The sequence below is a fragment of the Phocoena phocoena genome, chromosome 6, assembly GCF_963924675.1.
Source record: "Phocoena phocoena chromosome 6, mPhoPho1.1, whole genome shotgun sequence".
NCBI lineage: Eukaryota > Metazoa > Chordata > Mammalia > Artiodactyla > Phocoenidae > Phocoena > Phocoena phocoena.
In genome coordinates, this window is record NC_089224.1 from 47,393,537 (window position 1) to 47,465,336 (window position 71,800).

Here is a 71,800-nt window from a genome sequence, read left to right on the forward strand (position 1 = left end):
TGGTGGCACAGTGGTTAAGAATCCACCTGCCAATGCAGGGGACATGGGTTCAAGGCCTCGTCCGGGAAGATTCCACATGCTGTGGACCAACTAAGCCCGTGCGCCACAACTACTGAGCTCGTGCGCCACAACTACTGAAGCCCATGTGGCTAGAGCCCGTGCTCTGCAACAAGAGAAGCCACCGCAGTGAGAAGCCCGTGCACTGCAACGAAGAGTAGCCCCCGTTTGCCGCAACTAGAGAAAGCCCGCGTGCAGCAACGAAGACCCAACGCAGCCAAAAATAAAATAAATTTTAAAAATAAATAAATTAATTAAGAAAAAAAACTTGGCAAATTGACAGATTTTTTATCTGTTTCCCTCATTTGGTCCTCCAACAACCCTTGAGTGGTGGCAAGTAGGGTACTTATACCTGATAAGGAAATTGAGGTTCATCAACTCTCAGTGACTTGTCTAAGACCTACGACTAGAAAGTAAAAGGGCCAGATTCATTTTTTAACTCTTCAACTATGCTACCTTAGTTAAGAACTTAACTAGGTTTTTATGCTTCTCACCAGCCAAATGATCTACCTTTTTCCCTGTAGGTTGTGGCCAATGCCAAAGGTGCTATGACTGGGGCAAAAGATGCTGTGACGACTACTATGACTGGGGCCAAGGATTCTGTGACCAACACAATCACTGGGGTGGTGGACAAGACCAAAGGAACAGTGACTGGCAGTGTGGAGAAGACCAAATCCGTGGTCAGTGGAGGCATTAACATAGTCCTAGGAAGTCGGATGATGCAGCTGGTGAGCAGTGGAGTAGAAAATGCGCTCACCAAATCAGAGCTGCTGGTAGACCAGTACCTCCCTCTCACCAAGGATGAACTAGGTAATTGGATTTCTTTCTTGAAATAATGTTTTACATTTTTTTTTTTTTTTGTCTGTGCCATGCAGCTTGTGGGATCTCAGTTCCCCGACCAGGGATTGAGCCCGGGCCATGGCAGTGGAAGCCTAGAATCGTAACCACTAGGCCACCAGGGAACTCCCAATGTTTTATATCTTAAAGCAGTCTTTCTAAACAGCTTTATTGAGATATACTTTTATATACCAAAAAAATTCACCTTTTTTCATTCTAAATTTACAGTTACATAACCATCATAATCCAGTTATACAATTTCTCTCACCCCCAAAGATAAAAGATCCTTCATGCCTGTTGGCAGTCAGTCTCCATCCCCCCACCACCCCCACTGTCTGAGCAACCACTAATCTTTCTGTCCCTATAGTTTTCCTTCTTAAGGCACTCTTAAGTTTCACACTGAGTTGTACGTAGTAAGTCTTGAAACTTCGGGAGAAATTAGCCTAGAGAAATACTTTCTATAAATGGATTGTCCTTAATGGGCTGCTGTATAGAATCATTAAAGATGTAGTGCTCACTGTGTGCCAGGTAAGAAGCTCTAGTGGGAAGAGACCTGTGTAGGTGACATGTGTCACATATAGGGATGTGTTCTGGGCTGCTAAGCCCAGCAGCAGACATGAGGCATCTTGGGAAGAGGGGTGCGTGACTGCTAGATGGGTGAGTGGAATCAACAAAGTCAAGATCCAGGTTAGAGTTCAGGCCTTGTCACTTAGAGCTGTGATCCTGGACTTTTTTTTTTTTTTTTGGTCACTTCTATGTAACTTCAGAAAAAGAAGCCAAAAAAGTGGAAGGATTTGATCCTGTTCAGAAGCCAAGTTATTATATCAGACTGGGATCCCTGTCCACCAAGCTCCGCTCATGGGCCTACCAGCAGGCCCTCAGCAGGGTTACAGAAGCTAAGCAGAAAAGCCAAGAGACCATTTCTCAGCTCCATTCCACTGTCAACCTGGTGAGTACAACTTCCTTTAAAGGTATCTGAAGTGAGTTCATTTATCTCGAGGATTGGGAGTAGACATATCATGAAATGCAAGAATTTTAATCTTACCATATGAACAATCCAATAGAAAAATGGGCAAAGAGTATACAGAAAACTCGCAGAAAAAAACAGTATAAATAGCTGAAATATCAATATATGAAGTGGCGTTAATCTTACTCTGAGGGGTCAAATTACTGATTCCGGTTCGGTCCAATGGCACTGGCAAAGTTAGATGCTGTGGGCGATGGTGTAGAGAAAGAGGAGTACTTGTGTTTTTGTACTTCCAGAGGATTCAAGGGGCTCTTATAGGAAAGTTACAGACACACCTATGCCTGGAGCAGCTTTCCTTCTAGAAACCTATCTTACAGATAAGTATGTTTGTTCAGAATTGCAAAAGTGTATAAACAATGCACATCAACTAATAGGGGACTGATTACATTGATACATCACAAAAGACTACTGTGTAGCCATTAAGGATTGCCAAGTTACAGAACGGTATGTATTGTATGGCCCTTAGAAACCGGTTTATTCTTGGAAGGGGAAGTAGGTGGCTGGCAACAGGGAAGAGGAAGTTTGAGTTCCTTTCTCTTTTGTAATTTTATATATTACACGTATTAAATTTCAGTTGCCATACCTGTGTTAAACTGGACGTAAATTGGAGACAGTGGTTTAATAATTAAACAAGAGGCAATAAGTACTATGACTGCTTGGTTGACTTACACATATTGATAACAAATAACAATGCTATCAGGGATCTGTCTCCTTAAAAACCAAGAATTCCTGTAAGAGTTGATGTTGGCTGATTTACATCATGGATCTGAGAACAGGCTAACAAGAATGTCTGACTAGTTTGTTCCTTTGTCTTCTTTCAACGTGTTCTAGATTGAATTTGCCAGGAAGAATGTGCATAATGCCAACCAGAAAATTCAGGGTGCTCAGGATAAGCTCTACCTGTCCTGGCTGGAGTGGAAGAGAAGCATCGGCTATGATGATACAGATGAATCCCACTGTGCTGAGGTGAGACAACTGGGACAGAGTCATCCACTACAGCTTCTGAAGAAGTTCTTACTATTAAAACTTCTTATTAGAAACTTACTAATAAGTTTCTTATTATTCCTCTTAGAATACTCTTATCAAAAGTTTGAACAATACAGTATACATAGGTTGCCTGTTATGTGACCGAAAAGCAAAAATGTGCAACTTTATCTAACAGTTTACAGATAGGCATATTGTCCCTATCAGGATACAACTAATTGAGAAACACGAGCATTGCCCTTACATGTAGGCTATAGACTAAGTGAATATAGGCATCTTTACTGTCATAGTGGTTTTTTGATAGCATAAATATAGTTGCTATGAGAACGCTACATAGGAAGGGTACTAACTCAACCTTGGAGTGAGGATGGGTGAGTCAGATGGTTTGCTGGAAGAGATGAGTGGTAAGCTGAGACCTAAGGGGTGAATAAACTAGGTGAAAAGGCAATAAGGGGACGAATGTTCCAGACAGAAGAAATAGCATATTGTAGCCCTAGAATGTGGTCTTTTGCATTCCAAAAGCTAGTATGCATTTGCCCTTGAAATCAATATTAACTGTTTGTTCATATCATATCTCACTTGAGGAGAGAATATCTAAGTTGCCCTACTAATATGGAGTGTATTTTCCTTCTGTCCGGTCTCCCCTGTTAGGTTTCTTCAGCTTAAGACCATGAACTTTGAAGACTCAGGCACTAGTTCAAATCCACACTCCAGCTGTTAACTGGGGCATGTTATTTCAACTCTAAGCTTATGTTCATGTTTATGAAATGTGAAATAATACTGCTTCACTCAGGGTTATTATGAGGATTTTAAAAAGTTAAAGAATCCACATGTGCGGTGGATGTACAACCAGCTGACTGGAAGTGAACTAATTCGTACGTAGGACTGTTGGATCCACTGCTAATTCTTAAACTTGTCTTATTTGCAGCACATAGAGTCACGTACTCTTGCTATTGCCCGAAACCTGACTCAGCAGCTCCAGACCACATGCCACACCCTCCTGTCCAACATCCAAGGGTTACCACAGAACATCCAAGATCAGGCCAACCACTTGGGGGTCATGGCTGGTGACATCTACTCAGTGTTTCGCAACGTTGCCTCCTTTAAGGAAGTGTCTGACGGCCTCCTCGCTTCCAGCAAGGGGCAGCTGCAGAAAATGAAGGAGTCTTTAGATGATGTGATGGATTATCTTGTTAACAACACACCCCTCAACTGGCTGGTAGGTCCCTTTTATCCTCAGGTGGCTGAGTCTCAGCCGGCTCAGGCCCAAGGTACAGCCAGGAGGCCCGGCAGCCTGAGCGCAAAACACGTTAAACCTGTCCCTGTCAGCAACGCACAGGGCAGCCAGCCAGATGACACCTCCTCTTACGTTGAAACCTGCTAGACAACTCTGAAGTGGGGAAGCAGCTATCGAGAAAAAAAGGTCCTCTATTGTAGTCATTGCCAACTGGATTAAGAGCTTTAAAGTTTCTACCTTAACGGATGAGTTCTGTTGTTTACTTGGCTGGAAAGAAAAGAATGATAGACTGTTCAGAGCCTATCCAGAACTCACAAAATGTCCCAGTGCATTTATGGCCTCATTCTGTTGCCACTGTTGCTGTCTGTTTGTATTGAATAAGAACACCTTCACGTGGGCTGTTGTATGAACTGGTGTCTGCTCTGGTTTGGTCCGAGCAGGCCTCAGCACTGGTTTGTCTCACAATGCATGCTTGTGCACCCTGAGTTTTTTATTTTTCATAAAGGAATGCCCCCTTTGAATTCAATAAAATTCACTGCAGAATAGATCACTTTTATGCTGTGTGTTACATGTGCTTTTAGTGTGGCTTTCTTGGAACTGCTTTGCCTGCATGACAGGGTTATTAATACACATGAATTCAAATGGGCTGTTGGGGAATTTGTAATAACATTGGAAGACTAATGTTAAAAATGGAATGTTTGATAACAGGTTTTAAACAAATTAAAAGCTAATGTTCCTATAAGAATTTTATTAGGTGGTGGTGGTTCCTTTCATTTGCCCATTTACTGGACCCCTGAGAACAGGTTTTTAAACTAGCAGAAGGAGCCACTTTGCCTTGCTGAGAAGAAATCAGAGCTGAGAGGAAGCAGTGACTCTTTGCAGCAGTCTCACGTAAAGATAGCAGTATTTCTTGCCAAGGGGCCATCTAACGTGTAAGGAATGAGATTGTTCAGTGTCCAGTCTCAGCTGGACTTAAGGTACCATGTTGTCACATTGGGAGAGATCACTAACCTCAGTTGTGGGTGAGATGCCTTTAGAAGACCACATGAGAATAATTAGAAAAAAAAGACTTTGGACCCCCTGTAGAAAAGGGTTCTTCCTACCTCCTACCTAGGGTGTCCAGACTTCTAATCCCCTTAATGTGGGTTAATTATTTAGGAAACATGGATCTCCTCATGACAAAGCTGCAGTATGCCAAACCTTTTCAAAAAAGCCAGTCTTAGAACTCGTGAAATAGAGCTACATGCTTCTACCTGTCCTGCCCTTCAGCAGAACTGAAGTCTCAGTCAAATTTGTCTCCTCTTTCTACCCTGCTTCACCCCTGTCTCCCCATGAAAACAAGGAAGCAGCGTATAACTTTACATGGACTTGTGTGAATAAACTTATCAAAGCTTACTAAGTTAGAGAAGTAAATTTTTTCCCCTTGAGGTAGCTCCAGGAATCAGTAAACATGTGAGCTCAGGTGGAGGGACTCCCTGAGATACTTGAAGCTAAGGAACCTCTGGTTTCTGGGACGGTGGACTGTCAATAATTTATGGGCTTCCAGGGTGGAACCAGTCCATGCACTGGCCTGCCCATCCCTAGTGACTGGTTTTTCTAGAGACTCTACCTCTTAAAAAAAATTTTTTTTTATTAGTCCAAATTGGATGTGATCCTGCTGTCATTTGCCTCAAAACTTCAAGGCTGGTATTTTGTGGTTGATTCTAAATGGTTGGAAAATTTATATACTACAGCTGTACACAGACTTTCTTATACTGAACATAAACCTTTGTGTTTCCCCTTCTAAAGAGTTATAGTACCTACTGAATTGCTTATGAAAAAGAGACTGTTCTCAAAGCTGTTCTTCATGAGCAAGACAGAATATAAAGAGACCTTAGTTTCTAGAAGAATACCACTGCCCTTGGTTTTGTCTGTCTGACTTTGTGTCTCAAGTTTGTGCCTACATGCATTTCATTTTGTTGTCAACATGTCTCAGAATTTGTGGTGTCCTCGTTTTATTGTTGCATAAACTGACAGTTTTAGTTTAACAAACTTTTTCCCGAAGAGGACAATTACTTTGAGGGGAAAAATGCTGACTAAGCCTAGCACAGTCTATAATTACAGCAGGTTCTTGAATATTTGGCTACGTGAAGCCTGTCATAGTGTGCCTGAGTGTTCAAGCCTACTTCTTTCCTTTGCATGTAATTATAATGTGAACTTCCTAATTAGTTCTGGGCAAAAAAAAGAACATGGTATATTAGCCAATAATGTCTTAGCCTTAGTTTTATCATCTGTAAAGTAAAATTAGTGATGTTTTTCAACAGATGGAAGTGAAGTGTTTGAGGATGGGGGTGTCTTTCTGTTTTGCACTAGTCATGAGGATACCTTCTGTGGGACAGTGACACATAGTGTCTTTAACTGGCCAGTTCCAGAGTGAGTAGTGAGTATATAGTATCAGATCATGATTGGGAAAATATATCCACTTTGATAAGGCATGATAGATATTGAAAGAATAATGAAGTGAAACAGGAAAAACTAAAATTTGGTTTACCTGAGATATCCCTTTTAGAGTATCATTTAGCTCATGGAGATGACTGGTGAGGGAAGGAGGAATAAGGAGAAGGAGAGATATTTGTGCACAAATCTAATAAATGGCATCTAAATGATGCCTGGGGGAGCAGGTGGGGGATGGAAAGGAGGGCTCTTGCCAGCCTGACCTTCCTGGGCTCTCGTGGACTTGAGACTGGGCCAGCTGGGCCTCAGTCCTGATCCAGCTCCAGGAGTGACGTAGCACAGAGGCCTGCATGGGTGATGGTCTTGTGAGATGTCCCTGCCTTATAAACCAAGGTATTTGTTGCTTGTATCTCAAAGGGCAATACCTTCATGCTCTAAGTGTCCACCTTCCCCAAAGATATCCTATAATGTAGGATATCCTATCATATTTTCACAGTTGCTATTTAGTAAGGAAAAGATGCTGGATAATTCCACTGTTGGATGTCTAAGTTCCCAGGCTATCCTGTAGCAGCCTACTTCATCTGAAAGATGGAGAAACTGGAAAGGAAATAGTATCGGACTATTCGCAGAGAAGGAGAAGAATAAGAAGTCATATCACGCTTGAGGTCAACTTAGGCCAAAGAAAGATGTTTTATGGTATCTTTCCTGTTCCCCTTGCTTACCTTTTGAGATTCTGATGCCATTCCCTCATGTTTGAGAAGTTACCGATTGCTAGAAGAAATTGTGTCAACTGGACCCTTACTGGGATAGGTTCAGGTCATATTTTTAGGGCTGGTTGGGGTTGAGGCCTTCTTGTTCACTATCCAGGGGTTGCTGAGCAGAGGCCGGGTGCTCAAGTGGAAAAGGCAGACTAGGAATATCACACCCCCAATTGATGATAAGGTAGTAAGAGGCAGGCAGCCCATGGCCCTGTTGAATTTGACAGGTGAGATTGCCGATTAACACAACGCATCTTTAGTTGTTAAGATTGTCAGGAAGATGGCTAAGTGAAATGATAGGGTGGCAGTGTGAAAGCACAGTGTTTGGGGGAGGGGAGACAATTGCCTGGGATTTCTCCTCCGTGCTTAACTTGCTTAAACTGGGCCTACAGATTAGAGAGAAATGGGATATAATATAATGAAAGGTTTTAAGTCTCACAGAGGAGCCTTGTCTTGTAGAATAGACCTAGGTTGTTTAGTTTGGTACAGATTTTATGAAAGTGCTGTTTGAGAGAGCCATATTAACGATATGAGAGCCATATCATAATATCTGTGTTTTTTGGCTAACACTGAAAAAAATGTTTTCTAGAATTTAAGAAAGTGAGGAAGGTAGTAGATAGTGTTGTTAATTGATATTTTACAAGAGTAATGAATAGTTTAAATGGTGCTTTTGTGTAAATGTCAGTGATGAAGAAATAGTTACCATGTAAATTATCTTTTCATTTCTCTTGGGTATATACCTAGGAGTAGAATTACTAGTGGGTCATATGGTCACTCTATGTTTAATTGTTTGAGGAACTGCCAGACTGTTTTCCGAAGTGGCTGCACCATCTTACTTTCCCACCAGTAGTACATGAGGGTTTTGATTTCTCCATATCCTCGCCTACACCTGTTATCTGACTTTTTGATTCTAGCCGACCATTTTTTTTCTTTATTTTTTTCTAGCCACCCATTTAAATTATAACTTAGCGTTAATAGGAGTAGATGTTGAACAGTATGAATCAAGCACTTGTCCCTTTTTGTTGTCTACTCAGGTTAGAGCACAGGACAATTCAGTAAGGAGGTAGCTAATGTATCTATCAGACTGACTCCCTTGTATGAAATGGCCCTAGTGAGCTCTCAGCATGGATAAAACCATGCTGTCTGTCAGTGAGCCTTCCTCTGCCCTCTTTGTCTATGCCAGGGATTATCAACTGGGGACACTTGAAATGCGGATTCCTGGGTTCCACCCCTACAGAATCTGGTTGGTAGGTCTGGAGGTAGTACCAGGCGTCTGCACTTTAAAAGAGCATTGCTTAAAAAAAAAAAAAAAAAAAGACATCTTAGGTGATTCTAATGCAGGTGGTCCAACGATCATACTTTCAGAAATGAAGGAAACAGGAAACAAATGATTTTAATCTGAAACAAAGATAGGACTAGGGTTACCAACAGTCCTACTCTTTCCAAACAAGAAATCTGGTGTGGGCTCCATAAAATGTCTTGCTTTAAAAAGAGCTGCACGACTTCCCTGGTGGTTAAGACTCTGCACTCCCAAGGCAGGGGGCCTGGGTTTGATCCCTGGCCAGGGAACTAGATCCCACATGCATGGCGCAACTTGCATGCCGCAACTAAGGATCCCACTTGCTGCAACTAAGGAGCCCACATGCTGCAACTAAGGAGCCTGCCTGCCACAACTAAGACCTGATGCAACCAAAATAAATAAATTAATTAATAAATTAAAAAAAAAGAGCTACTCTTAATTTACTTGAGTTAACAAGACCCTTGGGAATTCCCTGGTGGTCCAGTGGTTAGGACTCTGCACTTTCACTGCTGAGCCTGGTCGGGGAGCTAAGATCCCACAAGCCACGCAATGTGGTCAAAAAATAATAATAATAAAAACAATTTAACAAGACCCTTGGTGTAGACTCCATAAAATGTCATTTTAGAAAGACCTACTCTAATTTAGCTTAATTTAAAAAATTTTGTATTGAAGTATAGTTTACAATATTAGTTTCAGGTGTACAACATAGTGATTCGAAGTTTTCGTACATTACACACCATACAAAGTTATTATAAAACATTGACTATATTCCCTGTGATGTACATTATATCCCTGTGACTTATTTATTTTATAACTGCTAGTTTGTACCTCTTAATCCCCTTCATCCCTCTCCCCTCTGGCAACCACTAGTTTGTTCTCTTTATCTGTGAGTCTGTTTCTGTTTTGTTACATTTGTTCATTTATTTTATAGATTCTACATATAAGTGATATCATGCAGTATTTGTCTTTCTCTGTCTGACTTACTTCACTTAGCATAATACCCTCCAGGTCTATCCATGTTGTTGCAGATGGCAAGATTTCATACTTTTTTTTTATGGCTAATATTCCATTGTGTGTGTGTGTGTGTGTCTATCCATTCATCTGTTGATGGGCACTTAGGTCGCTTCCATATCTTGGCTATTGTAAATAATGCTGCTATGAACATTGGGATGCATATATATTTTCGTTTTATTCAGATAAATACCCAGAGGTGGAATTTCAGGATGTATGATAGTTCAATTGTTAATTTTAAAAAATATATATTTATTTATTTATTTGGCCATGTTGGGTCTTAGTTGCGGCAGGCGGGATCTTCCTTGCAGCATGTGGGATCTTTTTAGTTGTGGCATGTAGGATCTAGTTCCCTGACTAGGGATCGAACCCAGGCCCCTGCTTTGGGAGCAAGGAGTCTTAACCACTGGACCATGAGGAGAGTCCCTAATTGTTAATTTTTTGAGTAATCTCCATACTGTTCTCCATAGTGGCTGCACCAGTTTACATTCTCCTCAACAGGGCATGAAGGGTCCCTTTTCTTCACATCCTTGCCAACACTTGTTATTTTTTGTCTTTTTGATGATAACTATTCTGACAGGTGTGAGGTAATACCTCATTGTGGTTTTTTTTTAAATAAATTTATTTCTTTTTAATTTATTTTATTTTTGGCTGCACTGGGCCTTCGTTGCTGCCAGCGGGCTTTCTCTAATTGCAGTGAGCAGGGGCTACTCTTCCCCTTGCAGTGCGCAGGCTTCTCATTTTGGTGGCTTCTCTGTTGCAGAGCACAGGCTCTAGGCATGTGGGCTTCAGTAGTTGTGGCACACTGGCTCAGTAGTTGTGGCTCGTGGACTCTAGAGCACAGGCTCAGTAGTTGTGGCGCACGGGCTTAGTTGCTCTGTGGCATGTGGGATCTTCCCAGACCAGGGCTCGAAGCCGTGTCCCCTGCATTGACAGGCAGATTCTTAACCACTGTGCCAGCAGAGAAGCTCTCTCATTGTGGTTTTGATTTGCATTTCTCTGATGGTTAATGATGTTGAGCACTTTTTCCTATACCTGTTGGCCATCTATATGTCTTTGGGAAAATGCCAATTCAGGGCCTCTGCCCATTTCTTAATTGGATTTTTGGCTTTTTGATATTGAGTTACTGTATGAGTTTTTCCTGTATTTTGGATATTAACCCCTTATGGGACATATCATTTGTAAGTATCTTCTCCCATTCAGCAGGTTGCCTTTTCATTTTGTTGAAGGTTTCCTTCACTGTGCAGAAGCTTTTTAGTTTGATTTGGTCCCATTTGTTTATTTTTGCTTTTGTTGTCCTTGCCTGAGGAGACAGATAAAAAATATATATATTACTGAGACTAATGTCAAGGAGTGTGTATTGCCTATGTTTTCTTCTGGGAGTTTTATGCAAATTAGAAAATGGCACCTTATCCTCAACACTTGTAGTGCCACCTTCTGGAAAATTGTCATAATAAATACAGGAATCAGTGAAGTTTATGAATGAGTGGTGCCCCCTTATGGTTGTATGGTGAACAACCTGCAAAAATTATGCAACTCCCTGGAACCCTGGCATGGTCACTTGGTTTTCTTGAAAAGAATGTCCTTGCAGGGAGGGACTATGGTTATTTCAGCAAGCATGTGATTCTGAGTTTGGCCTCAGAATGCCTGATGGGCATTCTCAGCAAGAGACTCCTTACACTCTTTCTTTGATGGTCCAAACTATTGTTGTTCATGTCAATGGAAAAGGAATTTATCTTATAAATCTGTGAAGTGATTTCTCTTGTGCCACATTTCTAAAAACCCCATGAAGATGGTCAGGCTCAACCACTACATTTTAAATTAAACTCGCCATGGAAACTTGATAGACTGTGGCTATTTCTTAGCTGCTCCACCCTCCCCTATTTCCTTCCCAGCCCCCCAAATAGGATTTGGTGATGGTCCTGAATAATGAAAATTATATACTCTGATTCATTCTGGATATATGGAAGATGAATTATTCATATGGCTCTCCTAAATCATCTCAAGGACTAGAGCTACTTTTTTGATGGTGGTGAGGCTTTTTTTCCTAAATCCTAAGTGTGGAATCTCCAGTCTTCTGCAAAGAACTCTACTTAAGGCCAGTAGTTACCTGATCTACAGGCGACTTTGGAGGTTTGTGTGTGTAAGAGGGTGGTACTTAAGAAACTGAAGAGAATGAAATTTATTGAGCACCTTTTACAAGCTAGGCGTATACTATCTTTCCTCCTCATTTGCAATGCAATCAATTTGGTATTTTCCTCACTTGACAGGTGAGGAAACTGAGGTTGAAAAGAGGTAAGTAGAAGAGTGGGGATTTAGTCCAATGTCTTACTGATGTCAAAGTGCTTATTTTTTCCATTCTAGCAATCTAGCCACTGATAGGAGAGAACTGCTGCTTGCTTCCTTATTTGGGGTCCAGAAAATCCCTCTCTCTATATCTTCTTGTGTTATAGCTTCCTGTTCTATTTTACATTTATTAAAAACAGAGTGATAATGGATGTTAAAATATACATTTAATAGAAATAGATCAGAACAGAGAGCTAAGCAAGGTACATCTTTTAACTTAAAAAGGCTAAAATTGCGAAAGTTGACTTGCCTGGGTAATGCCCTGAATCAATTTATATAAGCAGTGTTGGTTTTTGTGGATGTCAGACTGGGTATAATCTTTGAAAAGTGAACATTCATGAAGATCTAGAATGTAGTTTGATCTCCCCAAATAGAAAGCTCAGGAATAAATAGTGGAAGTGTTTACCTCAGACCAGACAGTCCTCTGAGCACCTGAGTTCTTACGGAAAAGTGCAGTAACGGCCACAAACAGCCAGGTAAGGGGCCCAAGAAAAAGCAAGATTCTCGCTTCGTGTTTTGTTTTGTTTTGTTTTTTAACTGTTCTTAAAAATTGTGGTCAAATATACATAGCATCCAGGGTACCATTTCAGCCATATTCTTAAGCATACATTTATAGTGTGCAGCCATCACCACTATCCATTTCCAGAACTTTATTATCATCCCAAGCATAAACCCATTAGACAATAATTCCTCATTTTCCCTTCTGTCTATTTTTTGATGGATATTTTTGTTGTTGTTACTGTTAGTTTTTTTGCCTCTGCCAGGTAATCAGCTAATTTTTTCCTCTGCTATCAAGATTTAGCCTTTAGTAACTTGTTATACCTTACTAATTTTCTGCTTCTAATCTTCTGTTGGTTAAGAAATATTACTTGGCTTATCAAAATGGTATGCGAAGTAACAGTTAATAGAACTTCTTATCCCTAAAAGCCTTTCCTATGCAGAGAAGAGCTAGGGCTTTGTGATGGCTCTTTCAACTATTCAAAGACCTTTTTGCTTCCTTAGTTCCTAGACACTTCCCAAAGGGTTTATAGGATTGGAAAATCAAACTTATGGAAAAGAGGAGTATTATTGGTTTTAAGAGAATAATAGATAAATAGACAGATGAATAACCAGAAATGCTTTATAGCTTGTATTTTCAAAAGCTTTCATTTAATTCGTTCTACCACTAGTTGGTTTCCTTTTAAAGAGAAGTTTCCTTAGTGCTTTTATAATATGAGTGAATTGTGGAAATAAGACTATAAACATATCGAAGACAGCGTAGTTATGGACAAAGTAAGGTTCATGCACATGAAGTAATTTATGTTTCTAAGAGCTCACCTGGACTTGACAACTCACTTCATTAGTGTTTGTTTTAATATCCAAGATTCTTCTTTTACAGGTACTAGATTTCAGTGTCACAGACTTGACATCTGAGGCTGATGAAATTCCAGATATTATAGCTTTGGAAGAGGAAGATGGACCAAGTCATTCACATGCCAATGGCCCTCAGCCTTCTCAGGGCAAAATGTTGAATAACTAATAAGAAAAATCTCCTTTTGCTGAATACACAGTTTGTGTCACATTAAATTTCATGTTTGCTCATGTGTTTATTCCTGTGGCTTTGGGGATTAATCTATTGTGAGTTAATCTCTTTTCTGGCTACTTGGTCTTAATTGTAATGAAACTCTGATTGACCCAAACTTCTGTAAAATAGTCTTGTTCTGCATCATATATTATTTTATATAATTCTTCAAAGTTTAATCTTTGAAATGCCTATAATAAAAATGGGCTTATAATCTTGAATCAGAGTGTTTTTTTTAAACACTGATATAGTGGACTTCTTTTTTCCTCCCAGGATTCGTTCCCGTTTCTTCTGGTAACAGCACCTTTATGTTTTTTTGGGGGGTGTGGTCTCAGTGCATCTGCTAGTCAAGGTCTTTTTGCTTTCCCCTGGCCTAGGGGGTAGGCATATGACTAAAAAACAGGTCACTTGGGAGGAAGCATATCATGATGGGTAAAGGCTCAGACTCTGGATTCCAATCTTGGCTCTTCTACTTTCTAGTTATGTTACTTTAAACAAATAACTTAGTTTCTCTGTACCTCAATTTCCTCATCTGTAAAATAAGGATAATAGTAGGTTTGTTATGAAGAATAAATAAACATTTATAAAATCTTAGAGCAATGCCTGGCACAGAACAACATTAAATAAATATTAGTTAAATAAATTGTAGAAACAATTGCCAAACCAGTATTGAGGAGCACCCCAGTGTCCAGATTGTAATTCTTTTTCATTTGTCAGAAAGAGGTATTGTAATACCTTTTCCCACTAAAAGAAATCAGTGCTTCTTGGAGAAATGGCTGATTCCAGGTGTGAGGCAGGAAATGTACAAAATGAGCCTTGAACTTCTTGCTATTTCAGATAGAAAAGAAGCTGATTTATTGGGAGAGTTTCCATTAATTGGTTCCATTAATTGGAAGAGGTTCCAATTAACTAAAGATGGGACAGTCTGAACTTCAATAAGGATAATAATTGCAATAGATTGAACCCCATCAAATATGAACCCCATCAAAATCTAAATATATCTCTATCTATCTATCTATATAAACAACCTAATTGGTCACTTTCAGGGGATGATAGCAAACCAATTATTATCTTGAAAACTGGTAAATAAAATGAAAGAATCGGGACTTCCCTGGTGGTACAGTGGTTAAGACTCCACACTCCCAATGCAGGGGGCCCGTGTTCATTCCTTGGTCCGGGAACTAGATCCCACATACATGCCACAACTAAGAGTTTGCATGCTGCAACTAAGGGTTTGCATGCCACAACTAAGGGGCCCTCGAGCTGCAACTAAGGAGTCCACCTGCTGCAACTAAGACCTGATGCAACCAAATAAATAAATAAATATATAAAAAAAGAAAAGATTAGGGCTGGAGGTACAGTTTAAAAAAAAAATAAAATGAAAGAATCAAGAATTTATCCTTCTTGGGAATTCCCTGGCGGTCCAGTGGTTAGGACTCTGTACTTCCACTGCAGGGGGTGCAGGTTCCAGGAACTAGGATCCTGCAAGCCGCACATGGTGTGGCAAAAAAAATTAAAAAAGAATTTATCCTTCTTTATGTCTTCATCACTAGGTAAACAAATAGTAAATGAGGGAAAACCTCTCTCATAAAAGTATTCCTTCTGACAAATGAAAAAGACATGATATCTTAGTCAGTTAGGACTGCTATAACCAATTACCTTAGACTGAGTGGTTTAAACAACAAACATTTATTTCTCACAGTTCTGGAGGCTGGAAGTCTGAGATCAGGGTGCCGGCAGAGTCAGGTTTTGGTGAGGGCCCCCTTCTGGGTTGCAGAGAGTCGACTTCTCTTTGTATCATCACATGGTGAAAAGAGCAGAGAGAGGAAGCAAACCCTCTTGTGACTCTTACAGTTCTATGTATGAGGGCTTCACCCTTATGACTGCATCTAATCCTAATTACCTCCCAAAGACCCAACCTTCTAATACCATCACATTGAGCAATAGGGTTTCAACATATGAATTTGGCGGGGGGGACACAAACATTCAGCCCATAACAAATGACAAATGAGAATTTCAACATTTTGCAATCACCTGTGAATAATGGATCTAAGCACTTAGCATTATTGCTTGTCAATGGCATAAACAGAGATATTACATATTTCCTGATGAAAAAGCATATACCAACCATCATCTAATCTTGCCAAAGTGATCATACATGAGTCCAATCAATCCTCTGGATCCAGGTGCCAATTTGAACAAAGTACAGAGGACAGGGACAGTGGAACATGTTGAACTGTACCATGAGGATGCAATCAGTGAAACCCAGACTAGGGGATATTATTCAGGTCAAATAGCCCTGGTTCTTCAACAGATTAATTGTAAGAAAAAGGGGAGGGGGAATGAGAAAAATGTGTAATTAAATTATATTATTAAAAACAAACAAAAAGATACATGCACTCCAATGTTTATTGCAACACTATTTACAGTAGCCAGGACATGGAAGCAACCTAAATGTCCATCAACAGAGGAATGGATAAAGAAAATATGGTACTTGGGGCTTCCCTGGTGGTGCAGTGGTTGGGAGTCCGCCTGCCAATGCAGGGGACACGGGTTCGAGCCCTGGTCTGGGAGGATCCCACATGCCGCGGAGCGGCTGGGCCTATGTGCCACGTCTACTGAGCCTGTGCTCTAGATCCCGCGTGCCCCAACTGCTGAGGCCCATGCACCTGGAGCCTGTGCTCCACAATGGGAGAAGCCACTGCAGTGAGGAGCCCGCACACTGTAACAGAGAGTAGCCCCCGCTCATCACAACTAAAGAATAGACCATGTGCAGCAATTGGGACCCAACGTAACCAAAAATAAATAAATAAATAAATAAAATTAAAAAAAAAAGATATGGTACATATATACAATGGAATATTACTCAGCCATAAAAAAGAACAAAATAATGCCTTTTGCAGCAACATGGATGGACCTAGAGATTGTCATACTGAGTGAAGTAAGTCAGACACAGAAAGACAAATATCATATGACATCGCTTATATGTGGTATCTAAAAAGAAGGGTACAAATGCACTTATTTACAAAACAGAAGTAGAATCACGGATGTAGAAAACTTATGGTTACCAGGGGTTGTGGGGAGGGCTAAATTGGGGGATTGGGATTGACATATAGACACTACTATATATAAAATAGATAACTAATAAGAACCTGTTGTACAGCACAGGGAACCCTAATCAATACTCTGTAATGGCCTAAATGAGAGAAGAATTTTAAAAAAAATGGCTACATGTATGTGTATAATGGAATCACTTTGCTGTACACCTGAAACTATCACAACATTGTAAATCAACTATACTCCAATAAAAACTTAAAACAAACCAACCAACCCAGGAAAGACTAAAAAAAAAAAAAAAAGAGGCAAGACCAAAAAAAAAAAAAAGCAAAAGCAAGACTAAACTATAGTGTCTAGGGAAGTATACTTGGGTGGTCGAACTACAAGACAATGCAAGGAAGTTGTTATTATTATCTTTTAAATATAAATTTATTTATTTATTTATTTTTGGCTGTGTTGGGTCTTCATTGCTGTGCATGGGCTTTCTCTAGCTGCAGTGAGTAAGGGCTACTCTTCATTGCAGCGTGCGGGCTTCTCATTGCGGTGACTTCATTTGTTGCCGAGCATGAGCTCTAGGTGCATGGGCTTCAGTAGTTGTGACGTGCAGGCTTCAGTAGTTGTGGCGCGTGGGCTCAGTAGTTGTGGCTTGCAGGCTCTAGAGCTCAGGCTCAGTAGTTGTGGCGCACGGGCTTCGTTGCTCTGCGGCATGTGGGATCTTCCTGGACCAGGGATCAAACCCGTGTCCCCTTCATTGACAGGCAGATTCTTAACCACTGTGCCACCAGGGAAGTCCCGGAAGTTAATATTATAAAAGTGAGGATGGTGGTTATCTTTCGGGAAAAGAGAGGTTTCTGGAATGGATGGAGAACTTTTATTTCTTGTTCTGGGTGATAGTTATGATGATGTTCACTTATACATTAAGCTATTTTTAAAAAGTAAATTGGAGTGCCTGGGGTATAAATCTTGAGTGGAGTGGCACATGGGCCTGCTGTTTCCTGAGCCTTATTATCTGGCCTTTCCGTTCTTTATTGATGCTATTCAGGACCATCCGATAAAACTCCTTCAGAGTCAGTTTTGCTGCTTGCAACCAAAGAATGCTAATTGATTCAAGTGGCTTTGGAAAGTTATCACTAGCAGTAAGGTGGATATAGATAACTTTTTGGAGAAGTTTTGCTATGAAGAGAAATGGACTCATAGCTAGAAAGGCATTGGGGTCAAAGGATTTTTTTTTTTAATGATGGAAGATATTACCTCATGTTTATATACTGATGGGAAGAACTGATGATGCTGCAGGAGAGAGTAGAGGACAAATGCTGGAGCAAACTCCTTGTGTGTGAGAAAGGGAATACAGTCCATCGAATGTGTGAGAGGACTGGTCTTAGGTAGGCACACCCTGATTCACCCCGATTAACGAAAGACAAGGAAGACTATATGGGCAAAGATATAGGCAGGTTGGTAAACTGTTGGTGGAGGTTCTTTTTTGGAAGCATCTATCAATTAAGAACAAAGGACATCGTTGAGAGTGAGGAGGAAGAAGTGGGTATTGGAAGTTTAAAGGAGGGAAGAATATACATGTAATTGTATGGAGAGTGAGATTGGGGGGAAATAGTAGGGTGGAGAGGGCAGGCCTAAGAGTCTACTTCAGTTGTCATGAATTTTGGGTAATGCCAGGCATCATAATTGCATTTAGCTGCTAAGCTGCAGGTACGGAGTAGGCAGAGAATTGATATAATAGCCATTTGGATTCTGCCAGATAAATCTGGCAAAGACAGAAAGCGGCCAGGGTGCTGAGAAGAGTTCGAGGAACTGAGAGGCCAGGGCATTGGAAAGATTACCTACATGGATATTGAAATCATCAAAAATTATTCCAGGAGTAATGTTGGGAGAGACAGAGAGTTAAGGGCTAAATCTCAGAATGAGGTCCAGCAACCTGGAGATCTTACACTTGACCTCCACAAGGAAGACTTGTGGGTGATAGCATACTTATCAAATGAGCTGGTGGTTTTAGTGTGGCAATAATTGCGTAAAGTGTCAATGAGAAATAAGTAGGCTATCCACCCCATTTCCAGGTTCTGCTGTATATGGCATGTGCAGGAGAAAGCAGTCATCAATTGACAGGGCTGCAGGGGAAAGGTATATGCGTAGGGGAGAGCCAGATTTCTTAGAGCAAGGAGATGAAAGGAACATTCATCACTTGAGGGCAAACAAGATTTTACTAATAGTAGATCCCAGGCTCAGAAGTTACGCGACTTGCTCAGGGTTACACATGTAGTGAGAACAGCTGAGGAAATCCAATGCTTTTCTACTACAGTGAACAGCTTATGGTTTTTATCTGACGTAATAGGCATATACGAGAAAAGGGACTACAAAGATAAGAAAAAAAGGATCAGAAAACGCGAAGCCGCAAAACGCCAGCAAAACCCTGCAATCACAAGGAACTTCGCCAGTCCCGCATTGCCTTGTGGGTGTTGTATGCTCTCGGCTGGTCTTAACCGGAAAAGACCGAGGCAAGGGTGCATTGCATGGCGGGAGTGTCTACCGCCTCTAAAGAAGCCCCTCCTCCTCCGGAAGCCGGGCAGCGCCGGCGCAAACCGTTCTTCTGGAGGCGCGGGACGCTTGTTTTGTGGTGACTTCGCTTAGGCCGCTGTGCCGTACAACCGGTAGAGGCTCTGTTTCCCTGAAACTTTAGAGCCTCAGGCCATTTGAGGCATTTGAGGCCTTTTGAGGCGAAATGGTTCCGGACGAGAGAGGATCAGGCGGTGGCAATGGAGGGGCCGCCGCCATCTCAGGCTGCCCGTAGGGAAAAAGCTTGAGGGGCCCTCGCAGTTGTTGGAGCCTGCGCTTTCTTCCTTTGGGCCCTGCCTCCTGCGAAGATGAGTTCGGCCTGGGTCCTTTCTTTCGAGAAGGAGCATCTCTGGATGTATCTGCAGGCGCTCGGCTTCGAGCCGGGCTCGGCGACCGTAGCCGGTGGAAAGATCGTGTCGCACACGCACCTCGGAGTGTAAGGAGGCCGGGGCCGACGGGGCGGGCGAGTCTGAGCCTGGCCGTGCTGGCGTGACCCGCCTTGTTGAGGACCTCGTAGGTTGATGAATTAAGTAGTCGGTTACTGGGGCCCGGCACTGGCTGCAGAGTTCCTGCTTCCAGTGGCAGCCGGCCTGGTGGCAGGAGACTGTCTGTTACGGGACCTTGCCGGGAGCGCCTTGTAGGGGAGTAGAGTCTGCAGTTGGGGCGAAACTGAAGGGGCGGCTTATTCCTGCTTTGGTAGTGAAGCTGGGTGGTCTGTGAAGTCGAGGGAGAGGTGGCGGTTTGGTAACGGAGGGACTTGGGAACGCCTTCCGTTAGGTGCAAACGCCTTTAGGACTCGAGGGAGACTTTCAAGGTAGTTGATCTTTAGTTTATAATTTTCACTAACTGAAATAGCAGGCTGAAGCCTGCCACAGTTAGCAAAAAACTAGTAGAGAGTGGTATTAAGATGAAAAGTGAAAAAAAGCCCCTTCCTGCTTTGCTACAGATGTTACAGATCTCATCATAAAACTTAATACTTGGGCTTCCCTGGTGGCGCAGTGGTTGAGCGTCCGCCTGCCGATGCAGGGGCCGTGGGTTCGTGCCCCGGTCCGGGAAGATCCCATATGCTGCGGAGTGGCTGGGCCCGTGAGCCATGGCCGCTGAGCCTGCGCGTCCGGAGCCTGTGCTCTGCAACGGGAGAGGCCACAACAGTGAGAGGCCCGCGTACCGCAAAAAAACCAAAAAACTTAATGCTTTGTTTATATTTCTATGTCTTAACTTAAAAACTTTAGACAGTCTCTATTATCTTGCCCACTATAGGCCAAGGAAAATTTGGGATACGTAGGCTATCTCCTGTTCTCAATCTTCTTGACTTTTGTAATTACGGTATTTCCGTTTGTCTTGTTGCAGTATTTAAATAATGTGCTTAGACCTCTGTTTCTTGATGTATCAATCTCAAAAGTATCTCTGGATTCCCCACGATGTAATTTCACGGTGAAGGCTGCTATTTATACGATAATTAGCGCACCTACACTTACCTACCCTCTGCCTTCTCCCTCTTGACTTTTTTCAGCTGTATTAGAACTGTTTTACTGTCAAGGTTTAGAGCTGTAATTAAGTTTTGTTTGGTAACTGTTTGGAAGTTACTACTATTTATATGTAGAAAGGTTTTGTCTAGAAGTCTAGTCTAAAAATTGACAACCAGTGGGTAGCATTTTTCAGGTTATGATTATGTATTAATAAATGTGCCACCTATCTCACATGATTTGATGCCCCACCATATGGCAGAAAAACTTAAAGCTTCTCCCAGGCCTCCACTGAGGATGGTTCCCATTGCCGCTGCATCCTCTCTATTGTTTTGGCAATCTTAGTTTTCTCTGCTCTGGCTTATTCAATTGCAGTCTTCTTTCTGCCTTTGAAAATTAAATAAAATCTGTCAAGTTCTGGTTCAGTGATGATAGTTTTTTTTTTTAAACATTGTTATAGATTCACTGCACCCCCCCATGTCTTTAGAGTTGTCTCAGTTGGTTAGTGGGAGGGATATACTAAAACAGATGTCCCCTTTAAAATGCTTTAAGCAAGAATGTGGCATCAAATTTACTTCAAAATTAAAACATTTTTTTGATTCACTTATGTTTACATATGTTAGAATTCATTCTTTTTGGTGTGCAGTTCTATGTGTTTCTAGTTTCTGTGAGCATGTAATTGTGTAGCCACTTTTCTTATAAAGTTAAATGTACATTTAACATATGATCCAGCAATTCCATTCCTAGGCATTTGCCCAAAAGATTTGCATTTTGGAAAAATCATTCTGGTTGCATTACAGAGAATGGATTAGAGGGGGAATCAGGGCTTTGCAGTTAGGTAGACCTAAACTAAGGAGTCAGTGGGAATGGAAAGGAAAGGTGATTCTTTCATTTGTAGGTTTTTTTTTTTTTTTTTGCTTGGAAGGTGATTCGCTTTTATTTATTTTGCCAGTGAATGTGTAAGAGCAACATATACATTCTTTTGTCATCTATTTAGGAAAAATTTTGAAAGCTGAAGGATAATGTCGAGCCATATTTACTATGAGATATAAGCCTAAACAAAATTTCTATTCCAAGGAAGAAAAAAAATCCAGTTTTCCCAAAGGAAAACTTTGTCTGCTTTCCTTACATTGAAATGCAAGTATTGCTGAAAGCCAGTTTTTAATCCTCCACTTGACACACAGCCTGAAGTGTAATTAGCTAAGTTTGCAAGAGGGGGTTATTTTGTTAGGGTCCAAGATGTGTCTTTATCACACAGCAATGTGTTTGTTTGTTTATTTATTTATTTATTTTGGCTGCATTGGGCCTTTGTTGCTGCGCACAGGCTTTCTCTAGTTGTGGCGAGCGGGGCTATTCTTCGTTGCGGTGTGCGGGTATCTCATTGCAGCGACCTCTCTTGTTGCAGAGCCTGGGCTCTAGGCACGCGGGCTTCAGTATTTGTGGCGCATGGGCTCAGTAGTTGTGGCTCGTGGGCTCTAGAGCGCAGGCTCAGTAGTTGTGATGCACGGGCTTAGTTACTCCGTGATGTGGGATCTTCCTGGACCAGGGCTCGAACCCATGTTCCCTGCATTGGCAGGCAGATTCTTAACCACTGTGCCACCAGGGAAGTCCCGCAATGTGCTTTTTACAAGCAGACTTGTGGACCATGACTAAAGGACATGTACAGATTCCAGTTCAATACATGACAAGGCATTTAAGGGGCTGCCAATAGAGCTGACTTTTTGATTATTCTAGAAAGTAGAGACTCATCAACGAACACAGTAATCCCACTCTGCAAAGCTGGAGGCTGGCTAAAAGGAGCATTCCCACCAGACTTTCTGTGCCATAGCAAAGGAGATGCAGAGTCTGTGGCTGGGTACACTAAGACATTGTTAGACGTACTGTACAACTGTGCACTTCATAACAGGGTAAAATTGCAGTAGTAAATTGTCTAACATTTTTCTGAGGTTATATTCCATAAGCTTAAAATTCAGATGTAATTATTTAAAGCATTCAAAACATTGGGTTCTAAGAATGTTTATGCATAAGGTTAATATCTGCCCTATAGAGATTTATATATTTCTGCACAAATACCTCCAGTTTATCTGAATGCATCGGTTTTGGACCAGCAGCTCCTGGCATTGGGAGAGGTGGGTTTCCGGAAATCAGCACAGGTACATTTGGTAAAAGTTTGGCAGGGACCAGGCCCATCCCAGGATGAGGTAAGTAGGGATTGAAAGCCATGGCAGGATTAGCTTCCAGGGATGGAGTCACAGGAAAAGAAGTAAGTGATGACATTTGAGCATTTTGGAGCATAAACTGCATCTGCTGGGTGAACATGGCTGCAGCAGTCTTTTGTTGAATCGGATTGTTCCGTCCATTAATTTCCAGCTGCATTTTTAAATGTGGAGGAGGGTGAAGGTACTTGCAGTTCTCTCTAGCACACTGACCCTTAAGGTCATAGGCAGCCCCCTCCATGGAATCAGCCCAGGCTCTACTAGGCCTTCAGTTGCCCGAAGCAAAGCAGAAGGCACTCTCAGCCCCCCATTCATTTGTTTATTCAACAGATATTAATTGAACACAGTATTGGACCTGGGTATACAGTGGTGAACAGAGCAAACGTAAACTTTTCCCTTATAAAATTTCAGTCCAGTGGGTGAGCAAACCTTTAACAAATATCTTTTTAAAAATTAGAAGTGTTGAAGAGAACAGGATACTATATGAAAAAAATAGCAGGTTTGAGAGATGATAAGGAGGTAGGAACTTCATTTGTATTTGTTGAAGAATAGAAACATTCCAAGGATAAAAGAGTTGTTTGACAAAAGGATAAGCATGGGAATTTTAATGTTAACTTTTTTCCAACTCAAAGCTTATTTCAGGAAAATAGCTTTATGTGTTCACGGGAGTACTCAGATCTATTTGTCATGTCATCTGTATTATGAAGATAATCAAACTGCTTTCTAATGTTGTTGGGATTAGATAAAATACTTCATGTTAAAGCTGCAAGCACAGCTATTAACTTCATATGATTGCAGTGAAGATTAGATGAGTTGCTGCTTGTAAAAGGCTTAATTAAAATAATATCTGATAAATAATAAACTCAATAAATATTTAGCTGTTTTTATTGTCAGAAAATGTTGGTGGGTATCATCATTTTCACCATATGTTAGACCATGGTTTTCTCTCTACCTAATTAGGCTTTCCTTTTCTTTTTGTAGAATGTTTTCATTGCAGTAAAGCCAAGTTCTACTAGTTTTCTTCTAATCGATCTATATTTTCAAAATGAAAACAAAAACTTGTATGTGTTTAATTGTTTATAAATATATACATGAATTAGAAAAATTAATTTGCCTTGACCTCTTGAACAGAATGAAAAATATTAATAGGTCAGACTCTTAAACAGCTTTTGATGATGCTTAGTTTTATTAACCTTTTTCTTTTTTTTTTTCCTACTTCTATTTCTTTTTAAACCATTAGGAACATGTTTGACAAGTTGAACCGTGATGCCTTTCAGATAGTTTCTTATTTTTTGTTTCAAACGCTTGACCAGTCTCTCACTAAAGAAGTTTTCAAGTGAGTAAAAGTTATTTCATTTTCTTTTTGTAGGGGATTTAAAAAGGGATTAAGACTTTATATAAGCCAGAATTTCAACTTTGGACTTCAACTATTATTTTGAATGGATATTATAAAAATTAGGCTTGAGTCTTACAAATTTAGTACTTAACCTTTATAAATCTGAGTGATTTTTTTTTTGTAAAATTATTATAAATTAAAATAAAAATATAAAAATGTGAATATTCACTAGCCTTGGTTCTAAGTTATTTTGCATGTGATTTGCATTTCATCTATAAGAAAAAGCGTTCAAATTTGTTTTAATATTTATATTGTGCCCTCATCCTCTTATATAGTGAGTCCATTGTTTAGGGCATTGTTTTTATTTGTGATAATTTATTTTTAATATTTTGCCTTCAGTTAAAGTTATGAGTGACCAGGAGAACAAGTGTATTTGAAACATATTTTCGAAATCCCTATCATTAAGGTATAGGGCTTCCTCTGCTCAAATAAAAATAGATTTTTTGATTTTTTTCTAGATTATAAACAAAATACAGCTTACTTTAACCAGTTCAGCAAATACAGAAAAAGTTAAAGTAGGAAGTAAAAATTATTCCTAAACCCAACTAGAGAATATCACTATTGACATTCCAGCTTTTTAGTCTTTTTTTCTTTGCATACTTAATTTTTTTCTATGAATATAGCATGTAAGTTATGCTATAGAAATAAAAAAAAAAAATGGGGCCCTAATCAAATAATTGCCTCAGAATAAAAATTTAGACAAAACATTATAAGGAGAAAGCAATAGACAAATTTTAAAGTTCATTATTTTTGACTAAAACTGAATTTTTAATAATTTCATATCTTGTTTGTCCACAAAACAGTAGCACCCCTGACTGTAATATAGGTTATCTCTAGGGGTCATGATCTCTTATGCCATTCTTTCTGTGCTTTTCATGTGTAACCATGTGTTTTTCTCTTTTTCCCCAGGCATTAATTATTATCCTAATTTATTTATACCATCTTTATGCATTAGTCCAGTGAATTCATTGAGAGTGTTGTCTTCTTTAGCTGATTTTCAGTAATTTTAATAGTGATTCATCCCTACGTTTAACTTATATATTCATTGACAATTTGCACTAAACTGAATTCAACCCTATAGATATTCATAAAGAAAAAGACCTAATTTCTTACAGGTTGGTGTTTCTCTTTAGTTGAAATTTATGAATGTTAGCCTTGATTTAGCATTAATATTTCTAGTATAGGAGATAATTTTGATGTTTTAAAATTTTGCTGAGTTTGCTTTTTTATTCATAATTCTAATTTTTATTTTAAAGACTTTGTTGGCCTCCATTTGACCAAAAAAGTGATACTGAATTCCGAAAACATTGCTGTGAATGGTTAAAAAAGATTTCTGTAAGTATTTTCTTTCTGAAAGATGCAAACGTTTAAGAGGTAATTTTTTTTCAGGCTTTATTGAGGTACATTAATTTTTTTAGAGGTGAAATCTTTTTAGTGCTTTTATGTTAACAGTATAAGCAAGAAATACTAATCAGAATAATACTTTCTGGTGGTTTTTGGTTGGGATTCTATATTTCTGGGAAGCCAGCATTGTTGGCTAAGTGCATTAGAAATAGATTTTTGAGTTCCTGGGAATTTATATCACAGTTTTTGTTTAAAGAAAATTTTTTTTTACCATAGATTATTTTAGCTTATGTCCCCAAATAGTATCAATAATTGTGGCTTTAAATTTTAATTGCTTTTTGTGACTGAGTCCACCAAGAGTTTAGAAGGATTCAAAAATTCAACTTGTGGTTCAAATGGAATAATTCTGGTAAACCCTGTTATGCTTCAAAACAGTGTGATGTAAATATAAAGGTTGTTGTTGTTAAGGTCTTCAAATCATCTTGTTTCTTTTTTCCATAGGCTGAATGTGGAAGTAGCTTCCCTCAAGTTGTTGGTTCACTATTTCTTTCTCCTGGTGGTCCTAAGTTTATTCATCTGATGTATCACTTTGCAAGATTTGTTGCAATAAATTATATAAAAACCCATTCTAAAAGTAAGTTAAGCTTACAGTAGGAGTTTTTTTTTTGTTTTGATTCTTAAGTTTTTATTATTTTTTATAATTTGTAAATCATTAAGAGATTTTAATAAAATAAAGAAAAATATTACTTTACCTCAAAAGGCAAATGGTTAATATTTTATTGGAACTGTAGTTTGAAATCCTCTTGTAATGAACATAGGTAGCAATACAGTTTATTTTCTTATGTTCTAATACAGGGGTTGGGAAACGTTTTCTGTGTAAGGCCTGACAGTAAATATTTTATACTTTGTGAACCACATAAGAGTGTCTGTCACATATACCTGTTTGTGAGGTTTGTTTAATTTTTAGTTGTTGTAATATAACCCCTTAAAATGTAGAAAGCAGTTCTAGCTTTCTGACCTCAGAAAAACAGCCAGTGGGCCAGGTTAGACCTGCAGGTTATAGTTTGCCTATAATTCATTGTATTAAATGTTGTGTTGAATTTGTTAGAGATTTATTTTGGCTACTGGCAATGTGTTGGAATATTTTGGTTCACAATTGCTGTTTTAAAGGGATTTGATCTATTTGCTAAATTATAGAAACAAAATATTGGATTTTTCACCGAAGACTTAAAAGAATGCTATTTGTAGCTTACTAAGTATGCTGCTCAGTTTAATTGAGTTATGCTCATAAAACATGGGAGGTAAAAGCTGGAAAAGTTGATGCAATAATAGCCCATCTTCCAATTTCTAGAGACAACCATTGCTTACATTTTGGTTTGTTTTCTTTTAGGTGTTTTTGTTGTTGTTTGTTTTTTTTTAACGCACATATTATATGTTTTAATTATTTTGAATAAATGATAGATTCTCATGATTCAAAAATCAGGAAGTGAAAAGTCTGTCTTCCATCTCTAACTACCTAGTTTCCCTTTCCAGAAGCAACCATTGTAATGAATAATACTAGCAAATGTGTATATATTCTGTTTTTTAAATCCTAAATGGTGACATACATCTGGGTTTGAATCTTGTGTTTTTTATGCAACAGTGTCTATTGGAGATCATCCCATGTCAGTTCATAGATCTTCCTTACTCTGTCTCTCTCTTAAGAACTGCATATTTGAATGGATGTGTCATAGTGTATTTAATCACACATTTGTTCTGAAATCAGTTCTGCTGACAGACAGTTGGCTTTTTTCCTAATCTTTTGCTATAAAAATAATGCTACAGTGACAAACTTTATACATATATCATTTTGTGTATGTTCAAGTATATATTGTATGTGTGTGTGTATATATATATATGTATATATGGACTCAAACACATACCGTTTTTCCAGTTTATCTTCTGTGCGTGATTTTTTAAAACATGTACATGTGATCTTGCTTTATAAGCATTTACATATTTTATTTATTTATTTTTATTTTATTTTTAAAATTTTATTTATTTATTTATTTTTTGCGGTACGCGGGCCTCTCACTGTTGTGGCCTCTCCCGTTGTGGAGCACAGGCTCCAGAAGCGCAGGCTCAGCAGCCATGGCTCATGGGCCCAGCCACTCTGCGGCATGTGGGATCTTCCCGGACCGGGGCATGAACCTGTGTCTCCCACATCGGCAGGTGGACTCTCAACCACTGCGCCACCAGGGAAGCCCTACATATTTTAAATTTAATGTAACATAAGCATTTTACCAGCTTTTCTGTTAGATTTATTCCAGTTACGTGTAACCCAGACTATTTTATATGAATTATGTGTGTTTGGATTTGGCAAGAGTTTATTGTACATAAGGCTTTTAAGCATGGGTTGTCATATGTCTCATTTAAAGCAGTTTCATTCAACATACAGTCTCTAGGTGACTTCTACATCCAGCGAACTCATCCCCTGTTAAATATTTAGGAGTTTTGGTTATTTCTTTGTGGGTAATCTAGGACCTGGATTTACAGTGTTAAGTATGGTGTGGGGTCACTATTTTCCAGAATATCCATCTTTATTGTATTGAGCCATCTTAAAGTAGGATTTATTACATTTTATTACAGGTGAAAACCTGGACTCTCAAATGTTTAGATGGATTGTTGTCAGGGTCTGCTTTGATCATTAGTAACATAGCCAAGAATTACTTGAGAAATAGAGATTGGTTTTATTTGGTTGTCTTGTCCTGTTGATCTTACTAGGAAGAAAAGTACGCTGATGGCAGCAATGAAGGTGATGTGATCTCACCTCATCTCTTTTAATTGATTTTCTTCCTTTGTTGTTAAAAGATCAGTTGAGAAGTTGCTTATGTGTGATGATGTATTTGTTCATGGATGTATCACGCTGTGATAATAAGAATTACTTGGGGCACATGGACTCTGAGAATTTTTAATTATGTAAAATAACTCAACTTCAGATATCCTTTTTTATTGCCTCATTTAAAAATAGGTCATCCTTGCTTTTGCTGAAATTAGTTGTATCTTTTTGTGTATGTGGCATGCCAGCTCTTAAGGAGTTGTTAGTTAAATGAGGTTGTTAATCTCTCAGTAATCTCACACTTTTATATCTATTAGCTTGTACGTCTAAGTTTTGTATATTTTATTTGTGTTCTGTGTAGATTCTTCTGTACATTTTACAGAGACATTTAACATAAAGCCACAAGATTTGCACAAGTGCATTGCCAGATGCCATGTAGCACGTAACAGATTTTTACAAATTTTGCAAAGAGAAGATTATGTTACCCGAAAATACCAGGAAAATGCACAGTAAGTAATACTTTGATAGTTAGAAAATGTAAATTCCTTTCTTTACGAACAAATGTCATCAGTATCCTTTTTTTAACCCATTGGTGTATGCACTTTACTTTTAATTCTACCAATATTTATTTATTTATTTAATTTATTTTTGACTGCGTTCGTTGGGTCTTCGTTGCTGTGCACGGGCTTTCTGTAGTTGCGGTGAGTGGGGGCTACTCTTCATTGTGGTGCACGGGCTTCTCATTGCGGTGGCTTCTCTTGTTGTGGAGCACGGGTTATAGGTGCACGGGCTTCAGTAGTTGTGGCATGTGGGCTCAGTAGTTGTGGCACATGGGCTTAGTTGCTCTGCGGCATGTGGGATCATCCTGGACCAGGGCTCAAACCCATGTCCCCTCCACTGGCAGGCAGATTCTTAACCATTGCGCCACCAGGGAAGTCCCTCATCAGTATTCTTTCAATGGCAATAATTCATGTCTACCTCAAAACCCGTTGCAGAGCACAGGCTCTGGATGCGCAGGCTCAGCAGCCATGGCTCACGGGCCCAGCTGCTCCGCGGCATGTGGGATCTTCCCAGACCATGGCACGAACCCGAGTCCCCTGCATTGGTAGGCAGACTCTCAACCACTGTGCCGCCAGGGAAGCCGCTATCTTTCCATTTTAAAGCCTGATAACTTATGAATAAAATGTTTTATAACTTTAGGCATACTGTAAATGAAAATTTAGAGAAAAGGAAGATATCATTTTAGTTCAAAAACTCAATTTCTTTAGGTGCTTTTTCTTTTAAACATGGAAATAAATTTTTAAGCTGTAATTATAGTGCTCATCCTATTTTGTATCCTTTTTTCTCTTAATATTTCATTCTATAAATTTTTCCATATTGCCATAATGTATTACTTTTAATTTCTACTTAGTGTCTTAGTTGAAGAGGTATTCCATAGTTTCTTTATCCATTTTATACTGTCTTATATTTACATTCATCTATTCAGCACTTTTCTTTCTTGAGTTACTTCTGTGTGCTGGATATTGGTTATATACTAGTCCTACAGCATTAAACAAGACAAGCAAGGTTCTTACTCTCTAGATATAAATTGTGTCCAATTTTTTACAATTATAAACAACTATAGTAAGATAACTTTTTAAATGCTGTTATCTATTCCCAAAGCTACAGAATCCTTTGACATCTCCTTAAAACTACAATGTTGCCTGTTGTAGGTAACATTTAAAATTATCCCCATGGTATGTGAGATAAGGATAAGAGAGCAGAGTAGTCTTAACTGACTTCCAACATTTTTACTTGAAGTCAGAGAGTATATGAGCCAAGAAGTCCTGGTCCATTTCAATAGCCTGTAACTCTTAAAGGGAGTCTGGAGTCCCTTTATGATTGGCTGCTGGGTATAATTGGAAGAGTAGTCCTCAGAGGCCTTGAGCAAAGATATGAAATGAGGGAAAATATCAAAGCGGGCTATACTAGTTAGTTGTAATAGATTTACAGTTGTCATTTTGTATGTTTTCTTCCAGATTATCAGTTAAACAAATACAGAATTTGAGATCAGAATGCATAGGACAGCAAAACGAGATAAAAAAGTAAGTGACTTTTAGAGTTGAAAGTTCCTTGAGATACTAGTTTAGCTTCCTGCACGTTACCGGTAAGGAAACTGAGACTAGTTAAAATAACATATCAATAGCTAGTTGGATAATAGGATGAGAACATAATTCTGATTCCTAGTCCAGTTCTTCTAATAAATTATGATAGCTTTGAGCTTGAATTTTATTTTTGCTTTTAATAGGTGGTTGTTAGCAGGTGGGTTTGCAGATTAATTAGCTCTTTGGATGGTAAATTACCATATGGATTTTTTATTGACTAATGAGATTATTTAATTTTTAACTAGAATGGAACCCTATGATGACCAAAGTAATATACAAGAGAAAATTCAAAAGGTGAGACTTTTTTTTTGAATTTTATTTTATTTATTTTTTATACAACAGGTTCTTATAGTTATGTATTTTATACATATAGTGTATATATGTCAATCCCAATCTCCCAATTCATCGCACCCCACCCCCCTTCCCCCCTTGGTGTCCATATGTTTGTTCTCTACATCTGTGTCTCTATTTCTGCCTTGCATACTGGTTCATCTGTACCATTTTTCTAGATTCCACATATATGTGTTAATGTATATTTGTTTTTCTCTTTCTGGCTTACTTCACTCTGTATAAGACAGTCTCTAGGTCCTTCCACGTCTCTACAAATGACCCAGTTTTGTTCCTTTTTATGGCTGAGTAATAATTCACTGTATATATGTACCACATCTTCTTTATCCATTCATCTGTTGATAGGTGTTTAGGTTGCTTCCATGACCTGGCTATTGTAAACAGTACTGCAGTGAACATTGGGGTGCATGTGTCTTTTTGAATTATGGTTTTCTCTGAGTATATGGCCAGTAGTGGGATTGCTGGGTCATATGGTAATTCTGTTTTTAGTTTTTTAAGGAACCTCCATACTGTTCTCCATAGTGGCTGTATCATTTTACATTCCCACCGACAGTGCAAGAGGGTTCCCTTTTCTCCACACCCTCTCCAGCACTTATTGTTTATAGATTTTCTGATGATGCCCATTCTGACCGGTGTGAAGTGATACTTCATTGTAGTTTTGATTTGCATTTCTCTAATAATTAGTGGTGTTAAGCAGCTTTTCATGTGCCTCTTGGCCATCTGTATGTCTTCTTTGGAGAGATGTCTATTTAGGTCTTCTGCCCATTTTTGGATTGGGTTGTTTGTTTTTTTAATATTGAGCTGCATGAGCTGTATATATATTTTGGAGATTATTCCTTTGTCCATTAATTCGTTTCTAAATATTTTCTCCCATTCTGAGGGTCGTCTTTTCGTCTTGTTTGTAGTTTCCTTTGCTGTGCAAGAGCTTTCAAGTTTCATTAGGTCCCATTTGTTTATTTTTGTTTTTATTTCCATTACTCTAGGAGGTGGGTCAAAAAAGATCTTGCTGTGGTTTATGTCAGAGTGTTCTTCCTGTTTAAGAGTTTTATAGTGTCTGGTCTTTAATCCATTTTGAGTTTATTTTTGTGTATGGTGTTAGGCAGTGTTCTAATTTCATTCTTTTACATGTCCAGTTTTCCCAGCACCGTTTATTGAAGAGACTGTCTTTTCTCCATTATATATCCTTGCTTCCTTTGGCATAGATTATCTGACCGTAGGTGAGTGGGTTTATCTGTGGGCTTTCTATCCTGTTCCATTGATCGATATTTCTCTTTTTGTGCCACTACCATATTGTCTTGATTACTATAGCTTTGTAGTATAGTCTGAAGTCACGGAGCCTGATTCCTCCAGGTCCATTTTTCTTTTTCAAGTTTGCTTTGGCTATTCGGAGTCTTTTGTGTTTCCACACAGATTATAAACTTTTGTTCTAATTCTGTGAGAAGTGCTATTGGTAATTTGATAGGGATTGCATTGAATCTGTCAATTACTTTGGGCAGTATAGTCATTTTCACAATGTTGATTCTTCCAATCCAAGAACATGGTATATCTCTTCATCTGTTTGTGTCATCTTTGATTTCTTTCATCAGTGTCTTATAGTTCTCTGAGTACAGGTCTTCTACCTTCTTAGGTAGGTTTGTTCCTAGGTATTTTATTCTTTTTGTTGCAGTGGTGAATGGGATTGTTTCCTTAATTTCTCTTTCTGAGAGACTTTTTTTTTTTTGCGGCACGTGGGCCTCTCACTGTTGTGACCTCTCCCGCTGCGGAGCACAGGCTCTGGACACGCAGGCTCAGCGGCCACGGCTCACAGGCCCAGCCGCTCCGTGGCATGTGGGATCTTCCTGGACTGGGGAACGAACCCGTGTCCCCTGCATCTACAGGCAGACTCTCAACCACTGCGCCACCAGGGAAGCCCCAAGACAACTTTTGAAGGGAGGAATTTAATCTTTCTTTTGTGTTATGCAGTGTTTACTTAATTGAACTCGTATATCTCTCTTTGTAGCAGTGTTTTTGTTTGTTTTTCTTTTTTTTACTCATTAGAAGTGACATATGTATAAAAGTATTAACAGGGTGCCTTTAGAACACTTGAACATAATGGAAAAATTAGCTTATAATCTATCAGACTAAATATATACAAAAGCAGTTTTAAATTAACCAGTTTAAATTTGGTTAATTTAAAATCTTTCATGCCAGCAGGGAAAATTCAGCTTGATTCTAACTTAATCAGTAATATTTATCTAATAAAATACATTACGTGAAGGCAGATGGTAAGTATGGAAGAACGGTGAGAAGTCATGTTGAGGCTGACATGGCAGTAGAGAGGAATCTGGCAGATATAAATGATCTGAGGCTTTCAGAGGTTGGCTTTAACAAATGTGGGTAGGAGTGTTTTCTTATATCTTTGTGTTTGGATGAAATGTCTCTCAAGCTCTTTTGATTCCATGGTCACCAAGCTGCCTTGGGGTATTAATTTGGCTTTTTAGGCACTTTGTCACTGGAAAAGGTGAGTGCCCTCCTCAGGTAGTAATTATTCATTAATTCAGTGAATATTTATTGATCACCTGCCATTTGCTAGGCATTCTTCTAGATATTATGGACTAGAGCACTGAAGAAAACAGGCAGGGTCACTTCCTTTATGGAGCTTCCAGTTTGGTGAATATGAATATTCCTATCGCTGAATGTAGTATCTTTGATTGTAGGCTTAATAGGATAGGTTGGTATGAAACCCGTTAAGAGTTTTCATAGCAGTCTCTCTTGAGTTTGGGTAATGTTCAGTTTTCCCTGAGTCCAGTCAACTTTGAGCCATTGAGAAGGTAAACTTTCTAGATTTGAAAAATCTGAGAACCAGATCTTGGATCTTTGTATGTTCACCAAGGAAATGCCATCCTATGAGATCTTTAGATGGCCAGCCAATGAGTCTTCCTTTGGGGAAACAACTTTACTTTGTACTGTGAGAAGACACAGACACTAACACAAATATAATTAGTGTATTTCCCCTCCTCTTTCCCACTTACGTAAATTCTTTTGAGGCATAACATACATATAAAAACGTGCAAAAATCGTAAGTGTGAAGCTTGACAAAATTCACAAAGTGGACACATCCGTGTAACCAGCATCCAGTTAAAGAAACAGAATGTTACTGTCACCCCAGGAGCCTTGAGCCCCCTTTCTTTCATGACCATTTCCTTCCAAGAGTAAACACTATCCTCACTTCTTTTTTTGTTTGTTTTAATTAATTAATTTTATTTATTTTTGGCTGTATTGGGTCCTCATTGCTGCATGCAGGCTTTCTCTAGTTGTGGCGAGTGGGGGCTACTCTTTGTTCTGATGCGTGGGCGTGGGCTTCTTATTGCGATGGCTTCTCTAGTTGCAGAGCATGGGCTCTAGGCACACAGGCTTCAGTAGTTGTGGCATGTGGGCTCAGTAGTTGTGGCTCGCAGCCTCCAGAGTGCAGGCTCAGTAGTTGTGGCACACGGGCTTAGTTGCTCCGCAGCATGTGGGATCTTCCTGGACCAGGGATCGAACCTGTGTCCCCTGCATTGGCAGGCGGATTCTTAACCACTGCACCACCAGGGAAGCTCTATCCTCACTTCCTATGCTAAAGATTAATTTTGCCCGTTCTTGAACTTTGTGTAAATGGGGAGTGTATAGAATATATTCTTTTGTGTTCGACTTCTTTCACTCATGCTGTTTTATCCATGCTGTTGTATGTGTTCATTCTCATTGCTGTATAATGTTCTATTTTATGATTAAAGGAAAGTATACTTTTTATTCAAGGTAGTTCTTCGGGTTGATTGTAGTTTTTGAGTATTACAAATAGGAGTGCTGTGAACATTCTTATATGTGATTTAATAAACATAGGTTAATGTATGGTTTTCAACATTTTAACTTTTTGAAACTTGAATGACTCTTAAAATTGATGTGTAGTGTTTTTATTTTCTCCTGAAAATCTTTTATTTTCCCTGATGGCATCTCAGAATACAGGAAATGCTAATTGCATCTCCGTAGTATAAGGTTTCTTAGATATGTTTTGCAAATCATAGTGGGCTAGATTCTCCTGAGAAATTCTTCAGTTTTAAAGTGCCCTTGAAAGTAATATCAGTGCTTTTAGACTGTTAAAATAGTTAGTTTTCTTACCAGAAGCCATTCCAGGAATACCTAATTTGTTCCTAGGAATGAACATATATTTGTATTTTACATATCTTTATGTATAGATTATGTATAGACTTTAATAATTTCTTTGTCTCTGTTTTTGAAGGTTCGGTCTTTGTGGGCTTCAGTGAATGAAACACTCATGGTTTTGGAAAAAGAGAGAGAAGTTGTTAGTTCAGTCCTTAGTGTTGTTAACCAGTATACTTTAGATGGAACTAATGTTGCTATCAATATTCCAAGGCTCTTACTTGACAAAATTGAGAAACAAATGTGTCAGGTAAGCATTTGATAATTAAGGGAGCTTTGAGAAAACTCCCTTCACAGAATCTTTTTATATATTGTATATAGTTTTTCTCACAGTGTTTTTCTACTGTTTTCAGAATTTACCTTTGTGAATATATCTGATAAGAGGGGTACTGTTAAAGGTGTTTATATTCACATCTATTGACCTTTATTCATTGTCCGTATGTTGTACGGTGCTACATCATATAGTGTAGAGAGTAGAAGGTACTTAGTAGGAAGATGATGTGATACTTAGTTTTTTATAAATTCTCAAAGAGAGCACCAGTGATCTCCTGAATGCTAAATTTCTTTTTAAAAACTCTTCTCTCGTTTTTCTTTCGTCTTGATGCTATTAAATGTTTTAAAGTGTTTTCTTCCTTTAGCTTTTGTGACCTCAGTGTCGTTGTCTTCCTGTGGTGTTTCAGACTGCTGTCTCCAGTTTTCCACTGGTTCCTTTTTCTCTTTTAAATGAACATGTTCCCCATGGTTCCTTTAATGGCACCTTTTCTTTCTCACATTATAAATCCATCTGTATTTTCTTACCCAGTTCCATGGCTTCATCAGCCTCCTATACAATAATATTACCAGATTGGTATTTCCAGTCTCTCCCCTTCAACTCAAACTACATCAAATTATTTCCACTTGCTTATGGGACATTTCCATCTGAATAGCCTACGTTTATTTTTCTTAGTAAACTTAAATTTTTTTGAGCATCTCCTATGTGCCAGGTATTATTATAGTGAAGGGGATTTAATAAAGATAAAATATTGTTGTGACCCTGAAGAGTGTTCACTTTAATAGGTAACGTGTCAGGCACTTCAAATTCAGAGTACATAAAAATCAGGATCTGTAAACTCAGATTCCTACAGGGGCTATATAGATGAAGTATGCTAATTATGTGTAACAATGGGGTAAAGTAGGAAATGATGAGATCTTTGGGGAACTAATTTTGTGTGAAATCTGTGATTTTAAAAAATATTAGCAACTAATTCAGATGATTTTAAAACATTGGAACTGTGCAGGCCAAATAAACATGTCTTAAGTTTGGAATCAACCTTTAGGGGTCCTTTAATTTGCAACTTTTGGTAAAACATGAATTCATGATCTTTCTCCAAACCTGATCTTTCTCCTCAGTCTTTATTTTGCTTTCCATTTATTTACATTTCTTTTATTCTAGTTTCAGCTTTTTTGCATGATATAAAAGTGTAGCATGGTGTGTTAATTCTTCCACAGTAGTTTCCTTTGGGCCAGAATTATTTACATAGTTTTATTTTTGGGTAGACAGCCGTTCTTTTTTTTCCACTCTTTTTTAAGGTAACCTTTTTATATAATAGTGAAAAATGTAAACATATTTTTGTAGCATTTTACTATGTTAACAATCTATAGTTCACTACTTTTTTTTTTCAGCTGCACATAGGAAATGTTTATGAGGCTGGAAAATTGAATCTCTTAACAGTTATTCAGTTATTAAATGAAGTCTTGAAAGTAATGAAATATGAACATTGTCAGGCTAACCAAGCAAGACTGACAATAGACCTTCACTTCCTTGAAAAAGAGACCAAAGTTCAGAGAGAAAGATTGTCAGATCTGAAGCATATGAGGTACACTAGAAAGATCTTCTGTTATTTCATTGGGGTAGGAGTAGGGTGGTTTTGATAATTTCTCAGCACAACTCTTGTTTAGTTAACAACTCAGTAGCTTTGGCAAACAGGTGTGAAAATTTTACTTGTACTCAAAAACCTTACGTCACCAACTTCTAGAGAGACACATGAAGTAGCAAGGAAAATTAATGTAGTTTTCTTTTGTCTGGAGTATATTATTTGCCCTGAGTGATAATTCTTTATCAAATAATTCTGACTTTTCTGTAGCTTTTCTTTTGTAGGGTCTACTGATAGAACTAGGTTTTAAAAAATTTGTTTATATTGAGCAGGGTGACCGGGAGGTATGGGTTCTCTTTAGAAATGGATAGAGAGTAGGAGTAGAATTTCAACTTGAGTTCGGAACCAGGAAAAAATTGTATGGGGTTGGCCAAAAAGTTCGTTTGGGTAACATCTTAGGGAAAAACCCAAACGAACTTTTTGGCCAACCCAATATTTTTAAAGATAAATAGAGTACAGATGTATGATTGCTATTTGGTGTTAAAAGGAAACAAGGTATTTTAGATCCTGAACTCTCAATGGGAGAGTTTATGCAATTTAGGTGTGCTGAATTGGTTGAACTTTCAGTTATACTTTCTGCCCTTTCTCTACGAGCTATAATATTCTTACTTCAACACTTTTTCTCAGTGGTTCTTTTTATATATTCATGTTTTGAATGAAGTTCTTTTTTATGCCGTTACAGGTATAAAATAAAAGACGATCTCTCAACTATAAAACATTCTATTGTTGAAAAACAAGAAGAATGGCATAAAAATTGGAAAGAATTTCTCGGCCTGTCTCCTTTCAGTCTAATAAAAGGTTGGACTCCAGTAAGTAATATTGACTTGACTTTTGGAGAGTAGTTTAATCTCTTGCAAACTCTTGATTTATCATGTTACAAATGACCTGGAAATGCTATATGTGTGTATGCTTTTCATCTTTGCATCTGAGCCTAAAGTTCAAATATTTTGGTTTCTGTGATTTTTCTAAATACATATTAGAATGTTCATTAAGCTGCTGTTGTGATATAGTTAATATTTTTAGATTCAGTGGATTGTATTAAAAAGAAAATGAGATCGGGGAGAAGCTGGCGCTGAGGCTCAAGTCGCCTGTGGGGGCTGAGCCTGCTGTCTACCTGTGGCCGCTGCCGGTCTACGACAAACCCCACGATGTTGCTCACGAAATCCTCAAGACCATCCGGCTCAAAGATTTGGAAAGAGATAGTTCAGTAGAAAAGGAATGCGTGAAGGAGAAGTGGAATCTCTTGCATGAATTTCTGCAGACAGAAATAAAGAATCAGTTATGTGACTTGGAAACCAAATTACATAAAGAAGAATTATCAGAGGAGGGCTGGCACAAGTCAAATCCCTTTTTTTTTTTTTGCAGTATGCGGGCCTCTCACTGTTGTGGCCTCTCCCGTTGCAGAGCACAGGCTCCGGACGTGCACGCTCAGCGGCTATGGCTCACGGGCCCAGCCGCTCTGCGGCATGTGGGATCTTCCCGGACCAGGGCACAAACCTGCGTTCCCTGTATTGGCAGGTGGACTCGCAACCACTGCGCCACCAGGGAAGCCCCAAATCCCTTTTAAATAAAGATTTGTCCTTGGAGAACAGAGCTCATGCTTTCAGTCGGGAAGTGAATGGATGTCTAGAAAACGGGAGCCAGACAAGTGGTGAGGACCGCAGAGTGGAAATAGCAGAGAAGAACAAGTCCCCCAGACCTGTTTCCAAACTGCATGCCCAGGAGAAGCAAGTCTGATGGAGAAACAAAATCTGAAGTCTCATGTAGCCCCAGGATTACAAGGCAAACTACCAGGCAGACCACTGTCACATCTCATTTCACAGGGGGCCCTGCCAAACGGAAGCCTGAGGAAGACCCTGAAAAAGCAAAATCAGATGATTCTGTCGATGAAGAAGAAAAAGACCAGGAGGAAAAGAGACGTAGAGTTACATCCAGAGAACAAGTTGCTGGACCGCTCCCTGCAGAAGAACCGGGAAGAGTACGACCAGGAACACACGTGGAAGAAGAAGAAAGAGATGATAAAGTAAAGCCTGGTCACCTCCAGGAAGAAAAGAGACTCAGAAGTCAAACCGAAGGACTAACACCTAAACAGAAATCTAAGGAGGAGCCAGACAGAGATGCGAGGCCCGGAGGAGCTCAGGCTGAAATGAATGAAGGAGAAGACAAAGATGAAAAGAGGCACAAAAGTGAACCCAAACATCTAGCTAGCAAACGGAGACCAGAAGTAAAAGAACCTGAAAGAGTAAAACCACAAGTTTCTGATGAGAAAGATGAGGATGAAAAGGTAACAAACGCACATGGTAAACACAGCAGTTCGACATGGTAAAGTTCCCCGTCAGAGCGACGGGACCTGGACCGTATCCTCTGGGGGTCTGTGCATGCCCGAAGATGCAGAACATGAAGAACACTCAGTCCCCTGTGCAATCTAACAGCTCTAGTCCACATGTCTCACCCCAAACCCAGGACACTAGACCTACTAGAGCAGGAAGCAAAAATATGGTAGGACTCCTCGGAATGGCTGAGCCTTTGACCAAAGACCAAGCCCCACAGTCCCTATGAACACGTTGAGAATTTAGTTTGTTGCAAAGCACTGCTCTGAGCTTCACAGCTATGGCGGGGGGTGGGGGTGGGGGGGAGTCTCCATGGGACACACCCCGGCTAGAAGTCGCGAGTGGCATTTAATAAGTGACTCAAACAAGGACAATGTGCAATCCCCTTTTAATACTTCTGGTCTCGGTGAAGAGCAAGTCTCACGTTGTTGCCGGTGCATCTCAAACCTTTCCGTGCAGTTGGTTCATCTTTCAACAGACAACAGGATTTAGGTCCAGAGTTTTTGGCCAGTAACAGTAAGGATTACAATTTAAAAAAAAAAAAAAAAAAAGAAATTGAGACATTCCTCTTTATTTTAGGTACTATTACATTTGAGGCATAGTTGGAGGGCAAAGTAGCCCTCTTGTTCCTAATATCATACTCCTTAGTTTAAAAATAGTTACAGGATAATTTGTATGTTTGCTAATTCTTTCTTCGTTAGGGGAAAAAAAATCATCCATTCCTAGGTTTACTTAGTATTGTTACTGTGGTACTGAGTAAAGTGTGTATATTTCAAAATAACAAATTCTGTGTTTTAAGGCTGTGGATCTTTTACCACCTATGTCTCCCCTTTCGTTTGATCCTGCCTCAGAAGAAGCATATGAGAAGAGTATTCTTTTGCAGTACCCTGCTTCACTTCCAGGTTGGTTATTTTTTCTCTTTTAAACTTCAATCTCATTAATATTTCTCACTATGATAACAGTTCTTTTATAAACTTTCATGTTTTTTTTCCCATTTACTGTGGTGAAATGCACAAAGCATTTCAGTCATATGAGCCTCAGTTAACATGAGGCTTTTTGTGTCTCCTTTCTTTCAGTTGCACAGCTGTTTACTTTGCACAGTGTTTTCAAGGTTTATCCAAGTTGTAGCATGTATCGATACTTCATTACTTTGTTTGAATACATTCTGTTGTATGATTGAATCGAATTTGTTGATCTGTTTGTCCTTTGATGGACATTTGGGTTATTTGGCTATTATGAGTAATGCTGCTATAAATGTTCACTTACAAGTTTTGTGTAGAAGCCCACAATTTTTTAACATGAAAGATTAGTACAGTAATTACCTGAATACTTAACTGTTGCTTGTTTCAGCAGTTGAGATTTTTGCTTTAAATGTGTATGTTTGTTTGCTAAACCATGTAAGTCTGAGACCTTAACACTTCACTCTGTTTCAGCATGCATTCCCATGAAAATAAGGACTTTTTCCTCTTTAATTACCACACTAATGTTATACCTAAAATTAATAATTATCTCAGTTTCCTCAAATATCATACCATTATCACACCTAAAAAATTAATTTCTCTACAATATCTAATATCAATTTCATACTCAGTTTCACCAATTGCCTAGTATTTGTGTACAAGAAATTTTTATTGGGTTCAGTAAATGTAAGGTAGATAGGTGGAGGGATAAATGAATAAAAAATGTATGAATTATGTAGCCAATCTGGAGCAGGTAATAAGTATAGGTTACAGTTGAGTTTAGGCAGGCCATCGGTCATGGCAGCAGTTAGCACAGGACTTAGGAAGAAAAAGGATGAACACAGCTAGGATAGGTGATTGGTTTGGGAGTCAGGTGTATGTGGGGAGGACACTAGTTGGGAAAGATCATAGACCAGAGAGCAAGGGTCAAGGATAGGCGCCAGCAGAAGAGTAGACACAAAAGACTGCATAGTCTGATGAATGAAAAAGATCTTCAGATACAGAACATTGCTTATGATGATAGAATTACTTTGATAGTTCTTGGCATATTTGGTTGCCATTGTGTTCTCACTTCAGCATGGAAAGGGCCTTTGTACTCTTGGCATACTTAGTTTAGGCCCTGTGAAACCATGAAATTGTCCTCAGGTCCATTTGGAGATTTCTATGTCGCCTTCACAGTGAGGGAATATTTGTGTCTGTTTATGAAGTTTAGTTAGAAGTCCACATTTTAAAAGTGTTTGATAGGATCTTTGGGGGTAACCCTTTCCTTCACACATTGCACAGTTTGTACTCTTGGGATTCCTTTTTTTTTTCCTCTAGAGCCTTGGTCTGGGCTGGGGAACCTCAACATTATTTTATACTTTTTGTAGTAAACCACTTTACTTTGCTTAAAGTACAACAGCTTTTTCCCTCCTATACCTTACGTATTACATCTTGCTGGAAGTAATTTTTCTTTTCAGTAGTTTTAAAAAATTATATTTCAGCATTATTAAGTACAGGAATATTATAAATATCTGTTCACTGAACACTCTTGTCAAATCTTTGCAGTATTTGCTTTAGATTTTTTAAAAAAGTACTAGTGTAGTTAACTCTTGAGTATCCACCCTTCCTTGAGTATTCTTTTTTTTTTAAATTGCAGTATAGTTGATTTACAATATTTTAGTTTCAGGTGTGTAGAGCATAGTGATTTTGGTTTTTTTTTTTTCAGGTTAATTCCATTATAGGCTATTACGTGATATTGGCTATAATTCCCTATGCTATACAGTAAATCCTGTTGCTTATCTATTTTATGTATTAAAGTAGTTTGTATCTGTTAATCTCATACTCCTTTGTCCCTTCCCCCACTTCCTTCTCCCCTTTGGTAACTGTAAATTTGCTTTCTGTGTCTCTGAGTCTGTTTCTGTTTCGTATATAAATTTATTTGTATTATTTTTTAGATTTCGCATATAAGTGATATCATATAGTGTTTGTTTTTCTCTGACTTATTTCACTAAGCATAATATTCTCTAGGTCCATCCATGTTGCTGCAAATGGCAATATTTCACTCTTGTATGGCTGAGAAATATCCATTGTGTGTGTATGTGTGTATATATATGCCACATCTTCTTAAGCCAATAATCTGTTGATGGCACTTGCGTTGCTTCCATGTCTTGACTATTGTAAATAGTGCTGCTATGGACATTGGAGTGCATGTGTTTTTTCAAATTAGAGTTTTCGTTTTTCCCGCCCATATACCCAGGAGTGGAATTGTTGGATCATATGGTAGTTATATTTTTAGATTTTTTTTTTATTTTTTTTTTTATTTTTTTTATTTTTTTTTTTTTTGCTGTACGCGGGCCTCTCACTGTTGTGGCCTCTCCCGTTGCGGAGCACAGGCTCCGGACGCGCAGGCCCAACGGCCATGGCTCACGGGCCCAGCCGCTCCGAGGCACGTGGGATCTTCCCAGACCGGGGCACGAACCCATGTCCCCTGCATCAGCAGGCGGACTCCCAACCACTGCGCCACCAGGGAAGCCCCTATTTTTAGATTTTTAAGGAACCTCCATACTGTTCTCCATAGTGGCTGCACCAATTTATATTCCCCCCAACAGTGCAGGAGGGTTCCCTTTTCTCCACATCCTCTCCAGCATTTATTATTTGTAGACTTTTTGATGAGGGCCGTTCTAACAAGTGTGAGGTTGATACCTCATTGTGGTTTTGATTTGCATTTCTCTAATAATTAGTGATGTTGAGCATCTTTTCATGTGCCTGTTGGCTATCTGTATGTCTTCTTTGGAGAAATGTCTATTTAGATCTTCTGCCCTTTTTTTGTTTTTGTTTTTGTGGTACATGGGCCTCTCACCGCCGTGGCCGCTCCCATTGTGGAGCACAGGCTCCGGACGCGCAGGCTCAGCGGCCATGGCCCACAGGCCTAGCCGCTCCACGGCATGTGGGATCTTCCCGGACAGGGGCACGAACCCGTGTGCCCTGCATTGGCAGGCAGACTCTCAACCACTGTGCCACCAGGGAAGCCCTGCCCCTTTTTTAAAAAAAAAATTTATTTATTTATTTGGTTGTACCGGGTCTTAGTCGCAGCAGGCAGGCTCCTTAGTTATGGCACGTGTGCTCCTTAGTTGCGGCTGGTGGGCTCCTTAGTTATGGTTTGCGGGCTCCTTAGTTGTGGCATGTGAACTTTTAGTTGTGGCATGCGTTGATTGGGTTTGTTTTTGTGATATTCATATGTATGAGCTGTTTGTATATTTTGGATATTAACCCCTTGGTCTTGACTGTTCATTCTGCATTTGCAGAGGTAACCACTATCCTAAATCTTAAGTTTATTCTGATGTATGTTTATAAAAATAATTTTACTTTGGATCTAACCATACGTATACTGTTCTGCTGTTCTTAAGTTTATAAATAAAACTTCTCTTATCCCCCAGCATGTGCTTTGTAAATGTTTGTTTTTGAACCAGGATCCAAGGAGGGTTCACTCACTGTATATGGTTGTTTTGTCCTCTTACTTTTATTCTAGGATAATGTCCTACCCCTTAAAAAAAGAATGACATTGATAGAAATTCTTTTTAACAATCATTGTGTGTGATTTACCAATATATTTACTGATTTTTTTGGTCAATATTACTTTTGTTCTATTCCTTCCTTTTGAGAGGTATATCTCGAAGTATATCTTTCACTTCTTTTAGTGACAGACCCTGAATAGTAAGATCTCTTAGTCTTCCTTTGAAAATATCTTTGTTTTTACTTATGAATGATAGTTTGGATTCAAGATCAACACTTATTTTTCCTTGGGACTTTAATAATATGATCTCATTGCTTTCTGCCTTTTGTTTTTGAAACATTTGCTGTCTCTCTGATTGTCGTTCATTTGTAGGCAATTTTTGATCTCTGGTTGCTTTTAAGACTTATTTATTTTTGTATTATGCAGGTTCATTGAGCTGTGTCTAAATGTAGATTTGTTTTTATTTAGCCTGTTTGGAACTTGTGTGTGCTTATTCAGTGTGAAGGCTCGTATCTTTCTTCAGTTCTGGAAACTTATTCACTAATATCTCTTGTAATATTACCCCCCTCTCTTATTCTTTTGGTCCTTTTCTTTTATCCCTCATATTATTGGGACTTCTGATTCTGTCCCCCATATCTCATAGATTCACATTCATATTTATAACCTCTTTGTAACTCTGGACCTGTATTCTGGGTATTTTCTTTGTATCTCGCTATGGTTCACTAATTATCTCTTTATTTATGTTTAATCTCCTTTTTGACCTGTCCATTTAGTATTTAGTTTTCATGAATGTATTTTTTATTTGCTTGTTTTTTCAAAACTACCCATTCTTTTTCATGGTGTCATCTTCTTTCATTATGGCCCCTGTTGTTTCATTTTTGTTGATCATTTTAAATATACTGATTTTTATCTTTATCAATTTTCCCAGTATCTCTTCATTTCAGGTACTTCTCCTGTATGCTCTGCCTGCTGATGTTCTATTGAAATATTAATATTAAAATATTTGAATGAAATCTCAACTTCAGTGGGTCCCCCACCTCTGGAGGAGTCATGTGGGCCCAGGATTGCAGAAGGGTCTCTACAGAGTGGCCAAGAGTCCCAGGGATTTCTTTTGAACTAGACCAGTTAATGTCTTTGGTTTGGGATTCCTAAAACAAGTAGCCAGTATAATTATGGATTTCACACTTCCTTTTGAGTAGGCTAGGTTTTAGATATCTTTCCTTCCTTCCTTCTATACTTTTTTTTCACCAAGGAGTCCAGGTAGACAGCAGGCTTTCCCTGTCCAGTTGGCAGAATTTTTATAATCCCTTTTCAGAGGCAGAGCAGTCTTTGCAGTGTCTTGTCTTATGGTGGTCTCTCAGATCCCAGCCTGAGAGGCCTGAGATGATGTTTCTTGTTACCATGTAGGCATTTAAATCTCCTGTGTTCAGCCCCTGGAGCCTGCCTCATTGAGCCCTTGTTTCTCAGTTTAAGTTTACCCTGCTTGTTGTGCTTTCCGTCTTTGGTTCTGTAATGTGATGATTTTTATTCTTCTGGGCTTTCCTTTTTTCTTACATTTTATTTAGTAGTTGTAGTGTCTTTACAGTAGGAGTCAGTGTCTGCTTTAGTTTCGTTTGCTTTGTAGTGTTGAGTTTAGTTTGTTTTAACCCCCTAAATGCACTATTATGACTTTGCCCTCCTTTGCTATCTTTGCATCTTAAGTTTAGTTTTCATCATTTCTTCCATGTGATTGTGTTCTAACTAGCTACTCTGCCTCCAATAGTCTATCTGTTCTGTATTCCAAATGGCTATCAGTGATCTTCCTGTAATGTAAATATGATCCTTTTCATCTCTTGGTGTAATACCCATCAGTGGCTTTTTATCACCTATCACCTTTGGAAAAGAGAAAAAGGCTCTAGATGCTTTTTCACTTAGCGGCTTTTACCTTACAGACTTTCTTTCATACCAGAACAAATGTGCATGAACTCTGCCTACCACCACCAGATGGTGTTTAAAGTTATGCATCATCATTTTTATTTCTAAAAAATCTTTAAATTTAAAACATTTAAAAATTAAAGTATAGTTGATTTACAATGTTTCAGGTGTACAGCAAAGTGATTCAGTGATCTGAAATGGAACATATATATATATGTATACACACACATACACATATATATTCTTTTTCAATTCTTTAACATCATAGGTTATAACAAGATGTTGAATATATCATTATCATTTTAGTTAATGGTTGTCTACTAAGCTTGTGGTATAGTTGTATTTGTGCTTACTTTTGGAATGTTTTATAAATAACAGTAACTCCATCATAATTAGTAGGTTCAAAAGCATAGGGTATTGAAAATGTTATGAGGTGGCATTATGATGAATTAAAAGGAAAACTACATGGTATACACATTGGCTTCTTATACAGTAACACTTTGGACACATGTATAAATAGTGTTTCAGAAGCTAACATGTTGAAAGAAGAGGAGCTCCTGGAATATCAAATCCTTTGAAATATAGCCATGGCTTTTGTCATCAATTTCATTGCCTATCATGCTTCTACTAGATATGCCTTATGCTGTGGCACACGAAACATGCAACTTATTCTCTTAGTATTTTCATGGCTTCTTCATGTTCCCCACTCTGGGCCGGGTGCCTTTCTGCCTCCTTGCATTCTGTGCATACTTGTGTCATAATACTGTAGCAATATACCATAATTCTGTACTGATTCCTTGAAGACAGGTCTCCATTTTTAATTTCTTTTTCCTATTGTTAGTGCAGTAATGACACATAATTATTAAATGATATGTTGAAGAATAAATACATAGGTTGACTGATGTCATAGATGCTGGGCTAAAATATGCTAAGTAGTATAACTTTTTGGCTGGTTTATGTGGTAATTGCATTATCTGTGTACTTAAACATGAAGCATGGCTATATAATACTTGAGAATTATGGATTGTCCCTTTTTGGGAAACTTTGTGTGAGCTATCTTTCTAGAAAAGCCTATTGTACATATTCTCCATCACTGTCATGCATACTACTTTATACTTAATAATTGAATAATTGTCCTTTAACATTTATTTTATTTTTCTGTTTTCTTCTGTTTATAAGTTGTTGTAGAACTTCAAGAGATCTCTGAATATTAGAATGTACAAACATAATTAAAGAGTAATTAATTTTTCTATTCCTTTAGATACATGTAAGCAACATACCCAGGAAAATGATTGCAGAAGGGCAAGTGATATACTGGAAACTAAATGTGATCTAGCCAACAGGTAAAAGAAATTTGATTTTCATATTGATTTTTTTTCTCTTAATTAATTTTAGTCCCATCTTCAGCCAGCTTTCAAGCTTCTCCACTGTGAGATAGCTCATGACTTTCTTCTCTTAACCAGACAGTGTTTTTCTACTGCGGATCCACGTTTTCAGAAAAGATTCAACATTTCTGATGCAAGGTCATTTTTTTCCTCTATTCTTATCTAAATGTTGGGACTCATGGGGATTATGTAATTTTTGAAGAAAAAGACATATGTGAAAATTATCTAATGCAAGTTTGGGAATTTTTGCCTTTTTGTGTCTGTGAACGTCTTTGAAATCACTTGTGGCTGTTGACTAAATCCAAGAGTTTAGGGACTTCTGAGATGATCTAGTTGGTAGTCTAGTTGGTCGTTTTCAGTCTGTGTTCTGCAGCACCCTCTGGTGCTGTGGATGAATCAAATTTAACCTGTGACTGTTCCAGCGTTTCCCACTTCAACCTAAGCAGCCTTCTGTTTTATCTGTACTATATATTGAGGCTTTATATGCCATTTGATAAAAAGAGTTCTGTACTTAAAAAAAATTTCTTTGGGAAGACTTCTGATTCAATCTAATCCCAAAATTTAGCATGTGAAAAAACTGAACCTAGCTAGTTTGTTGTAACTAGGAGTATTCTTACTTTATTTATTGTCTTTTTTCCTCTGTTATCCTGTTTATCTCTTAAATAAACTGATGCCAGATTATAAAAGCAGAAATCTCTAAACTAAATGTGAATGTGTTTGTCCTTTATTGAAACTAAACATTATTAAGTAGCAGTCAAACACAGATATGCTAAATAGATTCCTTTATTATTTTGCTTTTTCTGATTAACCTTTGATTTAAATAGTCGATTTTCAGTTCAACTTCCCCATGTTAATGAGGCACAGATATGGAAACAAAATATTTAGGATAATTCTAAAAGAAAATTTTAAATTTTAAATGACTTGAGGCCCCCTTTATTCTGTATACTCTTAATAAGTTATTAAGTTGAAATATCATAACTATTGTCAAAGCTTACATGTGAAATTATGCTATTGGCAGTTTCCTCTGCAAATTTTCTGGTTCATAGGAGGTCAGGACTACTTGTGGGAGAATTTTATTTTTGTTCTTAGATCTGGGTGTGATGTTGATTTTCTGAGTACCTAAAGAAATAGAATGAAATCTGCAGTGAAGACCTTGTAAAGTGAAGAAATTATAAAGTTATTGGGCTTGCTAATTTTACCCCCTTATCACAATTGTTCTTAAAGCATGCCTCTTAGAGGGAAATAGTTGGTCCTTCCCGATCTCAGTTATGTTTTTGGTCTGTCTTTCCTTGAGAGAACAGATTAAATATTTGATTTAAGGTCTCTTGTTGGACTAAAGATTGATGGAGTTAGTAGATTAATTCACAAATCTGATTTTATTTATGAACTCCATTCAACCTCAAGATTCTTTCTTGAAGTAGAATTTTGTACTAAGATGTACTATCAGAATTCTACAGGAGCCAGATGCTCAGCCCCTAAGAATTTAATTCAAATAGAATTCTCTTAATATAGGAAAAAGTTGAATTAAATAATTTTTTGTTTGTTTTTGTTTGTTTGTTTTTGCGGTACGCGGCCTCTCACTGCTGTGGCCTCTCCTGTTGCGGGGCACAGGCTCCGGACGCGCAGGCTCAGCGGCCATGGCTCATGGGCCCAGCTGCTCCGCGGCATGTGGGATCTTCCTGGACCGGGGCACGAACCCGTGTCCCCTGCACTGGCAGGCAGACTCTCAACCACTGCACCACCAGGGAAGCCCCTGTATTAAATACTTTTGACTTCCACATTTATCCTTTTCTAAGCTCTTGGATCTTTTAACTGTCTTTTCACTCTTTATTTTACTTATAGGTTGGGATATTGAAAGGAGGTAGAGGAAGGCTTTTGGTAATGAGGGATAAACGCTTAATGGGAAATGAAAGATTATTACTGCCTAATAGGAGAACAGAAGAGAGGTAAAGAGTTGAGTTACTGGGATATGGAAGTAAACATGTTGCTCAGAATTCTTTACTGTAAAAGGTATTTTGTAATAAAATGTTTCATGTGTAACGTGGATAGACTGCACTTAAAGAAATACCCTGTTTTTGGCATGTAGTTCGGCTATTATACTAAATATTTTATTTGTAGTGGCATCTTACATCAGTATCAGTGTAGTTAATTGGGAAATTCATATGTGGATATGGTTAATATAATTATGCAGTTAAAAAGCATGAGATGAATGTAGTTTTTAGAGTAAGTGTGTTGTTTGCCCTTTCACGTGTGGTTTTCATTCACAAGTACTAAAATATAAGTAGTCTTCTCCATAGATCTCCTGGCTTGGTTTTGATCAGAGTGAGCTCATGGAGGCTGCACCATACTTACAATCAGAATTCAGTGATTGATGATGCCTTTGCTGTACACTGTGGGTACTACCTTTGCAGTGGTTTCTGGAAAGGAGGGTTCCATGATATTTCTAGTGGTGGTGATGCGGTTATTCTAGACCTTTAACCTCTATGGTTTCTCCTTTACTACATTTCAGAGATAGGGCAGTATGATCTTGCATGCATTCCAAACAAACATCCTTAGTCTTAGAAATTGAATTCTAATCTCATTTTGTTATTTCCTTTCTCTTTTTATTATTTCTCTGTTAATTGTAGACATATTATAACAACAACAACAAATGAAAATAAAAAATAATTAGCTAAAATTTCCAATTTCCAATAAATCACTTGTCAGATTCTTTCCCAAGTTCTTTTTTAGACTTTATTTCCAATTCCAAAGTCTTGTATTCTAAAATACAAAATTTTCTCAACATTAACATAGCATAAATGCAGTTTTTTTAAAGTGTGTGTATATTTACTCAACATTATATTACCACTTAAAATAGCTTTTTAACATTTCATTTATTTTTAGACTTTAGGTTTTCCTCAAAATTTTTGCTGCTATAAAAAGCATGTCTTTTTTCTTTTGGTAGTGCTTTTAGGGTTAATTTCCACAGTGGGATCAATACCCTTTTTATGTGGATTTCATGGGCCTCAGTTTTGGCCTGGCAAGTGGGTAGAGAGTAAGGACTGAGCCAGGGCTGCTTTGAAGTTGACTTGAATTGAGATATTAACAAGGCTAATAGCATGTTGCCAATTCAGAAACGAGACAGAGGAGGTATAGAATGTGGTTCCAGTTTTCTCTATTATGAGACTCTGCAAGAATGATTCAGATAGAAAAATTTGGTGGCATCTATGGAACCTCATCTTCAAGTGACATTTATTCATTGATCCATCGTGTGGCACTACCAAGCACCAGGCACTGTGTTAGGACTTGGGAATAGCCTTTGGTAAGACATAGTCATCATCCTCAAGGAGCTCACCAGTCTTTTGGTGGCATCTTAATGGCATTGGTCCATAGCTTGCTGGCCCTGCTTCAGAGGGCTTTCTGATCATTTTAACGTCAATTTTGGGGAAGAATGTGGATAAAATCGCACTCGATAGTAATCACTAATCTTTTGCCTTAGATATCTAGATTATATCCTGTCGAGGCGAAGCTGAAACTTGAGCGATTTCAGTGATTTTGAATTATGTTTGGAAGGTAGATTTCAAGAAGGGCATATTTGAAAAAGTTTGAAAGGCATATTTGCTATTATATAAAATATTTGCAAAGTTGTTAATTTTGTACTTTTCTGTCTGAACGGAAAGAAAAACACTGGCATGCTTGATGTTGAAGGTGGTTTCTGTGGTAATCCTGCCTCCATTTTACCTAGAGTAGAAAAGCTTTTGGTCAGTGAGCAGACCCAATCCATGATTGAATTTGAAGGCACTTTCAAGATGAAGATAAAGTTATCATTACTTTGAAGGCTTAAAAAATTTAATAACTTACTTTGTAATTATAGTGAAAAGATGCATAAGGTTTTCACGTTTACCAAAAGGGGCAAGAGAATCTAAGAGATTAAGGAACACTATGTGTGGAATGCTGCAAATTCAAATTGAATAACCTCATGACTTTACTGTAAGTGTAATGTATTTGCTATAGAAAATTCAGCATAAGAGAAATTGATTTGGGACCTGAAATATCAAAAGAATCTTAGTCTCTGCTACAGTGCTTCTGTGGTCTGAAGCCTGAGGACATTGTAATAATGTGATTCTAGTTAATTGAATTTTTTTCTTTAATTTATTTATTTTTGGCTGCATTGGGTCTTCGTTGCTGCACATGGGCTTTCTCCAGTTGGGGCGAGCGGGGGCTACTCTCTGTTGCGGTGCGCGGGCTTATTGCGGCAGCTTCTCTTGCTGCAGAGCATGGGCTCTAGGTGCAGGGGCTTCAGTAGTTGTGGCACTCAGGCTCAGTAGTTGTGGCACACGGGCTTGGTTGCTCTGCGGCATGTGGGATCTTCCCGAACCAGGGATCAAACCCGTGTCCCCTGCATTGGCAGATGGATTCTTAACCACTGCACCACCAGGGAAGTCCCTAATTGAATTTGTTTTTACCTTGTACTCAAGTTTTTGAGTGTTCATCAAGTCATCCAACCCTTGTAAAAAATGCTGTTGACTTAAAATACATACTGGGTAAGGAAAATGTTCATTAGTTTGGGAGGCTGATACACAAATTGGGCTGAAGTACTGCTCTATTTGTCACTATACTTCCCTAGAATAATAAACTGCCTTTTGATGACCGGGACGAATTGAGTGAAATCGTAACGGACAGATACGGGGCAGACAGTTTCCTTAGAATATTCAAATACATCAAGTGAATGGAATTCTTTCTTACTCATAACTTGGATTTATTAATTTTTTTTCCTTTTAGCCCTGCTTCTTTCCTGTTGCAGCCCATTTCACCATCAGATAGAAACAGTGTTACACTACTTGAAAAGGTACATTTTAAAACAATTTAAAATTAATTCTGACCATACTCACATATGATAAAATATTCTTTACTTTTGTTGATATCCCAATTAAATTTCTATTTTCACATTTCCTAGTATGTGCACATTATCTACCATTCCTGTTTACACATTAGTTATTACTTCTAAATGGGAATACTGGAATTTTTAAACTGTGCCAGTGAACATCTAATTTTACAATAATGTTAACCTTTTATAGATTAACATTAATGAAGATCAGGTACAATGAAGATCAGGTACAATTATTAACGTTTTAACATTACATGTCTATCTTATTCAGGACACGAAGTTGACGACTCCTAGAGAGAAAAATGAAACAGTTTCTAAGAAAACACCAGAATTTGAAGCAGAAGACTCTTCATCATCAAATATTGCAAAGAGTAGTGCATTTGGAGGGTCTCTGCCAGCTAAAAAAAATGATCCATTCCAAAAAGAGCAAGATCATCTGGTAGAAGAGGTTAGAAAGAGATTGTAATAAGTATACTGAAATGTCATTTTCTAAATGGTGTTGGGGTTATAAGTGAAGTACAGTTAATTATTGATTAGGTGTAATTTGGGAAGGAGGTCACAGACAATAAAAATCATGGTTAAAGCAGAATTGGTCCTCCCCAAAAGTAGAAACAGGTATAAAATAAACTTATTTAGTTAAGATTATATCCGTGGTTTAGAACCCATGTCCCATTCTATAACTATCCAAAAGTATAAAAGTAATACATGTGTAATATTTTTGGAATTAACCATTACATAAATTGTTGGATAAATACACCCAATGATTATACTTATTAAAATACTCTGCGAATGTTATCTGTTGCTTAGCTGAGCTTCCTCTTTTTTTGAATTTTAGAACAAAGACTATACAATATATTATCACCAAGTGAAGGTTTTGTCCTTCTGCTTTTTAAATATTTCAAAAGTGAATAAATATATGATTGTTTATGATCTTGGTTTTCTTAACCAGCTCTGTTCCTTAATAATTTTCTACTTTTCACTGGCAAATGACCACATAATATGACTATTGCTGAGTATTACAGAACTCGGTTTATACAAGTGAAATGGTCAGGCCATTCTTTAATGTTATTTTTATTACATATTTCCCATTGTTTGAATTTGGATAAACAGGCAGAAAATAAATCAGCTGTTTTACATTCCTGAGAGACTGAAAGAAAAGTTTGGTTTAGTGCATATTGATTCAGGTATTGGAGTTCCCTCCTTTATCTTGATCGTGAAAAAAGTTAATAAATATTGTCCAAATAAGAGGGCTGGCTGTCAGTTATTTTTAAATCTCTAAAGTTCTGTTGTTTCTCTGTATTAGTTGATTGACTCTATACTAAAGAAAACATGATTAGTCATTCTTTTTTTCTTTCCTGATATGGGAGGAAAGGCACATTTTCTGGTTAAAAGAATTTACAGTAGCAGTGGAATGAGATAGGATGGAAGAGGAGAGCCCTAAAATCTCATAAAACTCTGAAAGTAAAGTGAAATCAATTCTCTTTAATAGTGTTTATGACAAGGAATATTTAGTGTTAGAATTCTAAGAAGCCCTCTATTTTCATGGAGGAGGAGTCAGTTTGATTATGGTTGTAGGCAGTTTCTTTTTTCAGGATTTCAGGGTGCAGAGATTTTAATTTGCTTGTTTTTTGCTTTCCGGTTTTATTAAAATGTTAATACAGAGTGCTATTTTCATATTGTACACTTTCTTTTCTCTGTTTTAGAAATGTATCCCTATGTTTTCACTAATTTATGTCTGATGATGAGGTTTCTGGCAAAGAAGTTTGTTGTCAGAATGTACTCTGTTTATTAGTAGAGGTGTTACTGTGCGGTGGATTATAATTAAGAAGAACCTGCATGCTTTAGAACCAGTCATTTTAGCAGATATGGAATTGTGAAGCTCAGAAGTGTGGCAGATAGTAATTCAGATCACTGCAGTCAGAACTATATCTAAATCTTTTCAAGTGTAAAGATTTCTTATCTTTTCTCTCCTGTGTAACAGGATATCCATTTAAGATGAGGAAACGGGTTTGGGGTTTGATTTCACCTTAATAGGATCGTGCCTGGAGAGTCTATATGGAGTGTCTGGGAGCTACATTGTTGAGTTTATTTTTGTGCTTATTGTTCTTATCAGGGCCTTTGTTGCATTCTACCAGTGGGCTTGGTAATTTTTGCTTTACTTTTTCTTTTCTGTTTTAGGTTGCACGGGCAGTTTTATCTGATTCACCACAGCCTTCTAAAGGAAAAGAAGTAATATTAGAGGAACTAATTGACTCTCTAGCTTCCAACCCATTCTTAACAAGGAATCAAATTCCCCGAACTCCAGAAAACTTGAGTAAGTTAATAATGTTTTTTGTCACTATTTTCTTTCTTAGACATTACTACTATTAGAACCATGGTCTGGCAAATCTTTTGGAAACTCACTTTAAAACTTTTTTTGTATCTTTCAATTTAGTGGCATTGGCTCTATTTGTTTTCATGTGGGGGACTTTTATTGAAATATCAACTATGGGCACTGTCACTTATATGGCAGTCCTTCAGCAGTATTATTTTGCCCTGGAACTGTACAGTTTTGTTTTTTTTGTTTTACTTGGAAAATATTTTAGTTGATCACTTCAGAAATATCCTCTGCCTCCACATCTGATCTGTGATCAACATTTATAGAGTATGGAGGCTGTATTCTTCCAGTCAACAACCAGCAGCATCAGCCAAAAACTCTGTACAGAGATCTTACCTACCTCTCCCAAGCTAATCAGACTCCCCAGTACTTTCTTCTTACAACCTGTATTGTGTGGGCAAAGTTCGGAGATTCTTGTCCTCATGTAGGCACATCATGCTGGGTGAGTGATTAAATATAATTTCCATTTTGCTACTAGAAATGACATATCCAAAGTTAAATGGATTCAGTTCAGGTTGAACCTAGCCACTGTATAGATTGGTGGTTGGCAAACTACATCTTACAAACCAAATCTGGCCCACCCTATGTGTTTTTGTACATAAAGTTGCATTGAACACAACCTTGTTCATTTGTCAGCATATCGTTTATGGCTACTTTCACATTACAGTGGCTGAGTAGTTACCACAGATAAGATGGCCTGCAAAACCTGAAGTATTACTATCTGGCCCTTTATAGAAAAAGTGTGTGTGTGTGTGTGTGTGTGTGTGTGTGTGTGTATGCTGTATATATATAAGTATATAAATAAATATATATATATGCATGCCAAAACCTGGCCTAGATGGGCAAGAAAATATCTTTTCTTCCATTTATTTGTTTATTTATTTATAAATAACATCTTTATTGGAGTATAATTGCTTTACAGTGGTGTGTTAGTTTCTGCTATATAACAAAGTGAATCAGCTATACATATACATATATCCCCATATTTCCTCCCTCTTGTGTCTCCCTCCCACCCTCCCTATCCCACCCCTCTAGGTGGTCACAAAGCACCGAGCTGATCTCCCTGTGCTATGCGGCTGCTTCCCACTAGCTATCTGTTTTACATTTGATAGTATATATAAGTCCATGCCACTCTCTCATTTCGTCCCAGCTTACTCTTCCCCCTCCCTGTGTCCTCAAGTCCATTCTCTACGTCTGCATCTTTATTCCTGTCCTGCCCCTAGGTTCTTAAGAACCTTTTTTTTTTTTTAAGATTCCATATATGTGTGTTAGCATACGGTATTTGATTTTCTCTTTCTGACTTACTTCACTGTTTATGACAGACTCTAGGTCCATCCACCTCACTACAGATAACTCAATTTCATTTCTTTTTATGGCTGAGTAATATTCCATTGTATATATGTGCCACATCTTCTTTATCCATTCATCTGTCGATGGACACTTAGGTTTCTTCCATGTCCTGGCTATTGTAAACAGAGCTGCAATGAACATTGTGGTACATGACTCTTTGAATTATGGTTAAGAAAATATCTCTTTAATACATGTGATTTGTATGTGCTGTGTGAAAGTATATGCACATTTCAGGAACCCCTTTCATTTTTTGTGTGTGGTCAGTTGGAGATGGAATTCTTTGATGTTGTTGGGCTTTGGTGTATTGTGGAGGCTTGTCATCCAACTGGCATATTTATGTACATGTACTGAGTCAGCAGTTTTATCTTAAGCACTAGAAATGAAATGTTTAATTGCATGTTCTATTTGGGAATTTATTAATAACTTGTGTTATTTCCCCCTTCATTTAATCAGTAAGTGAAATTAGGAGCTCTTGGAGAAAAGCTGTTAAAATAGAAGATAACAGAAGTGCAGAACCAATTCAAATGGATACTGAACATAGAGAAGTATTGCCAGAATCCTTACCTGTGGTGCATAATCAAAAAGAGCTTAATGTGGACAGTTTTTTCTCAGCAACCACTGTGTCCGATTCTAGCCATTCTCATTTGCCTGAAGAGAAAGTTGTTTCAGATTGCCTCAAGTGTGTGCTTCAGAAACCTGTGGTAACCAGTTGCATAGGTGAACCAACAACACAGAATGTGTCAGATTTGTTAAATAAGGACATAATTTGTAAGCAAGATTTGGAATGTACAGCTTTACAGAACAAGTTTTTAGAAACTAGCCAAATAGAGACATTCTCCCCTGCTGTAGGCAATAGGAGAGATGTGATAGGTAGCAGTGAAGAAGAGTATATTAAAATATCAGACCACTCGAAAGCTTCTTACAAAGATCTTTCCATGCATAAAAGTATGTTATGGAACTCTTTCCAGATATCAAGTGGAATTAGTTCCAGTTTTAAAGATAGTGATTTTGGCATATTACATGAAACTCTTCCAGAAGAAGTTGGTCACTTAAGTCTTAATAGCTCCAGTAGTACAGAGGCCAATTTTAAACTGGAACCAAATAGTCCTATGCACAGTGGCATTTTCCCAGAAGGTGCTGTGGGAGGAAGACAGAATACTCCAGAATCAGACTTTAATTTACAGGCTACTTGGAGTGGATATGAGGCTCTGAAGAAATCTGTGCCCAAGCAAAGGGAAGAAATTTGCCTCTCTAATCCTGAAACACTTGAAAGACACAAACCAGAATTGAGCCTTACTTCCCAATACATGCAAACTGATGATACGCTTAACTTTTGGGGCACTCATGATATGCACATTGACTGTACAAAACCATCTTCACGCATGTCCCTTGGTGAAAGAAAACGGTCTCTTTCACCACTAATTAAGTTTTCTCCAGTGGAACAAAGATTGAGGACCACAATACCATGTAGTCTTGGAGAACGTCTACCTAATTTAACAGGTAAGATTTAACTAGATAATGTGCATATTAACCTGCTGAAGTTTTCTCTCACCTTCTCCTAAAAATAGCATGCAGTGAATGTTACATGATCTTTATTGTTAATATGACAAAATATGCTCCTTATTCCTTCAGCTAGGATGAGAAGAGTAAACCCATCATTTTGATGGGTACTCTCAGAATGTCTAGTGATTTTTTTTTTTTTTTGCGGTACGCGGGCCTCTCACTGTTGTGGCCTCTCCCGTTGCGGAGCACAGGCTCCGGGCGCGCAGGCTCAGCGGCCATGGCTCACGAGCCCAGCCGCTCTGCGGCATGTGGGGTCTTCCCGGACCGGGGCATGAACCCGTGTCCCCTGCATCGGCAGGCGGACTCTCAACCACTGCGCCAATAGGGAAGCCCTTCTAGTGATTTTTATATAGCTTACAATTGGTATGGGACAGGGGTGGAAAACAAAACCAAAAACCTGAAACCTATTGCTTTTGTAATAGAAACAACTGAAAGTAAACCTTGTCAAAATCTTTTTGGCTAATGGAACGTGGTTCTAAAGTTGAGAAACGCTATGTTAAATATCATTATAATATAGTGGGACTTCCCTGGTAGCGCAGTGGTTGAGAATCTGCCTGCCAATGCAGGGGACACAGGTTCGTTCCCTGGTCCAGGAATATTCCACATGCCGCAGAGTAACTAAGCCCATGCACCACAACTACAGAGCCTGTGCTCTAGAGCCCACGAGCCACAGCTACTGAGCCCATGTGCCACAACTACTGAAGCCCATGCACCTAGAGCCCGTGCTCTGCAACAAGAGAAGCCACGGCAGTGAGAAGCCCACACACAGCGATAAGAGTAGCCCCTGCTCGATGCAACTAGAAAAAGCCTGTGCGCAGCAACAAAGACCCAACACAGCCAAAAAGTAAATAAATTTGAATTAAAAAATAAATAATATAGTATCTGTGGTTTCGTTTGAAATAATTTGATGGGGGTGCAGTGACAAAACAAGGTAGGTCATTGTATTACTTTCCTAGGGCTGCCGTAACGATGTACCACAAACTGGGTGGCTTAAGACAACAGAAATTTTTTGTCTCTGGAGAAAACAAGTTCTGGAGGCTAGGATTCAGAATCAAGGTGTTGGCATGGCCGTGTTCCCTCTGAAGCCACTAGAGCAGCGGTCCCCAACCTTTTTGGCACCAGGGACCAGTTTCGTGGAAGGCAATTTTTCCATGGTGGGGGGTGGGGAGGTTCAGGTGGTAATGCGAGGGATGGGGAGCGACAGATGAAGCTTTGCTCGCTCGCCTGTCACTCACCTGCTGTGCGGCCTGATTCCTAATAGGCTGCGGACGGGTAGTGGTCCACGGCCCGGGGGTTGGGTACCTCTGCACTAGAGGATGATCCTTCTTGATTCTTCTAGCTTCTGATAACCCCCAGGTGTTCTTTGGCTTGTGGCAGCATAACACATTTCTGCCTCCATCTTCACATGGCATTCTCCCCTTGTGTTCTGTGTACCTTCTTATAAGGACATCAGTCCTGTAGATTAAGGGCCCATCCTACTCCCATCTTAACTTTTTTTTTTTTTTTTAATTATTTTTGGCTGAGTTGGGTCTTTGTTGTTGCGCGCAGGCTTTCTCTAGTTGTGGCGAGTGGGGGCTACTTTTTGTTGCGGTGCACGGGCTTCTCATTGTGGTGGCTTCTCGTTGCGGAGCACGGGCTCTTGTGTGCGGGCTTCAGTAGCTGTGGCTCGCGGGCTCTAGAGCGCAGGCTCAGTAGTTGTGGCGCATGGGCTTAGTTGCTCTGTGGCATGTGGGATGTTCCCGGACCAGGGCACGAACCCATGTCCCCTGCACTGGCAGGCAGATTCTTAACCACTGTACCACCAGGGAAGTCCCAGAATAATGGTAATTTTATTGCAGTTACATATTTGCATGTGAACTTTTTACTGAAATTTGCTACTACTTGGAATTTGTCCTATTTTTTCTTTATAATGTTTGCTTATCCTTTTTTCTCTTTTTGAAGTCAATTTTGCAGAAGAAGAAATCTTGAATAAGAGCCTTGATGCCAAAGAATCTCCATCCGACTTGAAAGATGAAGTAGTAGCCCAGTCAACTTAACTATGATGAACTTAAGTTGAAGCAATGTCACAGGATAAAAACATTTGTAATTTAAATACACATTGGAAGTGTAACTTTTTCAGGGTCTAAAAAAGTCCTAAATAATGCTTTTTAGCCTTCTCTACTGATTTTAAGTAAGGAGAGTATGTTTGGATTTTCTCTCTCTATGGATATGGGGTTGAAATGTGAAGTATTTGGAAAGCAAACAAGTTATGAGAAGCCATTTTGGTTTCTTGCATAATCTTGTGGGCATGAAACGGCATAGTATTAGGTTTACTAATTCATTATGTTCTAATTTCAGTTAATTAACATAAGGATGAGTAGTTTTTAATGTGTTTTATTAAGTGGTTAACTTAATAGCCATTGGATATACTGACCTTTCTTTTTAGGGAAATATACAACTTTTATTGTTTCTTTTTATAACATTCTGGTACTAAACAAAAAAAGTGAGGAAAGTAATGCTTCGGGGTGTATAATCAAAATGACAAAGTTTAAGTTTGGGAAAGCTCTAAAGAGGCTTAATGATTATTCAGGTAGGTTGATCCTGAAAAATGATGTTTGATGGAATAAAGTGCATGTGATGATAGTGAAGACTGGAGCAGAATGAATTTAGAAAAAAGGAAAAAGGCAGAAGATGACTAGATACTTTTGAGGGACACTAACTATAAATCCATTCAGTGGGTTGTATAGCAGTTTTATATTTAGTCTAATTTAGACTTTGAGAATTTAACTCTAGTTTTTTATTTTAACAGAAAAAATGTAAATTAAATAATTAGTCTGTGGTTTTTTTTGGAGGGGCACTGTTTTTGGGGAAGGGAGCTAATTTTTTTTTCAATTTTTCAATTTTTAAAAATTTTTTATTGGAGTATAATTGCTTTACAATGTTGTGTTAGTTCCTGCTGCACAGTGAAGTGAATCAGCTATACTCATACACACATCCGCTCCCTCTTGGACCTCCCTCCCCCTCACCCCCCATCCCACCCAACTAGGCCATCACAGAGCACCAAGCTGAGCTCCCTGTGCTATACAGCAGGTTAAGGGAGCTAATTTTGATTGTTACTTTCCTCCTCAAAAACCATCAGTTCCCCACTGCCTACAGACAGAATAGCTTCAGATTAACTTGAGAAAATTGAATTTGCGGTTAAATAACTTGTTCAGTGTTACACAGCTAAGTCTGTGGTGAAGCTAGGATTTGACCTTATTTTCCTTCCTTAATATACCAACAAGACCTCCTAGAAGTAACTAAAAGGCCAGGATTTAGGATATGGCTGCAGGAGTGGGCCTTCCGGACTCTAAATGGGAGTCAGATGTGAGGCCTCTTGTACAGTGTCCTGCCTCATGTAGTTAGACCCCCTAGCCAAGAAAACGGCTTGTCTTTAGCATCCAAGTGATGAATACATGCCATTGCCCTCTGCGAACCAGGAGGTTAAGCACACACTGGAAGGGTGGTAGCACCTACAGCACCCCTGTGTCTAGCCTCAACTCTTAACCATCACAGCCTTGTCCAGTTTGCCAAGAAACTGGCAAGAAGAGGAGAAAAGTTGAAGAGTTCTGGAAGTGGATAGGCTTAATACTTCATCTTTCTTCACTCATTTTGGCTTACTTTCTGTGTTGCTTGTTTGATCCGAGTTTGAAGGCCAGTCTTTTTTTTGTGAGAAAAGACAGAAGAAAAGCACAAATAACTGCCTTCTTTGCAGTGGAAAAGAAAGAGGAAGAGAAAAGCTTCTAAGGTGCCATATTATTAGTTAACAGAACAAATAGGGACTCTCTAAGTCTACTGGGAAACTGTCCTCTAGTCTTAAGAAACCTAATACTGGTAAATCCAAAATTAACATGCTAAGGAGAAGGTATTAGCATCTACAAAGGGCCAGAGCTATTCCTGGATACTTAACATATCATTTAATTCTTATACTTCTGTAAGATAGTGATATTGTACCTATTTTACAGGTAATGATACCGAAGCTAGGGAGCTTAAATGCCTTGTCTAAGATGGACTTGAGGAATTACCTGGGATACATCTTAAAAAACATATATTCTGTAGGTCTAAAGTGAGGATTAGAAATCTGCATTTTAAATAGCTGCCCTGGTAATTCTTAGGCTCAATAAATAGCTTGAGAGCCACTGCTAGGGGAAAGAGATTCACATTTAGCCCTGGAGTATCTTAAAGAAGCTAGGTACACTATTACATTCTGCTTTAGAGATCTGAGCTCTCTGATAAGGAAGCTGAAGTTCACCAATAAGTGTGGGCCCTGAATTAATGGGAATCACGAGACCAAAATATCTTTGGATATTAATAGATTTACAAAAACCACTCGTTGTTGAGTCACACTTGTGATAGGCTGAGATTTTTTGGCATTCTTCCCTGTCCTTTGTATGCCAGTAATATAAACAAAAGTATATTAAATCTGTCACTTTCTCCTAAACCATTTTGATTACGACTCCTCTTCCTTATCCAATACTGCCTGCATTACCTGCCTTTTGACCTTAAGGGACTGCTTTGACCATATCACTTCTTTGTTTAAAATTCCATTAATGGTTCATTGTTAATTCCAGAATTGAGTTCAAATTTAAAGGCATATAAGGTCTCCATAGATTCCTCTTTTCCCTCTTCCACTATGATCTCCCCCCCCACCTTTTTTTTTTAACTGAAATGCTTTGGTGGGCATGTGTCTTTAAAAATCTTAAGGCACAGTTCTGAAGCTGGAATATCCTACCTTCACCTCCCAGCCTTTCAGTTATAGTTTGTCCTTTAGGGTTCAGAACAAATCTCACTTTCACCTTGAAGTCTTAATCTCTTATCCCTGGGACTGTCCCTTCGTTGAAATCTCCTATGGCTTATGTTAAGTTTTATTCACTTAGTATTTTTCATTTATTGTATTTTTTCCATGGTTGTATGTGATTTCTCCAGTTGTATTGATTAAATAGACATATACTTACGTAGATATGTGTGTGGGGTGTGTCCACACATACATATACTCCAAGGGCCATAGATCATCCTTAGCAGATACTGAAGTACTGGAATTGTTTTCTTTGCCTCTGTGTGATGGAATTAAAGTAGTGGTAAAGACGGAGGGCTACTTTATTGCTGTAAGAGTACTTTTTCTCATTACATTCACAGCAGAATATACCTTGTTTTATTCACTATTCATAAGATGGTGTGTAAACTGACTTCTCTATCAGTTTGAAACTTTAGATAATGCCCCTATGTTCTAATTGTTTTAAATGTTTAAAGACAACAAGCATATAATGTTGCTTAACATGAAAAATGTTATCAAGTGGAATAAAGACAAGTATTTTGAAACCATTCTTTACCATGTGTTTCTTAACCATGATCTATGGAGTCAATTTTATTTAAGTTCTTGAGACCTGTATAAAAGGAAATCCTGTTTTTCCCCTACTCTGAGTATACTAAAATTAAAGAAGATAGGTTTAAGGACATTTTCCTTAATGTAAAGAAAGTATTTGCTAAAGTAAAGCTCTCTTTCACGTTAAGTTGCAGATACATAGTTGATATACCTTTTGCGTTATGCACTGTGGATGTTAAATCCACATCCTGAATTTAAAATATATGTGAGTCCTCCATGGGACTATCTGTAAATGTTTACATACTAGTCTTGAATAAATGTTCAGTTTTATACCACCTAGCTCTAGATTTATTAAATGTATTTTAAAATGATTTTTAAAAGTACATATATACCCTCAGTTCATTTGGAGTCTATACTAGCTTATTGCCAAAGGCCCTAATTAGACTAGTTTAATAACATATCTGAACAGCTTCTTGCTCTTCATGGGTAGGGATCTTGTCATCCACAGGTGCTGCTATAAAGGATTTAATAAATGTTAAATAACTTTATAAATGTTTGGAAATTCCCTATCACTTATATTTAATGTCTGTAAATAGAGATAATGCCTCATTTGTAAAATGAGGTGAGGAGTTGATCAGAGGTGTTTTGGCTCTAAGATACTTAGATTTCATTTAAAACAATCTATGAGGTGGCTGAAACGGCACTTTAGGTCTGTTTTTTGATTTCACTATACCACACTGCCAATTCAAAATAGGAACCTTAGAATTCTTCCCCAAAAGTATGTAATCTAAGAATCCGATTCAAAATTATCCAATTTCCAGACAAATACAGATGGGAAAGTGATCTTGCCCAAAGCAAAACACTATTCTTTGAGAGAAGTCATTTAACTTCCTGGCTTCAGTTTACTCAATCTATAAAATTGGGGAACTTATATGAAGGAATAATGTACAGCTAAAAAGCTAGGATTTTTATGATGAAGAGTTAGGAGAGGTTAAGAGAGGATCTGCAATTACACTGCCTAGGTTCAGCTGTATAACCTTAATAAGGTCATACCAGTTTTCTCATCTATTAACAGATAAAAGTAATCTACCTCACAGGTTGTGAGGATTAAGTAAGAAAATGCACATCAAGTATTTAAGGATACCTGGGATTTAGTAAGGGCGTAAATACTTAGCTAGGCTTCACATCCAGTAATTTGGGAGTGGGGAGGAAGAATGGCTCAGTGGGTGGTATTGACAGCTGACACATTACTGAGTATGTGCCAGGTACCATTCTAAATGTTTTCCATGTTGCTTTAATTTAATCTTAATCCAACAAAGTAGTGCTATCCTTATCCATATTTTACAAATGAGGAAACAAGCACAGTAAAATTAAGTACCTTGCCCAGTTCACAGAGCTAGTAAGTGAAGGGACTAGAATACTAACTCAGCTCAGGTGGTCTAGCTCCAGAGACCGTTCTCTTAACCACACTGCTACAGTTGCTATGAAACATCGTTAAGGTGATGGGAGCCAAGATCACAAAATCAAACTTACCAGTTAAGCAATACTTGTGGGCAATCAGAATCTATAGCTTTAATATTAACCACCTTCAAATTATTTCAAATAAGACCATATTTTAAATTGCTAACAGCAAATGTTTATTCATGGTTGAAGCCAAAAAGAATTTATAAATGCATTTTAATACCTTGCTGATAAAATAACATTCCACCTTTGCAACCTTGTAAGGAATACAGGAAGATATTGTAAAGGCTTTGATGTGTATATCTATTATAACCAGGTAATCAGAACACACATACACACATACACCACCACCTACTTTAGTGTTAACACCATACCAACTTTTCAGAAAGGCCATCTTGAAGCTCTACTGGATAGCTGAGTAAATAGCGTCCAAGGCTTGAAGACTGGGGAGAAGGGAAGAAAGGGATGGAAGAAGTAAGCAGCACACATTTCAAAGCCCACTTTTAAGCACACGACATTATGAATGTTAAAAGAAAAAGGGGGAAGGCAATTCAGCATTTTCAGAGAGCGCATTTTGGCAATATTCAACGCATAAGAAGGCTGTGCTTGGGACCATCCACTCTCTCCAGCTTCTCAAAGTGTTTCCTGGCATTGCGAATGTTGATCAGAGTAGCTGCAGAAGGGATCGACGGATCTGACATAACCACCATCACGTACGTGTTTGATGTGAAGATGTCGATGAACGCAGCGAAGTTAGAATTCCTAACCTCCATGCTCTGGAAAGAAGCGGCCAATTTACTGCAGCTCAGCTTGAACTGCTTAATAATGTTGCTGATCTTCTCGAATCGGTGGACGTCACGCTGCTCTTTGCACTGGTAATGGGAAATGACCAAGAACGTCGCCCTCTCAAACAGCAGAACTTCATCGGCCTCAATAATCTGGGCAAAATTCCTGAGGTTCATCTCCAGCTGCTGAACATTGGGAATCAGCTGATAGACAATACTGGACCAGGCTTTGTAGAGCGTTTCATCCCAGATGGATGTTCGAAAACAGGCACACTCCAGCGGGCGAGACAAACGCCTCAGGTCTTCCTCTCGCTCTTTGAAAATCAGGTCACGCTGATCCTCCTGAACCAGATCCATTTTGTGCACCAGGCAGAAGATTTTGGCATCAGGAGAGTTCTGGAGGATGGCTTCCAGACACGACTGGTAATAATGCATGTCCTTTTCCAGTTCGCGGCTCTCCACGTCGAACACGTAAATCAGAACCTCGACATTACGGAAGATGTTGTCTCGCTGGCTGGTGAAGTAATTTTCCATGAAGGTGTCCTGACCGCCACAGTCCCACAGATTCAGCACCAGGTTGCCCAGAAATCGGACGTGGGAGTGCTCCACATCAATGGTGGCACCCAGGCGCCGGGTGTCACGAGCGATGTAATTGGCAAAGATAATGGACCGCATGCTGGTCTTCCCCGACCCGCTCTTCCCCATCAACAGCACCTTTTTCTTCATGGCTGTATTTGGCATCACCCGCCGGAGCTGCCGCGGACTGGGCCTCAGGGCGCGGCCTAACTGCAGCGAGGTCGGAGGGAGGGAGGGGCCGGGGCTTGCGGGGGCTCCGACGGCCGGGCCGTGCAGCTGTGCAGCCGGAGAAGCCGAAGGTGCGAGCTCGGGGCTGGGAAGGCGGCGACCGGTGAGCTCTTTCTCGGGGCAGAGCGCCGCGGGGTAAACCGCCGCAGCCGCTACGGAGAAACGCTCGCCTTCCGGAGAGGAGAGTCTCTGCGTCTCCGCTGCCACCCACTTCCGGCGGCGATCTCGCGAGAACCCGCGGTCTCGGCCTTCGCTGCACAACGAGCTTTGATAAACCGCTCTTTTAACGAAACGCAGCAGGGCCCACCCGAAAGAGAAAATGGAAGGTGAACCCAGGACTCTGGTGTTCTGTTCTATTTAAACGGGGCCTACGGTTGCAAATTGTACGTGTGTGGGCAGTTGGGAGAATGCTGCCATCTCGTGGCCGAAAAAACCCCAGCACACCACTACGCGCTTTAAGAGCGCGGTGTGCTGTTGCGTGGTTTTAGGCCTGAGCAGCAGACAGGGAAAAGCCGAAGAAGGCTACTCCGCCCAGTTAGGCCTCCTCAGATTCCCTGGTTTACTCAGTACAAGGACAGGGGAGATAAAAACTGTACAGATGTTCAGAAGTAAGTGATTGCCCATTGCTACACAGCTGAATGGTGGTGAATCCCTCCCGGGAGATATCCTAACTCCCAGTTAGTGCTTTTTCCACTTGGAAGCAAGTTCCTTTCTTACACCTGCTTTCTCGGTAGTCTCAGACTTTGGGATTTATAATCAGAATTCCAAAGCTTGAGGAAACTCTAATATAGAACACTACTTACTACTCACAATAACCCTATGAATAAATAACCTCATTTTCAAGTCAGTAAATGGAAGCTTACAGGGGTTAGGTAACTCTACCAAGTTACACGTCTATTACATAATGAAGTGCAACTTATTTTTAAAATATAAATTGTATATATTTAAGGTGTCCATCATACACAGTGAATACACAGTCCATACACAGTGAAATGATTACAGTCAAGCTAACCTATCTTGTATAGTTACCAGTTTTGTGTGTGTATGTGGAGAGAGCACTTGAAATCTACTCTCAGTAAATTTCCAGTATTCAATACAGTGTTAACTATAGTCATCATGTTGTAGGTTAGATCCCTAGACTTACTTATCCTGCATAACTGCAACTTTTTATCCTTTGACCATTATCTCCCCATTACCCTCACTTCCCTCTACCTGGTAATAACTATTCTCTCTGCTACTATGTATTTGACTTTTTTTAGATTCTACAGATAAGTGAGATCATGCAAGGTTTTTCCTTTCTGTGTCTGGCTTATTTCACTTAGCCTGATGCCTTCCAGTTTCATCCTTGTTGTTGCAAATGGTAGGATCCCCCTTTTAAAGGCTGAATAATATTTCATTGTATATATAAACCTCCATTTCTACTTTTTTTAATGTAAAAAGATTTCTTTTGATTTTTTTTGTTTAAAACTTTACACATCTTCAGTTTTCTGAGCCAGTAAGAATGTTCTCTAACACCATATTCTACAAGTGGATATTGACATAAATTTTAGCTAAAATATATCAACAGAAGAATTCCTGCTATTCTTAGAAAAGTTGAACATTTTTGGTTTTTAGCATTCAGTTTATTTAAATTCTTCTAGTACTTATATTGGATTATGGTGATTTTTTTCCCCCTTTTCCCCAGTGTTATTGAGATATACTTGACATATGATATTGTATTAGTTTTAGGTGTACAATGTAATAATTTGATATGTATATATTGCCAAATGATTACCACAATAAGCTTAGTTAACACCCATCCCCTCATGTAGTTACAATTTTTTCTTGTGATAATTAACAACTTTTAAGATCTACTCCCTTAGCAAGTTTCAAATATACAATACCGTATTGTTAACTATAGTCACCGTGCTGTACATTACATGTCCAGAACTTATTTATCTTATGACTGGAAGTTTGTACCTTTTGACCACTTTCACCCATTTTTCCAACCTCTTCAAACCCCACCTCTGGCAACCACCAATATGCATCTATGAGTTTGGTTTTTTTAGATTCCACATATAGATGAGATCATATAGGATTTGTCTTTCTCTGTCTGACTTATTTCACTTAGCATAATGCCTTCAAGGTCCATCCTTGTCGTTGCAAAAGGCAGGATTTCTTTCATTTTTATGGCTGAATTCCCTCTCCTCTCTCTCTGATATTTATTGATATATTAATATCAATCACATTTTCTTTATCCATTCATCCATCAGTGGACACTTGGGTTGATTCCACATCTTGGCTATTGTAAGGAATCCTGCAATGAACATGAGGGTGCAGCTATCTTTTTGAGATAGTGACCTTTCCTTTGAATACATACCTAGTAGTGGGATCACTGGGTCATATGGCAATTCTATTTTCAATTTTTTTGAGGAAACGCCATACTGTTTTCCATAATGGCTGCACCTACATTCCCATCAACAGTGTACAAGTGTTCCCTTTTCTCCACATCCTCACCAACATTTGGTGTTTGTGGGGGTTTTTTAAAATTTTTATTGGAGTATATATAGTTGCTTTACAATGTTGTATTAGTTTCTACTGTACAGCAAAGTGAATCAGCTATATGTATACATATATCCCCTCTTTTTTTGGATTTCCTTCCCATTTAGGTCATCTATTTGTGTTTTTTGTTTTTTGGCTGTGTTGGGTCTTAGTTGCACACGCAGGATCTTTGATGAGACATGAGGGCTCTTTCATTGTGGCGTGCTGGTTTTCTCTTCTCTGGTTGTGGTGTGCGGGTTTTCTCTTCTCTAGTTGTGGCGTGTAGGTTTTTTCTCTCTCTAGTTGTGGCACTCGGGCTCCAGAGTGCGTGGGCTCTGTAGTTTGCAGCATGTGGGCTCTCTAGTTGAGGCGTGCGGGCTCAGTAGTTGTGGCCTGTGGGCTTAGTTGCCCCACGGCATGTGGGATCTTAGTTCCCTGACCAGGGATTGAACCCATGTCCCCTGCATTGGAAGGCGGATTCTTTACCACTGGACCACCAGGGAAGTCCCTACTTTTTTTTTTTTAATGATAGCCATTGTGAAGTGATATCTTACTGTGGTTTTACTATGCATTTCTCTGATGATTAACTATGTTGAGCATCTTTTCATGTGCCTGTTGGCCATCTGCATGTCTTCGCTGGAAAAATGTCTATTCAGGTCTTCTGCCCATTTTTAAACTAGGTTGTTTGTTTTTTTGATGTTGAGTTGTATGAGCTGTTTATATATTTTGGATATTAACCCCTTATCTGTCATATCATTTGCAAATGTTTTCTCCCATTCAATAGGTTGTCTTTTTGTTTTGTTGATGGTTTCCTTTGCTGTGCAAAAGCTTTTGAGTATAATTAGTTTCCATTTGTTTATTTTTGCTTTTATTTCCTTTGCTTTAGGAGGTAGATCCAAAAAATATTGCTGCAGTTTATGCCAAAGAGTGTTCTGCCTATATTTTCTTTCTCTTTTTTAAAAAAAATTAATTTATGTATTTATTTATGCCCGTGTTAGGTCTTCGTTGCTGTGCGCGGGCTTTCTCTCGTTGCAGTGAGCGGGGGCTACTCTTTGCTGTGGTGCGTGGGCTTCTCATTGTTGTGGCTTCTCTTGTTGCAGAGCACGGGCTCTAGGCACACAGGCTTCAGTAGTTGTGGCACGTGGGCTCAGTAGTTGTGGCTTGCGGGCTGTAGAGCTCAGGCTTAGTAGTTGTGGTGCATGGGCTTAGTTGCTCTGCGGCATGTGGAATCTTCTCGGGCCAGGGCTCGAACCTGTGTCCCTTGCATTGGCAGGCATATTCTTAACCACTGCGCCACCTGGGAAGCCCCTGCCTATGTTTTCTTCTAGGAGTTTTATGGTTTCCAGTCTTGCATGTAGGTCTTTAGTCCAGTTTGAGTTTATTTTTGTATATTGTGTTAGAGAATGTTCTAATTTCATTCTTTTACAAGTAGCTGTCCAGTTTTCCTAGCACCACTTATTGAATAGACTATCTTTTCTCTATTGGATTGATATTAATTCTTCTTTTAGTGTTTGGTAGAATTCAGCAGTGAAGTCATCTGTTCCTGGATTTTTCTTTGTTTGGAGATTTTTGATGACAACTTCAGCCTCCTTATATGTTACTGGTTTGTTCAAGCTTTCTACAATATTTCTTCTTGATTCAGTCTTGGTAGGTTGTATGTTTCTTGGAATTTATCCATTTTTTGTAGTTTATCTAATTTGCACACACATAATTGTTCATAATAGTCCCTTCTGATCCTTTTTATTTCTGAGACATCCATTGTAATGTCTCCTCTTTCATTTCTGATTTTATTTGAGTCTTCTCTCATTTTTCTTACTTGAGCTATGGGTTTGTTGGTTTTAGTTTTTCAAAAAACCCAACCCTTAGTTTTGTTGATTTTTTCCTCTATTCTCTATTTGATTGATTTCTTCTCTGATCTTTATTATTTCTTTTCTTCTGTTAATTTTGGGTTTAGTTTATTCTGCTTTTTTCTAGTTCCTTGAGGTGTAAAGTCTGGTTGTTTATTTGAGATCTTTTTAAGGGTAGGTTTTCATCACATCGTCCTAAGTCCTCTTAGTCTTGCTTTTGCTGCATCCCATAAGTTTTGGTACATTGTGTTTTTGCTTTTGTCTCAAGACATTTTTTGGATTCCCTTTTGGTTTCCTGTTTGACCTAGAGATTTATTCAAGAGTGTGTTGTTTAGTTTCCATGTATTTGTGAATTTTCCTGTTTTCTTACTTTATTGATTTCTAGTTTTTCCATTCTGATCAGAAAAGATACTTGGTATGATTTTGATCTTAAATTTTTTAAGACTTGTTTTGTGACCTAATGTGATTTATCCTGAAGAATGTTTCTGTATGCACTTAAGAAGAATGTGTATTCCTCTGCTGTTTGGTGAAAAGTTCTGTATATATCTTTGGTTTATAGTGTTGTTTAAATCCACTGTTTATTGATTTTCTGTCTGGATGTTCTGTCTATTATTGCAAGTGGGGTATTGAAGTCTCATATTATTATTGTATTGCTGTTCATTTCTCCTTTCAGATCTGTCAATATATATATATATTTTTTTGTGGTACGCGCACCTCTTACTGTTGTGGCTTCTCCCATTGTGGAGCACAGGCTCCGGACGCGCAGGCTCAGCAGCCATGGCTCATGGGCCCAGCCGCTCCGCGGCATGTGGGATCTCCCCGGACCGGGGCACAAACCCATGTCCCCTGCATAGGCAGGCGAACTCTCAACCACTACGCCACCAGGGAAGCCCCTAAAGGGAGTTTCTTATGGGCAGCATATAGTTGAATCTTGGTTTTCATATTCTTTTAGCTACTCTGTACCTATTTATTGGGGAGTTTAGTCTATTTACATTTAAAGTAGTTATTGATAGTGAAAGATTTACAGTTGCGATTATGTTAACTATTTTCTCTTTGTCTTGTAGTTCTTTTGTCCTTCTTTTCTCTCTTGTTATCTTCCTTTGTGTTTTCTTTTTTTGTAGTGTTTCGATTCTTTTCTCTTTTTCTTTTGTGTAACTTCTATAGGCATTAACTTTGTGATGACAAAGGGCCTACATAAAATATGTTATAGTTTTAACAGTCTAAAATAGACTTAAAATAAGCTGATAAAAACTTAACTTCACTTGTGTATAAGAACTCTCCATTTTTACCTCTTCTCTACATTTTATACTTTTGATGTCATAATTTACCTCAATTAATAGTATGTATCCATTAATATAATTTAGTTATAGTTGTTGAAATAGAAATTTGAACTCATATAGAATAACTGCAGGGTCTACTTGCCTAATAATAGGCTGTACTGCCCCCGTAAAAATATAACATTGTTCTGTCCTTGGTCTCTAAGTAGATGAGTGAATTAGTTTTATTCAGTATCATTCATTCAGAATTTATCAGTGTTTTCAGGATACTGAAGCTTCCCAAGTTAGGATACTCCAGATCCACCATACAGCCCTTTTTAGTGTGCTATACTACTCTACAAATATAGGTATTCCATTCTTCCATTCACTTATTCAAATGTCTCATCCTGTCCATCTGATACACATCTGTAACTTGCCTTAATGGGGGAAGAAAAAGCCATTGTTTATCATCGTACTATCATTGAGGCAACAACTAGCACCTTGCTTTGTATTCTGGACTAAAACTGATTAAAAACAGTGCTGCTTTTCAG

At 38.6% G+C, this 71,800-nt stretch overlaps 3 protein-coding genes, 1 non-coding gene and 1 pseudogene across 5 annotated transcripts in view; 4 read left to right on the top strand and 1 right to left on the bottom strand.

Moving 5' to 3' along the window:
• The window catches only part of PLIN2 (perilipin 2), a 16,393-nt gene extending 2,633 nt beyond the window's left edge, over positions 1-13,760 (top strand). Inside the window, exons 4-8 of one of the 2 annotated variants that reach the window (XM_065879701.1) lie at positions 582-867; positions 1,662-1,843; positions 2,753-2,887; positions 3,834-4,124; positions 13,369-13,760. In XM_065879701.1, coding sequence (XP_065735773.1) covers positions 582-867; positions 1,662-1,843; positions 2,753-2,887; positions 3,834-4,124; positions 13,369-13,509 — 1,035 coding nt within the window. In that variant the 3' untranslated portion in view covers positions 13,510-13,760. Of the gene's footprint in view, positions 1-581; positions 868-1,661; positions 1,844-2,752; positions 2,888-3,833; positions 4,690-13,368 lie in introns of those variants that run through there. The other variant, XM_065879700.1, reaches the window with a different exon arrangement.
• Positions 13,761-19,481: 5,721 nt separating this feature from the next.
• Positions 19,482-57,183, top strand: HAUS6 (HAUS augmin like complex subunit 6). Its single transcript, XM_065879124.1, has 16 exons — positions 19,482-19,609; positions 24,096-24,191; positions 25,508-25,586; positions 26,097-26,229; positions 28,775-28,922; positions 30,432-30,497; positions 30,803-30,851; positions 35,161-35,331; positions 36,744-36,937; positions 37,677-37,803; positions 40,124-40,226; positions 46,955-47,036; positions 51,840-51,906; positions 52,217-52,393; positions 54,124-54,259; positions 56,126-57,183. The coding sequence occupies exons 1-16, from the start codon at positions 19,482-19,484 to the stop codon at positions 57,181-57,183; spliced, it is 2,814 nt and encodes a 937-aa protein (XP_065735196.1).
• LOC136124463 (DNA (cytosine-5)-methyltransferase 1 pseudogene) lies at positions 37,893-39,320 on the top strand (annotated as a pseudogene).
• Positions 51,624-51,757, top strand: LOC136125217 (small Cajal body-specific RNA 8). The gene has a single exon (XR_010655986.1). It is a non-coding gene; the product is annotated as a small Cajal body-specific RNA 8 (non-coding RNA).
• A 7,006-nt stretch (positions 57,184-64,189) lies between the features above and the next one.
• Positions 64,190-66,012, bottom strand: RRAGA (Ras related GTP binding A). Its single transcript, XM_065879008.1, has one exon. It carries the CDS (start codon positions 65,561-65,563, stop codon positions 64,622-64,624), a length of 942 nt encoding a protein of 313 aa, XP_065735080.1. The 5' UTR covers positions 65,564-66,012; the 3' UTR covers positions 64,190-64,621.
• Positions 66,013-71,800: the final 5,788 nt, after the last annotated feature.

What these genes read in the sequence shown, in the direction of transcription:
- HAUS6 (XM_065879124.1), top strand. Translation starts at nt 19,482, where the DNA reads ATGAGTTCGGCCTGGGTCCTTTCTTTCGAGAAGGAGCATCTCTGGATG. An exon ending in TCGCACACGCACCTCGGAGT is followed by an intron (nt 19,610 to 24,095) that starts GTAAGGAGGCCG and finishes TTAAACCATTAG; the next exon opens with GAACATGTTTGACAAGTTGA. An exon ending in CCGAACTCCAGAAAACTTGA is followed by an intron (nt 54,260 to 56,125) that starts GTAAGTTAATAA and finishes TCATTTAATCAG; the next exon opens with TAAGTGAAATTAGGAGCTCT.
- RRAGA (XM_065879008.1), bottom strand. Translation starts at nt 65,563, where the DNA reads ATGCCAAATACAGCCATGAAGAAAAAGGTGCTGTTGATGGGGAAGAGC.